Source organism: Argiope bruennichi, chromosome 9, assembly GCF_947563725.1.
Source record: "Argiope bruennichi chromosome 9, qqArgBrue1.1, whole genome shotgun sequence".
NCBI lineage: Eukaryota > Metazoa > Arthropoda > Arachnida > Araneae > Araneidae > Argiope > Argiope bruennichi.
The window spans coordinates 102,485,687-102,538,917 of NC_079159.1; the positions used below are offsets into that span (position 1 = coordinate 102,485,687).

At 28.6% G+C, this 53,231-nt stretch overlaps 2 protein-coding genes and 1 non-coding gene across 3 annotated transcripts; 1 reads left to right on the forward strand and 2 right to left on the reverse strand.

Annotated features, from left to right (window-relative positions):
* The first annotated feature begins 275 nt into the window (after positions 1-275).
* LOC129985036 (organic cation/carnitine transporter 2-like) lies at positions 276-23,000 on the forward strand. The gene is made up of 10 exons (XM_056094963.1): positions 276-397; positions 4,709-5,098; positions 10,162-10,392; positions 12,894-13,090; positions 15,002-15,238; positions 18,426-18,560; positions 19,237-19,337; positions 21,075-21,198; positions 21,436-21,508; positions 22,413-23,000. Exons 2-10 carry the CDS (start codon positions 4,772-4,774, stop codon positions 22,965-22,967), a joined length of 1,980 nt encoding a protein of 659 aa, XP_055950938.1. The 5' UTR covers positions 276-397; positions 4,709-4,771; the 3' UTR covers positions 22,968-23,000.
* Positions 23,001-25,075: 2,075 nt separating this feature from the next.
* LOC129985140 (cystatin-A2-like) lies at positions 25,076-30,828 on the reverse strand. Its single transcript, XM_056095060.1, has 3 exons — positions 30,591-30,828; positions 27,620-27,721; positions 25,076-25,931 (listed from the first exon to the last, which is right to left on the reverse strand). The coding sequence occupies exons 1-3, from the start codon at positions 30,657-30,659 to the stop codon at positions 25,809-25,811; spliced, it is 294 nt and encodes a 97-aa protein (XP_055951035.1). The 5' UTR covers positions 30,660-30,828; the 3' UTR covers positions 25,076-25,808.
* A 19,718-nt stretch (positions 30,829-50,546) lies between these two features.
* On the reverse strand, positions 50,547-50,618 carry Trnah-gug (transfer RNA histidin (anticodon GUG)). The gene has a single exon. It is a non-coding gene; the product is annotated as a tRNA-His (tRNA).
* Positions 50,619-53,231: the final 2,613 nt, after the last annotated feature.

Consider the following 53,231-nt stretch of genomic DNA (forward strand, 5'->3'; position numbering starts at 1 on the left):
ACATTTTTATGAGTCAATATCCTTAAGAAATAAGACATATTTTAAAATATGTGAAAATGATAATCATTTTCATTACCGTTTATTTATAAAATTGTTTTTTTTATATAAATCATTGAAAATCCATTAAAGCAGACATTACATTTGTCACTATGTGAATGAATTTTTATGAATTAATCATTGAAATCGCCAATTTGGCTAGAATTTGGCGATTGCACGCTTCAGATCACTTTCCGTATTTCGAGCATTTTTTACTCTTTGCACTCCGTGCGAAAAGTGTCGCAACTGCGAATAGGAGAAATCAATTTTGAATGTTCCCAGTATGTTTTATAGGAGCCATTAAATATGTTGATTATGCAAGAAAAAGTATTTTTATACCGTCGTGACGCATGGATAACAGGTATGGAATTTTTGATTATTGTTTTAATTATGATCTCAATAATTTTTTCACATTATGTTTAATATGATCAGAAATTTCAGAAATTTTTCCTTTGAATCCATTAAATTAAGAGAGTAGATTTTTTAGAAATTTAATTCGGTCTGAGATTTAAGTGAGCTACAAGAGAGACTGGCTTGAGAGTACAGAAGAAATTTCCTCAAATTCAAAACATGAGCAATTTAGAGATAAATGACGCTTTTACAGTAACGTCCGTGTTTTTCTTCTTTTTTACTTTTTTAAATACGAAGTGTAGCAAAAGTATTATAATCTTCAAAAAAAAAAATTCGAACTGAAGATTTTGGCAAATCTTGATGTTTCAGACCTCCTTGAATCTGAAAAGAATATTTTTGGCATCATGTCTGTCTGTCTGTGAACACGAAGACTAAAAAACGTTTTAAGCTAGAAGGATAACATTTGGTATTTGGACTAACTACCAAATTTGTAGATTTCTATTTAGTTTTGTACGTAATCCGTCTGTCTGTCTGACTGGCCGTTCGATTACAATGAGTTCGATAGCTCCAAGACACAAAGAGCTAGGTAGATGAAATCTGGTTCGTAGGTGAAATATCTAAAATGTAGATTATCATTAAATTTTGAACCAAATTTGAAAAAAGGTTTGACCGCTTGTCAGTCTATACTTTCGCATACACGTAAACGCAACAACTCATAAGTTTAATGATTTATATCAATGACGTTCTTATCTTATCTTGTAATTATGATCGTAATTTTGTGACAAATTTTGGTGTCTGCAAAAAGACTTCTAAACTATATATTCTCACAATAGATTCACTAAAAATGCGAGATTCACACCAAAGATCTCTATTTCGTAACTATTGTTCACCAATGTCAATATTCGCGACCTTATTGCAAGATCCACAAATTTATGCGAGAAGGGGGAATAAAAATTGTTTGGAAAATATGCAAGAACGTTTCAGGGAGACTATTATCACCGATTTAAACTTATAATCTAACAGAAAATCATTTACAAACATTATAATTCGGTGCAAAAATGAATTAGAGCTAAACGATGTGTAGACTCTTAATCCAATTGATAAGGTTATACATTGTTACACATCTAAGTAAACCATAGATAGAAAAGTGCAAATCAGAGATTTGATTATTAAAAAAACGGTTAGACAATAGGAAAGACTTATTATTTTGATATTCTCTGTACATCCAAGTGGTTTGGGTTCTATCCTATCAAGTTGCCATTGAATTTGTTGGAATGGCCATATACTATTCGTGTTAAAAGTGGAAAAAGAGGCGTTTTAGGCCCAGTGCTTTCCGAATATTAAAACTTTTTTCACTATGAATGATTTGTTGAGAAGCAAAAATGTATGAGTAATTTTATTCTTCCAAAATGAGGTGCATGTGGAAAAAGTTTAAGGATTTTTTATTATAAAAAATAATATCGAATTTTTACAATCGAAAATAAAACTTTCAAGATTAAAAAATTAATATATTTAAAATAATCAGAAAGACAAAAGAATTTGTTCCTCAACTCCAATCATTGTGCGATTTCGTTAATTTTGAAAGCTCATGATCCCTAAATACTTCATTTAACCCCAATTACATTATCAAGTAAATTGTGAAGGGAGAATTTAATAACAGATTAGTTACCGTTGATGGTTTGACATTGAAACTAAGAGAAATTAGCGTTTTGTGAAATATAAAACCAAACTTATCTAGGAAACGAAAACTTTACTTTTTATCCACAGAAACCCTAAATACTATTGATATTTTACTAAATTAGTATAAGTGTTTCTTTCCGGGTTTTATTCTGTTCGTTGAAAATAATAATATATTTTTCCTATTTGTGACAAATTTCTGAAAAACCCAATATGCATTTAGTATGAATATTGAAGCTATATTTTATTTCTATGTTTACAATACGAAACCAAGACAACAACCTGGGGAAATTACTCAATATAACATCGTCTCTTTGCTATTAAAAAAATCATAGTGTAATCATACATGCTTGCTCTCTTCTCACTGAGAAACTAATATTTGAGAAGGATTTAAAGAGTTTCTCGCTTCTATAAATAAGATCTGATTATACAACAGATTCTATTTGTTATTTTGTTTTGAGAAACCCAATTTCAGTTGGCTCCCAAATTGCAACCAGCTTCAATGGTCTCCCAAAAACTTTCTCGTATTTACTCTAATAAAGGTACCCCCCAAGGAACACTTTGCATAGCAATGGCATACAATAGTTACGAAATATTAATCTTTGAAGTGAATTTGGTATTTTTACTGAATTCGTCGTATCATTCTTGGGCAAACTATTTGGCGATTAATCCTTGGCATTTAGTTAAAAGTGTCCGAAAATTAAATTTGTTTTAGATGCGTTTTCCCCAACCGATTCAAATAAAAATTTGAAGCAAAGCTCCATTTTTAGTCACAAAATTACAAACCAGATTTGATTTATTTAAGTCATTGTGTTTTTGAGTTATCGTGTTTACATGTTTCTGAAAGTAAAGTCCGACTGATGGTCAAACCTTCTTTGGATTTAGATCAAAATTTGATAAGTATCTAGGCTATAAATATTAATTCTGTGAATCGTATTTTATTTTTCTAGCTCTCTTTGTTTTGTAGTTATCGTGTTAGTAACATTCGAAGAACCGGACAGACAGACTTCCTCTGAGCGGAATTTGTTCAAAATTTGATAGAAATCTGCAAATTTGGTGCAAAGATCGTATACCAAATTTAGCTCAAAGTGTTTGTGAATTATCTTTGTCACAGACAGACAGACGGACATTTTCCAAAAATGCGTTTTTTTTAACTCAAGGAAATTCAAAAAGTGGAGATTCATCAAAATCTGGAATTCGAATTTGTTGACGATTACAATACTTTCTCTGGACTACGTATACGAGGAAGAAACAAATCTATGTATTCTCCGGCATTTTATTGGAGAAGTTTTAGCTCTTAAGACTGCGTGGAGTATAAATTCACATTTCTATTAAATGTAACAAATTAATGTATCTGTTTTCACCCCCCCCCCTCCTGTTAACGGCACCAATGGTATATGTCCTACCTGCTCCACTTTAGTTACACAACTGGATAAGATATAAATGTTCAAGGTTGGCCGACATAATTAAGTTAATACTATTAATATGATGTGCGAACAGTGAGTCACTAAAGGCGATTAGTATAGGTTTCAGACCAATTTATCGTCATCCATGAGCCTGGAAGAAGTTAGGTGAAAATACAGTGGCCATATATCGAAATGGAATGAAAAGCACCAGATGTATATGAAGATCTTCCTTTCAAAATAAAATATTCGCTTTTTATAGACATTTAAATAAAGTCATCTTTCTAAGAGATATGAGGAAATGAGTGATTTTTAAAGCGTCATACTATTACTATTTTGCACTTAGAGATATTGGATCTTTTTTACCAAAATTTTTCCTTGAATCATATGCTACAGAACAAAAATAGTATTATAAAAGTTTTAACATTTTCCCCCTGTAAGAAAACAATGATTATATATTAAAAATACCCTAAACTAAAAAGCATGAAAGGTTACGAATTTCAATTATATAGAATTGCATCATCATTTTCAAACTTTATTCAGAAGAAAATGGTTGATCCTTTCAATTAAAGTTTCTCAATTTATTTAATCTTTGAAATTGTCATATTCAGTTCTGAATTCCAATTGCTTCTGCATTTAATTTTACAGCTGAAAAGTTACTTTCAACATAATAAATAAGTTAGAAAAGCATTGTGAATTTCAAGGCTATTAAGGACATTTCGGATATTTGATCTTGTGAGTGAGTTAAAAACCTTGAAAATAAGCAAAAATCTTTGGAAATTTGGCTAGATTTATATTATGAACATACATTAGGAATATTTTGGAATAGGCCTTATCATTTGAAACGGAGTTAGATAACGAAGACGACATTGGGAACAACATTCTTAACTCACATGCCAATATGCACTTGAAGATAAGATTTTACTTGCACCAGGTCCACAAACATACCAGATCTTTGAAAATAGGCTTTGATTTCATGATTGTTTGATCTCGAACTAGGAATTTACCACCCATTCACACTAACACCAAATGAAGTAAACAAAAAAAGAAGTTTTTAATGTTTTGACATCTTTAATGAAGTGGCCCTCGATCGATCTTTCAATAAAAAAGGAAATATTTTGAGCTGAGTATCTTTTCGGATTCTTGGGTTCTTGGATTCCATTCTTCGGATTCTTAGGTTCCCAGATTTAGAATTTTGTTTTGTTCCACATGATTTAATAATCTGTTTTTCTTTTACCTAGGTTTAAATCTACTGGCCATGAAAAATTGATTCAAGGCTCACATCGTTCTCTGTAAGAAAAGCAATGCCTGATTGGGATGAAGCCTGCAACGGAAAATACCAAATTCTCACAGCATTTCTTTTATGTTGCATTCAGTTGCCCATCACTTTCAGCGACCACTTGCTCCACCTTTACGGCTGGACACCTCCTCACAGGTGTCGTTTAACACCCCAGAATAGCACAGCCCTCGGCCACGCTCTTCCCTGGCCCATCGTGGAGGTGAAAGGCCGCAAAATGTTTGCCTCCTGCTCCATGTATATAGATCCCAATGACCATTTAGCCGGCATCCAACCCTGTAGTTACGGTTGGGAATATCTTCACAGTGAAGAAGAGTGGACACTCATCACAGAGGTAAAAAAATTATTTGAATTTCCAAGATAATGATGCTGTTTTTTTTTTTTTTTTTTTTTTTTTTTTTAAAGAAAGTTCAGAATTGCAATTGTGGTGAAAGCTTATAAGCCAGTTAACAGCTACGCTACCCGAGCAATTGCTTTTGTATCATGGTCATGTTACTGGACTCCTAACCACAAGGATCCAGATTCTATACTCGCTCATCACAGTCCGCCACATTGGTGATCTCGGACGTGATCCTTCAACCTTCGTACAGCTGTTGTGGCGCCATCTACCCACAGCAAACCAAAGTCGTCAGATTCACTTGACGGAGCAACAGCATTAGCAACTACTCACCCGCACACGCTCGCCATAACGCTTGGCGCTGCTCAAATGGGTGCAGGCGCATTAGAATCAACAGCTAATACATCACCACTCAACAGCCATATCGTTCGTCTCACCTCCGACTCACTGGAGGGAGAGTCTGTGGTGAAAGCTTATAAGCCAATTAACAGCTACGCTACCCGAACAATTGCTTTTGTATCATGGTGATGTTACGGGACTGCGAACCACAAAGTTCCAGGTTCTATCCCCGCTCATTCCAATCCTCTACACAATGTATAATTCTATTTGTTCTTCAATCAGAAAACTTCCATATTGCAGTTGTATAATTATGCTAATAAAAAACTGATTTCAATATTCTGGCATCACCATTTTGAAAGGATAGTAGAGATTGTCTATACACACCCGAAATAAACCAGTGGGAGGGTCTTACAAAACCTTTTCCGCCTGCACTCCACCAGAGAAGACGTTGACGGCCTGAAATGCAATAATTACAAAATATTAAACTGTGATGTGAATTTTACTGAATCTATCGTGCCATCCTTGGCAAGTTTTTGAGAAATTAAGTCCTGGCACGTGGTTAATAACATCCGAAAATCTAATTTGTATTTTAAATGCGTTTTTCTCAATCGATTGAAACAAAATTTTTTTAAAAAGCTACACTTGTATTCACAAAATCCTACACCAAATTTAATATATTTAGATCACTGCGTATTAGAGTTATTATATTTACATGTTTCTGAAAGTACATGATCGACAGACGGTGAACCCCTCATTGGATTTGGCTCAAAATTTGATAGGTGTCCATAGCTGTTAAATCTTTGTACTAAATCTTATCTATCTAGCTCTCTTGAGTTTGTAGTTTTCGATTAACTTATATTCGAATAAATTGATAGACAGACTTCCTCCTAACGGATTTTGTTCAAAATTTGACAGAAATCTACAAATTTGGTGTGAAGACAATATAATAAATTTCATCCGTATAGCTCATGTCGTTTTGGAATTATTTTTGTCACAGACAGGCGGATATTTTATAAAAATGTGTTTTTCGAACTCAGTATAGATTCTTCACAATCTCGAGTTCGAATTTTTTGGAGATTAATATACTTTCTTTATATTCCGCATAGGAGAAAGTAAAAAGCAGCGACAATCTCTCAATTGAGGGAAAATAGTCTCTTTTTAATAAAAAAAATTGCTATGAACTCAATGGATGAGATACGATGATATTATTTATTCCATGTATTTAGTTATTATCATAATACTGCATTTACACGTTTGAGATCCCTGTTAAAAAAGAAATGGTTGAATAAAGCATAAAAAAATGGCAAGAAAATACAAATCGTTAAGAAAACTCGATGTCCTGAATCTTTCTATGGATTTATGTTAGTTTTATCTCGTATCTGAGAAAAATACGGAACAGTAATAAAACCTAAAGCAAAAGATCATTGATACTATTACTCGGATTGTTGGCATTATGCTATAAGACGGCTCTATTATTTCATGCACTTGACAAGGCCTCATTTGATGTTCTTCCTGCTATTAATGTGCTCATAATGAGGCGTATTTAATGAACCTCCTCTTTATTTCCAGGGGAAAAAAGACGGGAGTCGATATCTAAGCCTTATTTAGAAATCCTATTCACAGGTTCCCCATTAATACAAATTTTTTAAAACTGCGAACAAATTTTGAGACATGCTGCATCTGTAATTGCATTTAGTTTGCTGAATCAACCCTTTCTTGGAAAGAATCACACGAGCTTTCTTTTATTTATGATTTTCCAGACAGTCCTTTTCCGATAAGTCATATCTAAACACGAAAATGCAAGAAAGGCAAGGCCATTGCCATTCTGATTTCGAAATACTTCTACCAAAAGATTTATTTATCATAAAATTTTCCATATGCGCTTAGCATTAAATTCTGTATCTGCTACCATTTTGGGTTAAACTCTTTTGCGAATAAAGATATTTCTAAACATTTTTTATAAAAATGGGACCATTTTCAGAAGTATTTTATTTAACATGAGTGTTGCTATTAAGTTGAATGCGTATATTTTTTTGAGCCAACTTCAAAGTCATACTGTTTAGATTGTATCATAGTTATTTTTAGGTTTGCATTTTTAAATTATAGATCTGTGGCTTTCTTTTTTTAAAACTTTCTATTATTTAGAATTTGGGCATTTTTTTCCCCAATTAATCATTGCTGCCATATGAAAGTTTAGAACCTAGTTTTAGAATATTGTAGAAAATGTGAATATCAAGGTTTAAATAAAACGGCTGTGAATGCAGAAATCATAAAATATTCACCAAGCATGAAATATTTTCGTAAGGGAAAAAAAATCAGTTAAAAGTAGCAGTTTTCAGAATATATGTTTATTTTTATGCATGCTTCGTCATACTCCTGAAAATTATTTATTTACTTGTTATCTGAATTTGCAATAGCTGGGATTTTGTTTTTAGCAGAAGTTGGCATTAAGACTGCGTTATTGCATAAAATATAAGATCAGTTCACTATAAAATATCCGAGATTAAAGAGACTTTAGGTTGCCTACTCCTGACATTGATAATGTCTTAAATTAAAAATTAATCTACTAAAAAAAGCCAGTACTAATTTAGAAACTTCATATTTCTTCCAAAATCAATTATATGTTGCCAAATTCTAAATGGAAATTCCAGTCAATCTAACATATATTTGTTTCATGTTGAGACTACTAATGTATTTTATCGAAATCTTTTGAATAATAATTAATTAGGTATTATTAATTGGGTCTAATGGTCTTAAAAATTTGAATATAAAAACTGTATGATTTAAAATACGTGTTTTCTTTTTCGCATACGAGCAGAATAAATAAATGCGAGCGGAGTTGTAGATATAATGGTTAATATTTAATCCATAATAAAAGGGATTGTAATAAGTTGCGTTAAAATTGATTTGGGAAAAAATTAAATAAATTTTTCAAAATTAATTTGGTGTGACTGAAAAGCCAACTCTTTCAAATTTTAAATTGGCTTTTCAGTCACACCAAACAATTTTTATAAAAAATTGTTTTTTTAAAAGTTTTTATAAAAAGTAATTTTTTGAGTGTCGATATATTCTGAAGCTGTGGTGGAAAAATATAAAATATTTGATTCCTATTTCAGCAGAAGTTTTTAAAATCAGTTTAGAAAATTAAGAAAGGCGAGCCAAATTTTGTTGGAATGTCTCAAGGAGCGTGGATAAGTGGTGGATAGTATCAAGGAGCGTGGACACACACAATGCTAATTTTTTTGCAAATTCAGAACTGAAGCTGTATCAACTACCGTTTTCTCATATTTAGATAAATGAAATTATTTGTTGAAATGTGAAGATATTGAAGATTCCTTTAGTACAGATTTTATGTAATGCATTATTATAACAATTTTTCTATAAACAAATTTTTTATGAGAAGAGATCTCTTGGAACAAATTTTTACTTCAGAAAAGAACGTAATGAATAGAACTAATTGGAGAAAATCAATTGAAACAAAAATAAATATTAAATAAAAAGTTTTTTTTTTTTACTTCCTAACTTGTGAAAAATTTATACAGAAAATTTTACAATCCTCATATTGCAATCCTTCCAGACTGTATAAAATATAGATCTGTATAAAATGTTGTGTTAATTCTATGAAAGAAGAGAGGCGTAACATAAAATATGAAATGGACTTTCTTAACGATACTTCTAGACTAAATATAAAAGAGTGACATATTCTATAAATATCCCAATAAGGTGAGGGAAAAATACTCTCGCTGCTATTTTTGAATCTAAAAAAGATCGCTTATTTAAAAAAAAAAAAAATGCTTTGAATTTTGGTTTAAAGAAAGATTTGGTTCAATAAGAAACAATAGAAGATATCTTCGCGATATTTTTTAAAATTATTTTTACATAAAAACAAAAGCAGAGACTGGCATGCAAAATATTATCTAAGAGAATTATATCTATTAACAATATGTATGAAAGTGCATCTGTAGGTGCTATACATGTCAGACCGTTTGACTCATAGCTACCAAATTTGGCACATATGTACACTAGAGAATGGAAATTCGTAACTTCAAGCAACTTTTTTTTTCCAAATTTTAATTAGAATTTGAATTAATTAAAAATCAAGCTGCATTTTAGCGTTTTCTCATGATAACTTCAGAAAATTTTGTCGCAAAAGTAAACTTTATAGCATTTTGAAAAATTATCATTGGCTGACTTCCAACATTAGATTATATTGTTGCCCTAAAATTAAAACTGCTTCCGTTTCATCAAACATTTAATTGCGTGATTTTTTCCATTGTTGAAAGCTAAAGAAAAAAGGTTAGTACCTGAGCAATTTACGAGACGGAAAAAGAGCGAAGTTAAATTAGTGCGAAATTTATAAAATAAATGAACCACACATTTACATTTTTAATAGCGATGTGACGTCATGGGACTGATCTTCATTAAAAAGTGTCATGTACACAATAAATAGAGCATATGCAAGAGTATTAGGCGACTTTTATTTCTGACAATTTGACAGAATCATGGACATAAAGGATATGTCTGAAAAATTTAATTGAAATTAAACTTAGTCAGTATACCAGCTAAGTTATTTTCCGTCGCCAAAGGCAACAAGAATTTAATTGTAGAAAAGTAATGATGTTTTAAATTTCCTATGCTCTGCATTCCTTATGCACAGTAAGATAAATAGAAATGAATTTCAATATTAGTTTAATTTGATATGAAACTGGTTATCATTTCAGTGGGACTTGGTCTGTGAGCGAGAATACCTGATGACTCTTCTCCCGTACGTGTACACAGTTGGGACGATGCTGGGAGGGCTGCTGTTCGGAGTTCTAGCTGACCATTATGGTCGAAGATTCAATCTCCTCGCCGCGCTTTTTCTTCATACAGTTTTAGGACTCAGTCTACACTTCTTTTCTCTCTTCACTATTTTTGCTGTTGGATACTCTTTACAAGGAGTTTTAGTCACGGTAGGAACTAAGTTGCAATTTTCATTTGAATATTTCTTTTGCTTAATGAGATCTTTACATCATGTATTCCTGAATGTATTGTTTATATGTATTTTTTTTACACACATTTGTTGTTATTGTTTATAATGGCACTTGCCATGGACAAGCTCGCTGACGAAGACAGCAATTTTAAGCCCAGGGAGAGTCTCTTGTTTTAGTAGCGCCAACTAGGGACAAGAGTACGTCTTAGCTTCTCACGCATCACATTCGCCTGCACAACCCCTTTTTACAGGGGGGCACATTCACACATCTCATAGATGAACAACCATGCCTGAATCGGGACTCGAACCCAGGACGCCCAGATCACGGAGAAGACGCGCTACCCCTATGCCAGGACACCAGCTTACACACATTTAACTCTATTTAATGTAAAGAAAGAATTTTGAGAATAATTTTTCATTTGTTTCTCAGCACTGGATTTTTGACTAGGCTGCTACTTTAGACCGTTGGCTGCGAGAGGAGCACGCAGGTCAATTAATAATTGTCATTGATTGGCCTAATAATCAAATAAATCTAAGAAAACCCCAGGTTCTATGAATTATAGTATATTAGGATAATATTACCTCTTTGCCAAGTATGATTGGTCTGCTTACAGTTCGTTTCATTACTTTGCCATAATTTATAAACCGCAAGTGTCTGTTGAAGTAATATTGTGTATAAACGCAAAAATCTCGCTTCTAGAAATCATAATCAACAAATATATATGCATTTTTACAAAGTTATTAAGATAAGAAGAAAAACAGTCTAATTTAACACTCTCAATCCTAAGATCATTCGAATTCAGGTGCCTCAGAATATTGGAATGGATTCAGCGTATATGTTACCGTTAAAGTATATAATGCAGTTATTTCATAGAATACCTAGTTATTCCATGAAATAACTGATCGTGTCCGTTAAAGTGTGTAATATGTTATTAATTTGACACTTCAACTAGTTATTCTATGAAATAACTAGGTATTCTATAAATTAACTAATGAGAGACAGTTAAAGTGTAAAATAAACAATTTATCTAAAATGAAATCAAACTAATGATGGACAATTAAAATGAAAAAGAAGCAATTTATCTAATTTATGCAGCGTATAAATGGTATTTATGGAAACGTACCATAAAATCATTTGTTACAACAAGGATTACTAAAATGACGCTTGGAATTACAAAGAACATTATTTCTAAAACAAAAACATTTTTTATTTCTAAAACAAACAAACAAAAACATAAATGCAGTAGGGGTGGAAGGTAAATGTATTTGTCGTGCGAGATATATGATATAGATTATTTTACACTTTAACGGGCTGCAGATCGTTATTCTATGAAATAACTAGTTAAACCATGAAATACAAGAGAGTTTTACACTTTAACGGACACGATCAGTTATTTCATGGAATAACTAGGTATTCTATAAAATAACGGATTTCATACTTTAACAGTAACATATACACAGAATTAAATTACTTCATTATCCTGCCTATATGTTCACTCGTTACCTGCTAACGTTGTCCCGAATCAGAATGGCAGAACCAATTCAGATACTATCCACGTCATCTGATCACAGTTAAAACTGATTTGAATGTTTCCAGAATAGCCTTACTGAAATTTCAAAACATACTTTAGTATAATTAAATCAATTATTTACAAGAGTTGATATATGTTTTGTTTCCATCTTTCCTCTCAATCAAAGATAATCTGTTAATTTTAAAGTAAGGAGTCAAATCTTGGATGATATGTTTCCCTTTTACACTTTTCATCAAATTAACATCTCAATATCAATTTCTGATCACAATATTATTATACATAAGTTTGTTTACATTCATGCTATTATATCTGATAGTTTTTCGTTCGTCAGCTATTCATCAAATCTTGCTCAATAAAATTCTTCATCCTGTAAAAACACCCAGCAAAACATTCTGTAAATTGGTAATGCAAAAGAACATATCGAATGGGATAACACATCCCAATTAATTTGCAGTAACTTTTATTGACAGATTAAAGCAACATAAATTGTAACATCATCAGTGCAGAATCTCCACAATAATGGCGATGGACACAAAACGAAAATGTAATTCAAAAGGCCTGTGACATAAATGCCATTCATGGTTGCGAATACTATTTTAATAAAAAAAAATCATTTTGTAGGTTTGCATGAAAAATTTCATTTTCATTTGAACGTATATAATGAAATTTTTCCTTTTTGTGAAAAAATATTACTCCGAGCTGAATTTTATAAAGTAGAATTCCACGGTATAAAAGTAGGTTCTACCAACTGAGACAGAATAAGTTTTTGTAGAAAGGCTTATGTTTCACAAACTGTCCAATAAACTTTTCCATCAACCACTAATTGTTTATTATGAAAGGCCACAAACGACTTTGCTTTGGTATTTCTGTGAATATCAAAATTTGTAAGAACTAAATTTGGAGCGGATTTAAAATTGATATAATTTCTTGCAACTGTTTTTCATTGCAGGCCATCCAATGCATTTCTTTCACATTACTTTTAGAAACTGTCCAATATCATCATCATCTGAAGGCGACCATTTGCTTATGTTTCGTCACCCCCATTGGCATCATAATCCTGTCCATCATTTCGTGGCTTATAAAGAACTGGAGGTACATACAGTTGGCGATATCTGCTCCAGGAATTGTCTGCCTGGGCTACTTTTGGTAAGTAAATCTTATAAACTTTCAAGCAAATGTAATTAGAAAAAAATAAATGAGTAAATTTCAGCTTATTTTATATTAATATGGTGGCACAAGACAACGTGAGTTCAATGACACTGTAGTCAAATCTAAGATTTCTTTAAGGACTAAATTAATTCTTTAGGATTAAATATTAGCTATAACACTGTTAAGATCTATCGGTTGGAAAAAGAGTTGCAGATTTGTAGATAAGAGCACGAGGAGAGGTCTCCCTAAAACTTTCTCGCATACACTCTAATAAACTTATCATGCCAGAGAACGCCTTACAAGGCATGGGGTACAACGGTAACGAAATATTAACTTTTGGATTGAATTTAACATTTTTACTGAATATATTGTATCATCTTTGGCCAGTTTTTTTTTTTTTTTTTTTTTTTTTTTTTTTTTTTTTTGCCGATTAATCCTTGGAATGCAATTAATAGAATGGATGCAAAGCTAGAATTTGTGTTTTAGACATGTTTTCACAACCGATTGAAACAAAGATTTGACACAAAACTGCTCTTGCAGTTACAATATCCCATAACAACTTTGATACATTTAAGCCATTGTGTTCTGGAATTAACGCATTTGCATGTTTCTGAATGCACTGACTGATAGACAGTCAACCCCTTGTTTGATTTGGCTCAAAATTTGACAATTGTCTACGCTATACATATTAAATCTATGTATCGAATTTTATTTATCTAGCTCTGCGTTTTGTAATCATCGTGTAAATTTATATTCGCCAAACGGACTTTCTCTGAACAGAATTTACTCAAAATTTGATAGAAATCTGCAAATTTGGTGTAAAGACCTTATACCAAATTTCATCTGTCAAGCTCAAAATGTAGTATATCAAATTTCATTTCTAGCTCAATGCGTTTTTGAGTTATATTTGTCAGGGAGAAACAGACACTTTCTAAAAATTTGTTTTTCATATTTAGGGAAGTCTAAAACGTGGAGATTAATTCGAACAAATTAAACAAATTCGACGATTACTATACTTTTTCTATACTACGTATACGATAAAGTAAAAATGACATATTCTTAAGCAAAACCTTTGAATTTAGGTGAATACGTACTTTCGTTATTCATTTTCCAAATATGCGCCGAAAAAAATATGAGAAATACTCACTCAGTTAGAATGATAATTATTTGACAGTGATGAAGGGAAGGGGGTATAGATGTTCCATGAAACCGAAAAAAATGAAATCAAAAAATAAAGTACTTATGACACTTTTTAAAGCCAAACATGAAGAGAAGGCGATAAATTATTATATGCTCGGGACAAGGTATACATTAGCATCATTTAATCATTGCTAAAAACTAAGAAAAAAATGTTTTCGTCCTTCAAAAACCGATTGTGTGTGTGTGTGTGTGTGTGTGTGTGTGTGTGTGTGTGTGTGTGTGTGTGTGTGTGTGTGTGTGTGTGTGTGTGTGTGTGTGTGTGTGTGTAAATACTTTTTCCGAATGTCCTCCGATTCAGTTCTATGCCCCAATTATTAAAAGTGCATATATATATAATTTGATTTTTGCCAGGAAATGAAAACGTTTTCCCAATTTTCTTTTTTTTAATATCTTATTACTATGGATTGTAATGAGAATTAAGTCAGTTAGTTACGTAGATGGTGAAAACAAATGTTGTATCACTTTAATTGTTTAAGAAAGTTGAATGTTTTACACATGTTATATATTTAAATATCAAATTAAATGATTTGAAACTGCGGCCAGATGGCGAGGACGATATCTGAGCTGGCATCCCTCCGCACCACACCAATGCGAGGGCATTTGGTCCGAACAGATTTAAAGAGCACCCTCATTCTAATTAGAATCGCTACAATAAAGAGTTTCAGAAGTACTATCAGAAAGCTGTAATCATTTGTCTTTGTATTGCAGGTTGATTCCTCGGAGTTTGCCATGGCTCTTAGCCGAAGGTTATACTAATGAAGCCGAAAAGCAGTTGGTCCATTTCGCCCGATTCAACAGGGCGATGCTGCCGCTCAACTTCCGCGTCCGCATCCTCAGCTTCTGCAAGAAGATAAAATCTTACACCACCGGGTCTCAGCACAGCCTGGAGACAGTCGTCTGCTCAACAAAAATCAGAAGATACACTTTTATACTTTACTACATGTGGTAAGTGTTTGCTGGGCTAAATGACACTTGCATTTTTTTTATCTATACTTATAATAAAACTCAATGTGTGCGTGAGTGTGTGTGTGTGTGTGTGTGTGTGTGTGTGTGTGTGTGTGTGTGTGTGTGTGTGTGTGTGTGTGTTGGCGCTCTACAGGCCAGACCGTTCAACCTACAGCTACCAAATTTGGCACGTGTATACCTTGGAGGCCGGGAATGTGCACCTGGGGGTTATTTTTTCAAATTTTTAATTAGAATTTTATTTATTTAAAAATTAAGCGAAATTTTGGCGTGTTTCTGCTATAACTTCCGAAAATATTACCGCACAAAAAAGATTTTTACATGAAGTTAAAGATCAAAAATTTATCTTTTAAATGATACCAATGTTTTAACCTTAAAATTAAATTTCTATTTTTAATGAATTTTTAAATAAACTATATTTTTCAACAATTTTTTTCGTACAAAATAAAAATAAAATCTAAGCTGCACGAGCACGTTTCGCATTCATGGGAAAAAAATCAGCTTTTTTCAAAGTGTTGCCATCACATTGATTAAAGCTCCAATTAAAAATAAATTAAATCTTTTTGGAAATGAAATCTGCAAAAATATAATTTTCGGCACGTGTCTGTAGGAAATGAAACAAATATAAAATATTATTTTTTCTAAAAAATAAATTCAAGAAAAATTATTTTATGATCTTTTACACTCTCTATATTATTAATTCAATAAATCAGTTTTATTTTAAGGCAAGTTTTATTTAATATGAACAGGATATCCATTCAAATCAGGGCCACACAGCTAATTTGTAAACTTTAGTAAGACACAGATCTGCTAAAATGGTCTAAATGGAAAATGATTATATTTTATGTAACTTGATTCAATAAATGCTCTAATAAATAACGAATTTTTGATTTTACATAAAGCTTCTGCTGTGGAAATCACGATTAACAAAGTGTTCTTGAAACACTAATATTTTAAATAAAAAGAGTTAATTTCCAATCAACTAAATCAATCACTTAAACTGAATGATTTATGAAAATTTGAATATCACTATTCAATAAAAAAAGGATAATTTTAGATTTTCCATCGATCGTTTCAAAGAAAATACGCCAATCAGCGCGCAGGTTTCTCAAGATTAATTGGCCTAAGATTATGAAAATGTTGAGTTTTTCTAAATTTTTAACATTCAAAACTTCATAAATAAGTCTTAGTTGATAGTGGAAAATAGAAACATTCATTCATTTATTTATAATTTGGTGTGTCCAGAATATCATACCTTACTGCATTAAATTTAGACTTCATAATTTGTGGAATATATTTATAGGCCGGAACAAAATATTTCATTTCCATCCTTTCGAAAGCAAAACTAAAAACTGAATTTTATGCTGAATCTGAGAAATTTTTGTTGAATTATTCTTTGAGATATTACATAAATTATGAAAAATATTTTGTAGTTCACATAAGAATTAAATACCGAGCGATTCTGTTTGCAACACTCATATTCAATAATAATAATAATAAATAAATAACAATAAAAATGATAAATAAAATAAAAAGCTTGGTTTCATTAAGAAATATCTTTATACTAATTGCAATTTCAGCATTTCCACTTTAAATTAAAGTTGAAGTTTTATCGGAAATGACAACACATTAGGAAAATATATATAGTAAATTGAACGAAACGATCTAAACAACAATATAAGTTTGGTATGACTATCAAAATTGGAAGATTCAAAATGTTTTGTTTGAGAATCTATTAAGAGACCAGTTACTTAAAATATTTAATTGAAAATCGTAGCGATCGGTAATACTGGCGAACCGGTTGATCGCCAAAGGTGGCTAGTTTATAATAAAACAAGAGCAAAATTGAATGTTATGATGTGACGAAAAATTTTACTTCTTAAACTAACTTACGAAAAAAAAAAAATGTGCGTTTTGGCTACGTTTACTAAAATATAATGGGGGATGTCCTTAATGTTTAAAGGAGACAAAACCCAAAATCAAATGAAACCGTCATTGTATGAATTATTTAAAACTACATGAATCAAAATTGCTCTTTTCAATTTTATTTCAAGTCCAGAATTTTCCTTTTAAATGGAATGTTGATATTCTTAAACCTACTACTTTTAACTGCACATGTTCGAAATTGTTTGAAATGCGATAAAATATAATGAAAGTTCTTGGGCACTACATTTTTGCTTTATTACAGTCCCGATGTAGTTTTAGTATTATTAAAATACATACTTAATCATTAATCTACTTTTGTCAAGCACTGAATTTTTACCATTACTATGAAAATAAAAAACAGCCTCATTTTATTTTTAAAGTTTTTTTGTCTTAACACTAAATAAAAGTATCATATGCAAGTTTAATTATTGCTTTTAAATAAATTTCTCAATTTTCATAAAATTATGGAACATTTATAGCTATTGCATTTATTTATATGCTTATTGTTACTTCTTCCAAATATATACATTTATTTTTGAGTAAGTTAAGGTTATTTTAAAAGAAAAACATTTTTTTTTAAGTTTTGAATTAGCTAAAACCCAATGCATTATGTAACAAAAAAAAAAGAAAAAAAAGAATAATTATTATTTTATTTGGCGATGTGTTAAGATTATTGTCTTCGGATGGTAATTTTAGTTATCATCAGGAAACACTAAAATTATGAAATGGAAAAAGCTTATTGACGAACAATTAACGTTTTCACACACTTTTTTTTAAACTTGCTTCATATTTGTAAATGTGTAACATCAATTTTTCAATCATATCTTAGTATGATAGTTAGCATTCTCAGAATTTAAATTTTTGATTAATCATAAATTAAATTAAATTCTGATTTCATACCAAGAGCCATTTGATATTGAGTTGGAAAAGAATTAAAGATTAAAAAGCATAGAAAATAATTTTAAAATATCTCTATTGCTTAGTACATTTAGAAGAATATTTTTATAACAAAACATTTTTTTAATTAATTCCACTAAAAATGAGTCGTTACTGATTTTTGGATACTTTCGGAGACTTTTATGCAGATCATTTGAAAGTATTTAGTCGGATAGCACACAGGAAAATTATAAATAATATCTTTATGCCGAAATAACCAAAAAAGTCCAGCGTAAACACACCAAATTCCTGTCGACTATTCTTTTACTTTTTCTAAACTAAGTAAACGTGTCTTTATTTTCTCCAGGTTTGTCATATCTCTGGATTCCGAATCATCTTCCTCGGAGCTACCAGCGTTAAAAAATAACAAGTACGCTTCGCTCTTCGTGAAAGGATTGATGGATACCGGAGTTCTTATTTTAGTGTATTTCTTTGCTCAAAGGTACGTTTCACTTGAAATATGGCGTTTCTTTTTAGAAGCAGGAGTAAACATGTTGACACAACGAGGCAATCTTAGAAATTGTCTGAAAACACAACACAATAAAATGACTAAAACTGCCGTCACACGAATTTTATTACCGTAAAAAATACTGCGAACTTAGTTTCTTTTGTTCTGGCAACCTTAATGGCGGAATCTCGTTCTTTTTATTCTTTCATAGTCTATGGAAGAATTTTTAAATTTGTTTTCTGTTTTCAAAAAAAAAAAAAATGCATTCAATTTTTTTATTTTATTTGTTTCTGTGTTACAAATTCGATGATAAAAATTGGTTTTTAAGCCAATTTTTCTGAATTTACTTGCATATTCCACATAGATCCTGCGTAAACATTAATTTAATATTATTAAAATGCAGAAAATTAAATTTCGACATTCAATAGAAATATTTTATTTTAATATTAATTAAAAGCTCATTAAAAATTTTCTTTTACTAAATAACGTTCCTTCATTGACAAGCAACTACTACTTTCATTAGTCATAAAAACGGAAATATAAACACCTTAAATTAAATGTCTATGTAAAGAAAATATATACATTTGAAATGAATTTTTTTGCTCATATAACTCCTATGTTTGGAATACATATTAAACGAATCATTTAAATTTATTTATTTATTTCGTAGATTTGGACCTCGCTCTGCTCATGGAACGGCACTAGGTGTAGGTGGGCTGTTTTGTATTGGATCCGTACTTCTTGGGTATAGCACATACTTCAGTGAAATCAGTAAGTGCAAAGTAAATTAGAAAAAGACGATAAGAAACTGAGCTCTTGATGAATAAAGAACTTAGTTAAATACAACTGATTCTCGAATAACACGTACCCGTGTGAAGTGCACTCGTTTAAAGAGCCGAAAAAATTGCGAATGCTGCCCATTAAACGCTATAAGCACTCCTATATTCTGAATAAGATAATTTCACATAGTTTTAGATGCAATCGATCACTTAACCATTATTTTCATTTTTTTATACGAATTGTAGAGGAAATATTGTTATCATCAAAAGATTCGAATTCGTGATTATGATAAATCTACATTTCATACCTCCCTCAATCAAATAACACATTTTGAGAATTATGTCTATCTGTATGTGAACACGATAATCCCAAAAGTTTTCGGGCTAGACAGATGAAATATGGTATATAAACTTTAGATCAAATTTATTGTATTATTTAAAAAAAATTTTGGACGACTTCCATTTAGAGGAAATCAGTTTGCCTAGCTATTCGAGTATAAAGGAATTCAATAATTACAAAACATAAAGAGATCGAATTGAGTGCACTGGTTTAGCATCTAAAATGTAGTTTCTTATTAAATTTTGAATCAAATATGTCAGAGTTGAACGTCCGTCGGTCAGTACTTTTCCATGCATGTAAACGCAATTACTGATAAACGCAATGATTCAAGTCAATGAAATTTGGTATATGATCTTGAGACTACAATCATAGTTCCACAGCAAATTTTTGATTTTAAATGGTCAGATAAAAGGCGTTTAAATTGTACATTCGGTTTTTCTGCACTCTTGCAATAACCACATTCCAACAATTAAACGATTTACAGCTAAGCCAAATAAATAAAATAAAATAAATAATTACCAAAAGATCGCGCGCTAATTGGTATTTTTATAATATTTGTCAATAACATGTAATTAATAATACATAACATCATTCATTCGAGATATACATGAAAGTCCCCGTGAGATAGCTCCCACTGGTTTTTATTCTATATATTTATGTACATCTTCAATACTTCTACATTCGAATTCCACCTTAACAAACAGTTTTGAAGCATATTTAACCCTCTGGCTGCGTAATTCTTTAAAATCACTATTTAGATGCGATGTTTGCAAATATGTTCAAATATTTTTCAAAGAAAGTGAACTGATACTATATGTTACACGATAATAATATGATATAATAAAAATCTGTAATCGTAAAAATAAACCCTCTAAACTGAGAAAAACGCGGGATGCAACAGAAAATGGACTGATTGCCAACCCGCGGAAATCGCGGGATGTGCAACTGGAGGGCTAAAACTTCATAAATTAATCCATCAAAACATTCTCCATATAACATGATTTCATCTTACATTATTCAATTAAATTATTATTATCATTAGATTTTGCCAGAGTTCATTGTACTGGGAATAAAATGAAATCTATTTTTCGTTTTTCTTAACTCAAGCTATTTTTATGAAAACTCTTAACTTATAAAGCTGAAAGCACTAATTGTTTTACATACTTTTCCCAAAGTTTTCTAAAAACAAATAATTAAATACAGTTTAATTGTTCTTTGCCTAAATATTCATATGTATAAAACAAGAATAAGCTCAACATACAAACACAGAAAGATTTATCGTTATTATTACAGCTATTATTATTATTATTATTATTCGATTCTGTTTCATACTGAACCATTTCCGATGCACAATAAAGAACAAATATTTTTACCGAATTTCCTTTTCAGAACCATTTATTCACTTGTTGACTTTGCTGTCTCCAATACTATCCGTAATCGGGAAAGCCTGTATTCGATCTGCCGCTGCAACAAGCATCTTTTTCACGCTGAAGATTTTCCCAACTGGTGTAAGGTAAGAAAATAAAGAAAAAAGCTTGAAAAATAAAAAATTAAAAAAAAACTAACGAATGAAATATTCAAATATTTGCTTCAAAGTTTTATGCACGGTGATCCACCTGCACGTTAAGGTCACAGTTACTCAAAGAAAAATTGGAATCATAACTAATTTTTCATGTACAGGAATTATTCATGCTTCGAAATCCCATTGTAATTTTTTTTTTTATTAATTTTGATTATTATGTCTTATTAGAGCCATTGGATTGGGTTCTTGCTTATTCTGGTCCAGAACAGCTCATCTGATTGGAATTCATATCTCTTCACTGGTAATTCTTTTTACTTATTTTTTTTTGGTAAATCTTTTTTATTTTCGCATCTTTTCTTTTTTTAAATGTTTATTTTTACCCTCTTTTATCTTATTGATTTTTTTTTTTTTTTGTATTTTCACATTTTTTTTCTTGGAGGATTCCTTTATTTTATAACTCACTGATAATAACTTCTTTTTTTCAATCTAATTCAATTATTTCTTTACTTTTCCAGAAGCTATATGCAAAGGGTATGTCGATACTTAAGGACGCACCAAATATATACAGTACACTCCCGATTATCCGCAGAATTGGGTGGCGCGGCCGCCGCGGATAACAAAAATCGCGGATAATCCGAAAAAAGCTAAAAACAGGTATAGCAAAAGAGAAAACAATCATTCCAACTTTGAAAAATCGTTTTATGTACAGTAAAACGTAAAATAAACAGCAGGAAATGTTTAATTAACGCTTAATATTTTAGTATATCACTCAAAACTAACCTAAAATGTGCAACAGAAAAGTGCTTTGTACTTACGAGAAGCGTCAAGGATACACAGAAAAATTAATACATATGTACTGTTTTAATACTGTAATGTATTATGTAATTACAAAAGAATAACTGTAAAACTACACCTTTTTGAAGAAATCAGTCATTTGTGTTTGCTTCTTGCTTTGGAAGCATTTTCTCTTTGCTTGGAAGCAAAAAAAAAAAAAAGACTTAGTGCGGCAGGCGCGGATAACCCGCCCGCCGATAATCGGGAGTCTACTGTATATATTTATTTATGACTTTACGTAACTTTAGTGCCAAATATGGCAAGGATGCGCCCAGGTGCCAACTACCCTTGCTAAGCTACTGCATTTGGCCATCACTGGAAAATATAGCCAACATTTTAGTTCATTCATTATGTTTGTTTCTATCCAACAGGAAGTGGAAAACACTTACAACATCCCCTTGGCGGTGTACGGCTTTCTTTCCATCATCGGTGGATTTCTGACGTCCTTCTTACCTGCCAACTGTCACAGACCTCTTCCGAACGTGGCCATCGAGGTGGAAAAAGCTATAATTCTGGATGATTTCGTTCGGCGGAAACGTGCACGGCCCCTGGTCGCCCCCCTTCAACGCACGCTTTCTTCAATCGATACGGATGTCCTACACTTCGATGAGGAACAAGAGAACGAGAGGAACAACACCTTGCTAGAGCTGAGTGTTCGTGAATTCCAGAATTCAAGACTACAACACGTATCGACTTGTCACCTGAGGGACGTGGCAGGACCGAGCCGGTTGTGCCACGTAACAGACAGATCCTCCATTTTGGACAAGGAAGATACAGAATCTAGACTTACGGACTTAGAAGACGAGCTGAATAGAATTTGGGAAGTAAATCCTGTTCCAGAAGAGGCCAACACAGATTCGTTAGCAGAGTTTCGCCATGGTGATGTGAGAGAACATTATGTTCGAATGAATGAAACGCGTTTTTGATACAACTCTGATATGAACTGAAATAAATTTATACTTTTATATGGTACATGTTGAGTGACAAAACTTGAATATGGTAGTTTTTATACCTGAAATTTTACATTATTAAACTATTACATTTTACATGTTTTTCAAGAAATCGTTCGAATTCGCAAGAAGCATAATATCATTTCATTTTTAAGTGTCCAATTTGATACTGGTCGATGGACGGTTTTGTAACTTCTGTCAACGAATATGGTGACAAATGGAATGAAGCTGAGAGTGACGTCATCATACAACTACCTGTTGTCTTGCGCTGTACTGCTAGTCTGTATGTTAAGGGTAGAATTTTCGCAGAATCAAAATCTCACTATTTCAAATAAATCAAATCATTAATATGGTATCCATAAATACACGCATTTTTTTTAAGCATAAGCTAAGCAAAATGTATGATTCTTTAATTAAATTAATTTTAATTGGCAGGTTTCTTAAAATAACGCATCATTCTCATTAGAGAGTAATTTTAAGGCTCAGCTTGTTTTTTTTTTTGAGGTGAAAGGAAGGGAGGGTGACAATAGTAACTGTTTCATTTATATTATTCTTTGCTGAGATTTGATGTTTCCTTATGACCAGCAAAACAATTTCACATAGACACTGGCTTTCCCTTTAATCTTTCAACAAAGTAATGCGTGCTTTTGAATAATATTCTTATAAGAATAGAGTTTTATGTATTTATATATATTTTTAAGAATATAAACATTATTTTATGTGAAGCAGAGGCAGATTCGAAGACATAGAAGAGACATTTTACATTTTAAAATTCATTTTAATCCATCCCGGGAAGGCAATTTATATACAAACAGAGACGCGGACAAGGCAGATCTGCCACAGTGCGGTACAAAAGCAGAAGTAAGCAAGGAACGAAACAAATGATCACTAGTCTTAAATAGCATGGGATTTCCGGCCACGTGTCGATTGAATACTCGTGTTGACCTTGGATAAGGGCACCGAAGGAATCATTTCCACTTGACACGTGGAACTGATGGCGCATCATTTTTACAAAGCTTCAACAGTGAAATGGGAACAGAAAACAAGAGAACACTTTAGAATGACCCCGACGTGGGCCGAATTAAGCAAAAAATTTAGGAAATTAATTTGGATTAAATTAAATATTAAAATATCATTACATACATATTATATATATATACATACAGAGCCAGGGAGAAGAGAATAAATATTATTTTTGTTTTATGAAAAATAGTATATGGCTGAAGAAGAAGCAAAAATGTTATTGTAAGATATCTGATTTTCGCAAAAACTTCAGGAATCAATAAGTTATAATTTATATCCTTTCTAAATAACAAAATTATTCTAAAAAAAAAATTTAAGGAAAAAAAAAAATCTAATATACAAATCTGGATATGAGAAAATAAAACGCTCGAATCTTTAGCATTCTATAAAATGCTTAATGGATTCCAGACTCGGCAAGGAGTGGTTGAAAGGTACCGTAAGACCCTGAAACATTTACTGTAATCTTGAAACAATAATCGAATTATATATTTTATTCTTCAAATCGCTGATATTTAGAAATTTATGTTGTACTAAGAAAGAATATTAAATTTTATTTCTCACGTCCGTATTTTTGCAAAATATTTACTGAAATTTACGTATACAATCCAGTCGAACTGTCATGAAAAATATCAAAATCTGGTTGGGAAAATGCAAAACAGTAACTTTACTATTTTAGGCTGTTGGGCTGGCCATCCAAAAAGAGGCCATTACATTTGTTTCCGGATATCGAGGCGGAAAAAGAGGTTGGGGAATGGAAAGATTTTGAAAATAGATTTTTCGGATTTAAGTTTTTAGAAACCTACTAATCAAAAAGAAGCAATCTAAATTGTAAAAATACAGATATTAAAATATGATAGCTAAAAAAAATCATGTTAAAATTTATAAATCTGTAATAATTTTTTTAAAATATGCTATGAAGCTTCAGTAATGCTTTAACTTAATAGATCCTTAATAATCCAACTTAATAGACTTTTACAATAAATTTTTTCTCATGATGATTTTGACAAATAAAGAAACTACACAAATATTTAAAAGGATAAGTTTATTCTCAAAATTAGCAGCACATGAAAGTATTTCCATGAAGAAATTGACTTATTACAATTTAATGATTTCTGATATATTTTAAAAATGCAGCTGTAAGAAAATATAGAATGCTGACTTGTTAAAATGTATAAAATTAAAATATACAAAATTACATGAAAAATTATCTTTGGTTGAATATCTTAATTTTATATATTACTGGAAATATATTACCTCTAATTAGTGCTAAAATTTATATAATCATAAAGGTTTGAAATTCTTAAATATTGCTATTAAATTTCAAGTAAAATTTCTTTTTGTAAGCACCTGTTGCAAAATTCAAATTTTTTTTCAATAACAAATAAGTACACATAACAAAAACAAGAATATTCCTACACCCAAAAAACAAAGTAAAACATCTTTTGTAAAAATGCAAATGCCTAAGGACAACAATTTAAATAAAAAAAATCTAACACTGACATGTAGTCACTTTAGAAACTATTTGAAAATAAGTACATTTTCTATACTTTTAGCGATAATGTATACAAATAATATGGGCAATTTTTGCAAACTAAAAACAAACACAAAACATCTTGATGCTTCATTTACACAAATTACCCCAAAAATATTTCACAAACAATTATAAAACTTTATGGATTTTGATTTGTGAAAATTCATTTTTTTTTTGTAAATAATAGTATAACAAAAATATAATTAATATAATAATAACACCAAACTAAAAATTAATGATAAAAATCAAAGTGGGCAGTAGCATTATTGGAAATATTCCAATTCATCATCGAGCTTCTTGTCAAGTTGAAAAGCAGCGAGAGTGACATCTCCACTGAAGCTTTTGTGCACTCTCAAGTGTAAATGTTGAGTTGGTGCATGTCTCACCTTAAAAGCAATATTACATATTATACAGAAGAAAAATAAATAATTTCAATGCTTTAGAAATGATTTTAAAAAATTTTATAACAATTTTAATATTAAAACACTTTAAAATTGTATTACTTCAAATCATATAAGGTGTATTAAGCATTTAAGGAAAATTCTGACTAAACTGAAACAACTATCAATACATTATTTCAAACATCTATAAGTTAATTAACATCGTCTACACCAGAATTTTTAAGAAATTTTTTAACAAAAAACTTCACAGCATATGTTTGATGCATCATAATCAAAAATGGTTTTCGCATCTGTAAATTCAATCAATGGATTCAAAGAATTTTACACTTTATAAAAAATTTTTTCAGCTTTTATTATTTCATAGTTTCTAGCTGAATAATCCCCTAGTTTAGCTACAACTTATGGATTATTCAACCAGTTTAGCCAATGATTTTATATGAATTTAAACTTTTTTAGCTTGATTTTTTTCATCAAAGATCATTTTTTTAATAAGTCTATAAGGATGCATTGATATGGAACTCCATGAAAACAATCTGAACATACGAGCTGTTGCCAAATGACAAAACAAATTCAGATTGATTTTTCATCTACATAAGCATCTTATGTATATAACACAAGTCAATGATTATTTTTGCAGTTATCTTCCAAATAATAAATGGTATTAAATTTTATTGAAAATTCTTATTAGATCCATTGGGCATTGACTATGCGCAAGTTAGGTACAGTGATAAAATGATATCTGATCTATAATAGTGTTCTTTTAAGTTTCCCACACTAACATGAAACTTCTTTGTCATTTCAAACCCAATTTCTGTTAATCCTACATAGATAATTAATATGCAATTTTGTCATCTTTCAATCTGTGAATCTCCAATTATGCTACTATATATGCTATCAAAGTCCTCAATAGAAGTTAGAGTTAAACAACAACAATTTTCATTCAAACAGCCTCATAAAAGAAACTGGGAAAAAGAAATTATTACCAGATAAATCGTCAATGTGGGGCAACTGGCCAAAAAGTAATATAATTCTTGCCCTTAAGATATAGCTAACTGTAGACACAACAATTCAAATGAAGTTTTCTTTTTTCTTTTACAAATACTTTTCTATTATATGATTAATCTGTTTTAAACTTAGCATCAAATATAAAAGATAGGAAGATATTAGGGATAAAAGAAATGTAATTTTGAATTGAACTTGATATAGAGGCATAGGCAAAGTAAAATCAAGCATTGATTGTTGAATCAATCATTGAATTCATTGATTGTTGAAACAATCAAGAAAATCGATTGTTGCCACTCTTAGTCTTCCTTTATAGGTATATCAGGGTTTTTTTTTTTTTTTTTTTTTTTTTTTAACTAACAGGAATCAAAGAATGTTTAAAAATAGCACTTGAATTTTCATACCTCAAGATATAAAATTAAAAGTATTAAATTTTAAAAGATTTCATATAATAAAGTTTATAAAGAATTAAAATATCAAAAATTTTAATTTCTTTACAATATTATAAACAAATATGTTTAAGTCACAGAAAATAATTTTTGAATGTATTACTAATTACTTTTAATAGCATTTATATTTACATATAAACTAAAAATAAATAAGTAAATGCAGAGATTTTACAATAGATTTTCATGATTATTCATTTTTTTCTCAAATATTTGATCTTTTACCTTAATAAAATAATTAGTTCCATTAACAAGTTGGCTTCTGTACTTGACTGGTTCAAATTCATCAAACAGAAGTCCAGTTTTTGACTGCACTTCATTTTTGATCTATAGGCAGAGGGGGAAAAAAAAGAATATAAATACTTTTTAAAAGTTCCATTAAAAATTTTATATCAAAATATGTTTTAGATAGTTAGATCATAAAAAAAATTGATTTAAAAATAATTGGCAATGTAATTTACAGTTAATAAAAATAATTAAGATTTTAAATTTTAAGAAGTCTTATTATTATCATTAATTATTCATCAAAATCTTAAAAGATGTTTAATGAATTTAATAAAACTAGTTAAATTTCTTAAATATGCTTTCTCAAATTCTATAAATTCCTCAAGGAATTGAAAATTCTACTTAACATTATGGGTGCTTTTTTTTTAATTGAAAAATCAAAGCTTTAAAAGGAATGGAAAAACTACCATAAATAACTGCCCGAATTTAAAATGGCTGTAATTAGTTTTAAAAGGTATGACATTATGCATTGTATGGCATAGCTTGTTTAATAGCAAACCAAATTGTTTCTTGACAAATTGTACCAGCATGATATTTATTCTTGATTTCAATTTTGCCAAAGTCTGCATGTTTCTTTACAAACACAATCTTTTAGAAATTTTCAGAACTAGAAATTACAGGAATTCAAGTCAAGAAAACAAAGAAGCTAGGTGGTCAGAAGATGTCTTGAAATTACTTAATCATCACCAAAGTGGACCTGTAACAGTTCCTTCACTCATTAGGAATATTGGGTGCTATATTATGTTGTATGAAGAAAGTAGTCTTTAGATATTTATGTTCTTGTAAAGCCAGAATGATTTGCTACTACAGAAGTTTGTAGTAATGGACACCCATGATGGAACATCTGGAGATGGCCAATGAAGAGTGTTTTCTTTAAAGAGAAGATGAGAAAGAAATCAGCAGAAAAACCATGCAGAAATGTAATCAGAATGCAGAGGCTGTTTATGCATGCCAGGACTGCAACACTTCATATGCAACAATTCCGAATATTGATTGCTTTATCTAGTATAAAATGTGAATCGTTTAACCATAAAATGTTTTAAGGTCATGCATTGCTAACACTTATTACTGACCAGAAAGCTAAATCAACATATTGTTCTGCGTCTTGAAAGATGCAACTCTTGCAATATGTGGATCTTTTCCAATTTTAAAATAGGCTGCATAAAATTCACATATTAGAGCCAAATCATGTAACACTGCTCGAGTACTTATTGATGGATATTAGGAACCAAATGCTCTTTCAATCACAGCAATAACAGACTTCTAGCACACTTTCATTAGAAATCCATTTTTATTTCCTTCCTGGCAATAGCCCAATTCCTCAGTCTCTACAAATTTATTAATCATCTTTTTCAATCCATTCTTTACCATAGGACTTTTCAAGCATCAATATTCTCACAGTGCAGCTAAACCACTACTGATAAAACAATTTGATCAGTAAAGCTTGTTCTTTTCTCAAAAGGCATGGTCAGGAAAGCTTTTATGCCAGTGTCAACTGATATTTTTAGATGTTCCTAATTTCATAACAACCTTTCTACATTACATGAAAAGTGCCATCTAGTGGACAAAATTTAAACTTTATTATTTTGCAATTTCCTTCTCTCCAAGGCCAAAATCAAGTTTCCGATGCCAAAAATCAAGTTCCCAGACATTAGCTGTAAGAGAATGGTTGGAAGCTGAATATTTTAATAAGTGGATTTATTTATAAGGACTTGCGTAAATTCTTATAAGGACTTGCGTAAATTCTTATAAGGACTTGCGTAAATTCTTACTAGATCACCTAACCTGGCACTTTTTGACTGTTATCTATGGGTTCATTTATATTCTTCAAACACACTTCCAGAAGATAAAACACATTTTTCTGATAATTTTCAGAATATGTTGAATGTTGTGAAGGTGCTGATTTTTAAAATGTATAAGCATTTGAATTAATCTATTATCTGACCATTTTTTAAAAATTTAGTAATACGTAGTTAATAAATGCATTATTATTTTTTTATTCTGTCTTTTAAATAAACTGTTGCGATAAGTGTATTATCTTTAAAATGTATAATGAAAAAATTGTTAGATCTTGGGTATGAAAGAATATATATATATATATATATATATATATATATATATATATATATATATATATATATATATATATATTGCCTTTAAATAATTTAGTAAATTTTATAAATAAAAATATGAAATTTTATATGTGTATTGATAAATGAAAATCAAACATTTTAACTTCTAATACTTATTTACTATAGGGAATGTTTTAAATTTTATTTCAACTTTTTATTATTGATCTTCAGAAAAGTCAAAGTTTTTGCATACAATTGCCTATCTTATTTAATAAAATAAGTTAGTAATGGGAGTCGACTCATGTGATTCATTTTCATTATTTAATGATGTGACATATCTTTTTGCTTATTCTTCCAGTTAAAAATTAAATCTGCATGGTGTATTTTATAAATGTCATTGGAATATAAATTTACTTCATCAGCAAAAAAAAGTTGGAATAAAATAAAAAATATATTTTTTTTTTCAGATTTACGGCTTTATTGTGTGCAAAATCTAGCTTCAATCAATGAATATTTATCGATAAAAGTGTTGCGAAATAATAAAATTCATAACTGTTTCATACAGATTTTTAAATTTATCAAATGTCTATTTTCGAAGCGTAATATAGAGCTTGATTGCACAAATTCTAATCATAAGCATTTTCGAAGAATCATTAATGAGTAAATCAAGGAACAAGTGTAGTTCCTAAACAAAAGAAATGAAAAATCCTATTATTTAAATATTGTCATATGATGCTTAAATGATTAATAAATGACCACGCCTCACAAACTCTCAAATGATATTAAAATTAATATTGGCATTTACATGATGAACTAAATATAAAATCTTTCGAATTTACCTGTTTAGTAATTTGATGAATATTTTCATCAGGCTCCTTAACCTCTCCAGTTCCTCCTACCATAGGCATAATGGAGCTTAAAACAAAAGATTTCCAAAAATTAGGAGATGTAAGAGAGAAGTCTCTGATCCAAAGAAAATTGACAGACTGATTGCAACTATATCGTACAGACTATCTATGTCTTATGACACGCCTATTGCACAGCAATCTCACCGCACGTGATGATTAGTGTTTATTTAGGTAGAAGTAAAAAAAAAAATCATAAGCGTGTGAGAGACTCGTTAACCGGAGGACGCTTGAACCCCCCATTTGAAGTTGAAAGGGGGGGAGCAGTGGGGGGAAGCAGCACTGGAGGACGGATTTCATTCCGGTAGTGATGGAAATGGGGGAATCGATGTATGGTTGCTTACGGAAAAGCTTTTTTCGCCAAAAGGTAAAAATTTATTTACACGCCAAGGATGAAGCGCATTTTTGGAATGTATAGGGTGGAGTGTGGACGAATGTCGGTTGGATCTATGATGAAGGCAGACCTTATTTATGCACGATCTTTTTTAATAAAAGAATAATACCGTGTTATAATATATTTATTTTTGCTCATAATTACGTTTTATGAATCTAATTTTTGACTAGAAATTAAGATTGACTGTGGCTGAGAACAGTGGGAAAGCTGAATTTTCTACAGACGTCTTCTATTTATAATTAATTAAATGGCAAGAAACTAATATGTTAACTCATAATTAAATTCTAACTTCTATTGGTTTGTTAAAGGAAATTTAAAGTTTTCACAAAGTAATGAAATGAATTTACAAGTTTCATTTAAATTCTTCATGGAAGCTAAAAATGATGCTTTATTCGGAATACAAATTCGATGTAGTTTTAATTTTATTTCTTGCAATTTGGCTGTGTTCATTGGAAAGTATTTTAGTTTTTTTATACTATTAATTTTAATGCTCATATTTTGTTTGTTTGTTGTTGTACAAAGCTAAATGTTTTTTTAAAAATTAGCTAAAAATTTTTTTAAATGATGCTTTTAAAAAATTATATATATATATTTTTACCTAATTAAGTAATAAATTAGTGTTATAGAGCATTTAAAACATTTTTTATAACTGCAGGCATGCTTTTTATTTTTATTTTTATATTTTGCATTTATATAAGCATTTATATTTTGTGGTCTAAAAATTGCAATAATAAAAATCTGTAATCTCTTTCTTGCAATTTTGTCCATTCTTTTTTTTTTTTTTTTTTAATGTTGATAATGTGCATGATGAACTCTTTAAAATTTGTTTTCAAATTGAATAATTCATACTTGTAAAAATATGCATTGTGAAGATATATATATATAATTTTAGCTAAGTTTTTGATAAAATATGGCTTATTCTCTGTTAAGAAAGTATGATAACCAAAAATCCTCAAAGGAATCATCAAAATATTCAATATTTTCTATTTAATAAAAAACTAATTTTTGTTTTGTTAAAATAAGATTTATATTGAATTAAAAATTATATGCATAAGCTGATTAATATTACATGATTTTAAAAAGTACTTTTTCAATACATATATTTCTTATTCTAATTTATTAATTTTTTTTTTCATAAATGCTTAAGACATTTAGTTATGCATACAGCAATTTAATTCTTCTTTTAATGCTAAAAATCAGAATTTTGATTGAAAGTAGCCAAACTAAATTTGAAAAGGTAATAGAATCAATTATTTCTAATTATACGATTGGTGTAATAATATTTTAAAAGAAAAATTGTATTAAAAATTCTAATATCTTGGATAAATTTGTTCTAAATGTTGAATTTTCTACTTTTATAATAATGCACAGAAGTTAAAACTTTTAAAGAAAATTTGGAATGTAATTTTTAATTTCAAAAAATAAAAATTATTTTTTAATTTAATTTTAAAATATTAGTGTATTCTAAATTAGTCAATAGAATTTTCAATTAAATTGTAAAATATCATTTGTTAATTTTTGCATAAAATTTAAGTCATATTTTATTCAACACTTACATTTTCTCAAGAAATTTTTCTTAGTTTTTTGAAGCTTAGTTTCTTCTCATTTTGATTTTCAATAATAATTCATGAAATAAAATTGATTTGCTTCACAAGCATTCATTATTGTAATATACAAATGTATATTAGTTAACTAAACCATTAACAAAATAAACATTTACTCCACCTTAAAAAATGCTATACTAATATTGTTTTAGCTGATTCAAATGAGTGGATAAATACCGAATGATGAATAGTTCTGAGATATTGTGTAAAAAAAATTATAAAGGATGATGAAAATCCTTAAAACCTATAAAACTTATATAGTTTATATACCTACTTTATCTTTTAGAATTAAGGTTTTGACTAAATTATTAAAAAAGACAATTTCAATAAGGATATAGAAAAATAAAATGGGAAAATGATTTTTATTGTTTTAAAGTAATGATAATTACAATGGAATAATGAATTTTAACACTGTTTATGTTAAATTGAAAAAATTATTTACAATTTAGAATCAATAATAAAAATAATCATAATCTCTGAATCAAATTATCTGCAAATTCATTTGTTCAATAGGAATTTAGTAACTTGGAGAATATGACTTTAGTCACTTGGAGACTTTAAATCAACTTCTATTGTCTCCATTACAAAAACGCGAAGAAAGGCTAATTTCCAAAAATAATTTAGTATTGATTCAATTCACCTTCAGTAAAAATTTTAAACTACTGACGCAAGTAGATTAAAACTATGTGAGTTGATTAACTTGCATATATCAATTGGATAAATAAAAGAAAATAGATGGCAATCAACTGAAGACAGATTTTATTCATTACAGAAAAAAGGATGTACTGAGAATGAATAATATCAGAAGGATCACAAAATATGTTCTGATCATTGTTTTGATAAAGGAGTTTGTATGAAACCAGTATTTTAAAAATCAAAGTAGTTTTGTACATTTTAAATGCAACTGAAAGAACTTCCTGCGCCATTGTATTCACAAAAGAAGAAAAAAGAAATCTTTTAGCATATGAAAGAGCAGTTGAACTTGGATATGTATCATATAATTTTGAAATTCTAAAGAGATAAAGAGAACTTGACAGGAAAAAAAAAAAAAAAACCTAAAGAACAAAGAGAAAGCACAATCATTTACAAGTGGAATATGTGATATAATATATTCTCAAAATGTATCAAAGCTGATAATCTATGCAACTCCTCTCAAAATTCAAATTCTACCTCTAAAACATGATTCTTATTAATGCTTAAACCACAGTCTGAAAAATGGAAGGAAAAAAACTGTAAACAGTTTCCAATATCATTTAACTAAAAGAAAACAAAAAATCTTTCTTTTTTATTTGATTAAAATTACTTTTTAAAAAATCGCCTTCCTCATTATTGTTTATTGTACCTAAAAAGAACTTAAATCAAGTATGTTAAATGTATAATGTGTTATTCTTTGTTTTTTTATTAATTTTTTAAAAATTTTATGAAATAAAAAAACTGATATGATTCCCTTCCTTTCTCTCTTTTATCTTCATACTTTTTCTGCCTCTTTATAACATTAGCATATAAGATCATACAGTTTTTTTTTATATGAATACAAATAATTGAAAAATAAATAATCATTGTGGATATTTCTCCTTAAAATTAGATACCTGAATGCCATCACTAATCAACTCGCACTTAAATTTCTTTACAGAACTTTTTTAAAAGAAAATTTTACTTTTGAAGAAAAATAATTATTTTGCGAATAAAAGAAACCTTAGTTAATGCTTCAGAAGTAAATTTCATAATTTCCAAATGTATTTTTTTAAGTTTTAAATACTAAATCTGAATGATAAAATGGTATTTTAACAAAATTTCGAATATGGCTGTGTTAATTTACCTAAGCAGTTTTATTGAACAAAAAAAATATCTTGAAGGGTACGAGAAATTGTGTTGTTTCAAGATGTCATAAGGAATTGTTTTCCTCGTTTGTAGATTTTTTCAGCTACTACTGCAAACATAATATTCCATTTTTTTTTTCAAAGATTATTTTTATCAAATAATATTATTGCTGTCATACTTTTTTTTTTTTTTTTTTTGTAATCACTATATTGCATACAAACAAACACGTAATGTTGAGTGACAGAAAAAACAAGTTTAAATTAATGACAAAAGAATAAATTCATCTTTACTTGATTAGTTAAATTTTGATAGTCTTGGGAATAAAATGAATTTTATTACAATAATAAAAATTATTGTAGAAATGCATTCTAAAAAATTTTTTTAGTTTATTTATATTAAAAAGACAATTGTATGATAATGAAATTGATATCAATAAAAGGATTTTGATATTAAGTTTGGAAAATGGTGTTAGTATCATTTTTGTACAATAATATATTTGGTAATTATAAGAGGAAAACATCTACATTTTGTTTAGTTAAAATTATAACTGGAAATTTTGATGCATTGCATCAAAGCACACGCTTTCATGTTTTAAAGCATGTTTGATAGATTTTCAGTTTCTGGAGTCGGCAGTCTGTCTTATAACTCATGTTAAAGTATAGATAAATATATGAACAACTATATATTTCTTCAGTAAGATTGAAATTACAATTGCATATCTGAATATTGACCTAATGTTATTCTTTGATTTGATATCCACCGGAATGCAGCATCTTGTAAAATTTTTATTCATCTACTATTCTATTTAAAAGTGAAGGGTTTTTTTTTTCATCAATTAATTTTCATAAACATTATTTTGATATTTTTCTTTAGCATTTTAATCATCAAAATAAAATTGCTTAAATGTAGTTTCTCAAAGAAAGCTTATTTGGAGAGAAGTATTTCTTAGATATGGCAGTAACTGATGCTTTTATGAGCATCAAGAAAGAAAAATAGATACGTATGACAGTTCTGTAATTGATTCCTCCACTTCCATTTACTGCTTACTATCTGCTACTTTTGAAAAGCTACCCCAATTTGCCTACGGCAACAAAACCAGCGGGCGGTTGTATGGCAGATGCGCTCTTAACTAGTATCATATGTGCTAAAGTTGTAGGATAAATGGAATTTAATTACCTTTTAGAGAAAACTTGGTAAACAGTTAGAGAAGCTGTAGGGAATGCATATTTCTCATTCTTGTAATGAGAGTGATTGATGGATAATGATTCTTTTTTATGGGAAAATCAACATTTTTCCCATGCGAAACTTGATAATTACACTTTAACCCATGCCTGGGGATGGGAAAATTCAATGAACTCATGGTCTAATTTCCTTCAAATAAATGCCTTCATTTTATAAAGGCAAATGAATAATTTTCTATAAAATTAAAAAAAAAAGACACATTAAGGAAAAATTAAAGAGATAGTTATTTGTTTACACAAATTATATAACAAAGTATTTGACATTCGCATTGGTCTGTGAATATCCATTTTGAACGGATGGTTTTTAAGTAAAGTTGATTAAACTGAATCTATTTTTCCCTTGTAGCATATAAATATCACAAATACTTGAAAAAGAATATTGGAATTACTATTAATATTTATTTCTTATTTAATACTTTTTTATCGATTATTAGTCAGTTTTGAGTTGCATTTTAATATAGTTAATGTTTTGATAGCCAGAATCGACAAAACCATTTTTTATACAACCATATCGAATGAGTTTTATTTTAATATATAGTATATATATATATATAGAGAGAGAGAGATTAATTAAAATTATAGTTGTAAATTTTGATAAACTGCCTAAAAGTACACATTTTTAACCCCTAAATCACGTTTGCTAAATTTGGGGGCTTTTGTCTTGCAACTCATGTTAACGTATAGATAAACACATTAACAATTATATTATTTTTCAGTAAGACTGAAATCACGAACTTCAGTAACTTTAGTTAGAGTAAATTCAGTATTTTACTCTAACGTTATTCTTTTGATTTAATATTCCTTAAAAAAGACCGATATTAGCTATTTGGAATGCAGCACATAGCGAAATTTTTATTCATCTGCTTAGTGATGAAGATTTTTAATCAAATAAATTTTAATAACATGAGTTTTATATTTTCCCCTTTCTTGTTTGGTATTGTATTCATCAAAGAAAGTAGCTTCTTGCTTAAAAGTAGCTTCTCAAATAAAGGCAGCTGTTTTCAAAAATAAATTCAAGCTAAAATACCGATTTTTATTTATTCTTTTAGTTTTTAATTATATTTTTTTATATTGGGCTCAATTTTTCATTCGGTTGATATGTCTCATTTTTCTGAAAAGAATGTCACATTATTTACAAAAATTTTAACATGATTAAATTTATGGACTGGATGTTGTCTCCGAATTAAGTTAGGAGAACATTTATAATGCAAAAACATATTCGAGATTTCTGAAAGCTAGACCGTTTGACCGAAAGTTAGTTCTTGATTTGAATAGTAGATGTTCAATAAGAAAGGATTTTAAAATTGTAAATAAGTTTTTTCTTTAAAAATTTATTGACGTTTTAACCCTTTGTCTCAATAACTTCCGAGAGTATTGTTGCATAGAAGGCATTCTTACGCCATTTTAAAATTCAAAATATTAATTATTCAGTGATATTAATTTTATTTCTATGCAATTTCTTTTCATATTTTAATTAAATATTTGAAAATATTTTAAAGAATATTTTATAATAATACTTTCTAGTCCCTTTGTTACAGGGGCGGTCTTAGAAGACGCGAGGCCCAATTTGAAACTATTTTCTATAATACTTATTTCTAGACAATTTTTAATAGTAATATAAAATAACTTTTGTAAAAAAAAAAAAAAAAAAAAAAAAAAAAACTTTTTAAAAGATAGTTTAATTAGGGAATTAAAAGTACATTTTTAAAAATTTTAATTGATTTTTTTAAAATTTTTTAAATTATTGTTACTATTCCCCTTTGGCAACTAGCTGGTTTGCCAGAATAAACATTTGCTTTTTAATTAAATTTTTTATGTAACTTGCTCCTTAATAGATTCTCAAGCAAAATGTTTTTAAGCTTCAAATTTTTATAAACGTATCACCGATACTATTATAAAAGCCTTACCTTATTCTGCTCGTTCTTCGATGCGTTTCTCTAATTTTCTATCAGTTCCCGTAAAATGTGAACTTGAAATTTAAGCTGGAATTGATCAAACTTCAAAAAATACAGTTTTTAAATACCAAACACGTCTTTAAAAAAAATATGAGTTCAGAATTGAAATCTAATTTGTATTACAGAATATTTTAATAATTTATGAATTATATAAAAACATTATTCAATAATATTTTCTTTGGCCTCATCATAAAATTTTATTTTCAATTTTGCTTTCTGAAGGATTTAAATGTCGTAATATTTTATTTTATTTCAATAAAAAAAAGTACTTCTGTAAACGATTATGAAGTCTAAATTTTATTTTGTCCTTCAGGCCTACGAATCCTATTCAATAAAATAATCTTGATCATCTAACGTTTCTATTTTTTGCGTTATAAATCCTTGAATATCCTTATTTTAGGACAATCAAAACTGTAATTATTTTAGGTCGATCAATCTTGGAGAAACTCAGGGCATTGATTGAATATCTTCGAGATGGTCAATGGAATTCCGCGTTTTTATAAAACAGTGACATTCAAATTGTCATAACTCACTCAGTTTTGGTCACAAAAGGGCGAACTTTTTTTATTTAAAGCAACAAAATATATGTAGAAAAATTATTAAAAGCATGCTTCATATTTAAGCCAACTCAACATGGGAAAATAAACCGAACCTTCATATCTTGGTCATAACAGTGGGAGAAGGCCAAGATGAGGTATTAGGAGCAACAATGTAAATGGTTTTAGTTTCTCTTCAATAATTAAATACAGTGTTGTAAAATAAACTTAAAAACTTTTAAAAAATAAAAAATTATATGGCAAAAATTTTGGCATCGTTAAAAAGATAATGTTTTGAATTTTAAGATGTTTTACAAATTGTTTTTCTGCTATATTTTCAGAAATTATTGCAAAAACGCCAAAATTTTACAAATTTTAATTAAATGAAAATTCAAAAAATCGCACCGAAATTTCAAATTTCCGCACTGCATATATGTGCAAAATCTGGTTGTTATAGATCAAACGATTTGCCCTGTACAGTACCAATACAAACACACACAAATTTATCTTTATAATTAGTGTAGATTATATGCATTATGTAATTTAAAAATAAACTGTTTTTTTCTCATATTCAGTACCGGATGGCACTACTCATGTGAAATTAAAAATTAAACAAATTGACAAGTTAATTTTCAGTAAAATTATGTATAGTCATAGAGAATACAAACGTGCCGTGCAATTTTGAAACTCTGTCTCCTGAGAGAGTGAATAAAAATTCCATTACAAAATTTCATTTTTACAAACAGGAAATGCATTATCTATGCTAATTATAAAGATGAATGTATGTATCTTCGTGCGTATGTGAGTATTTGCGTAAGACAATAAAAGTAACACATCTTTGATGTCTGGAAATTTCGCGGTATCACGGGTATATAGTTATATCTAAATAACTTATTTGGAATTAAATATAATCAATATTTTTGTCTTACCAGCTGATCACCGGGAGCGATATTTACTAATAATAAAGATGAGTATGTGTTTGTGCGTCTGTATATCCGGGTGTTGACGCTCTATTAATCAAACCGTAAGGCCTATAGCTACCAAACTTAGTACGCAATTATGTTGGACGGATAAAATGTGCACTTCGGAGCAATGTTTTAAAAATTTCATTTAGAATTTTAATTAATTAAAAATTAAGCAAGTTCTTGATGTTTTTTTCCCTCGATAACTTTCGAAAATATTACAGTATAAATGTTATTTTTATATATTCAGAAATTTTTTTTTCAATGATTGTAATTTTTTGCTGCTTAAATATTTTCTTCATATTTAATCAATTTTCTAAAAATTTTTAGGCACATTTTCCAGAAAAATCTTAAGAATTCTGAGCAAATATTAAGCGTATCAAGATTAATTATACAAAAGCATAAGAATTCTTAATGCACACCAAAGTTATTAAATTTGCAAAAAAATGTTCAGTTTTCATTTTATTGTGCGAATTATTATTCTGTCTTTTACAAAAATTATGACTGGCAAAGCTGATTTCAGGAAAGTAAGCAATATAATTATCTAATTCTGCAAAAAAAAAAAAAAAAATCGGAAAAATTTACATTTAAAATATTTTTAAAATGAAGAAAAATGCCAATTTTTGTTTTGCTCTAGGTTAGAAATTAGATTGTATTGTTGAAAGACTAAATATCAAAGTGCATCCACGATGGTTAGTGGCGTTGGCAGAAAATAAGGGAAATGCATACTAAAATGAATAGATCATAGAAGTCTTCTAATATAATATTTATTATAGACTATCTATCAAAATTTGAAGCTTATAAATAATTTGCTTAAGAAGCTATTAAGACCCAGTTACGTAAAGTATTTAATTGAAAATTTTAGCGGCCATTAACTTTGACTAGCCAGTTGGTCGGTGACTAGTATTAAATAAAATGTTGCTATAGATATAACTCAGCAATAGAATGGAAATCACAAATAGAAATTAACGCTAAATAGAAAATGATTAAAACATGTTTTTCACACTGATTAATAAACCAAACATACGCGTAAATTTATATATACTTTAAAACATATGCTTTAATTTTTAATTTATGAATGCACATAAGCTAGCCAACAAATGAACAAAAATTTGTATACTATTTGTAATAAGTAAATAGGTCACTATACTATTTATTTCAGTGACTTAACAAAGATTTATGAAAATTCTTTATTTGGTACAAAAAAAAAAAAAAAAAAAAATTGAAATGCAAGAACATTGTCAGAAATAAATAATTTTTAGGACTTACATAAAAAATAATTGAAAATTCATGGATCATTATTGTCGTTTATTATTAGGGAGCAATTTTTCTTGTTTTTATTTCCTTTTGCGAACTTTTTATATAAATCCGAAATCCAGCTGATTTCAGATCCAATCGATATAACTACCCAACAGTTTAAGCGTCCTTGCTGAATTAATGATCGTAAGTTTGTTTTAAAATTAATGATTTAATGATCGTAAGTATGTTTTATAATTAATGATTTAATGATCCTAATTAATTTCAAGTTGGAAAACTTTCTTTCTACAAATGCTAAGGAAACTGAAATTGCCAAGAGAATCCGTAGATGAATATATAAATTTGAAATGCGTCTTATCTGTTATCACAAGCCAGAAATTCAAAATTTTCATGTTTTTTATTTTTAATTTTATTTTATTTCCAAATGCATTCTTCAATTTCCTCACAAAGCATTCAACTATCATAATTTCATTCAAAAAAGAAATCGGAATGGGATTTTTTCCCCTTCTGCAAATTATTTCACGAAAAAAACTATATTATTCCAAATGTTCCCATTAATGACATATGGATAAATGCGTCTTGTTAAAATGGTGATTAATAAAGAAAAATGTTGATAGAATATCCATATCTACCATAATGGAAAAAAGTTTTAAAATTTTTAAAAAAAATACTTATTTTTGTGAGCATTTGAGCTTGCAAAAGTTAAAATAAAATTCTTAAAAAATAACCCTTTAGGATTACAGGAGAATTCGAATTAAGAACAAATATCTTGTTTTTGAATAAATTCAGTGCAGTGTAATAATTTCATAAATTCACATTTCCTAGTTAAAAGGCTTTTATTTAAAAATTACTTCATTCAAATTTTATAGAAAACACCACTTTTATAATGAACCAGAATCCAATGCATAAAATGCTAATTATTTTTTAAAGAAGAAATGTCTTGAAATTTTTATTTTCTGCTCATCAAAAGCTTCGCCACGGATCCATTAGTAAATAGAATGTTAAGTGGACAAGAAGTTAATAATGTCCGTTGCTGAAGAGCTTTAACTTTCCGAATTCTTCTAAATTGTAAATTCTAAAAAAAGATAGAAACAATGATAGACAAAAAAAACTGGTAACAATGATGGAAACAGAGAAAAAAAAAAAAAAAAAGCTGATACAAAATTAGTAGTAACATTGAAAACGGCTTTGAGCTTTTTTTTTTTTTTTTTTTTTCAACAGTGAAATATATATTGTTGCAAAATACGTTTAAAATATTTTTCAAAAAATTTATTAAATATTGTAAGAAAAATTGTATGATAAACAAATTTGGTATCATTAAAAGGATATATATATATATTAATTTTATAATGCTATAAAAACTATTTTTCTACTGTAAACTTTTAAAAAGTTATTCCGAATAAAGACCAATATTTCGCTTAATTTTTAATTAACTAAAAAAAAATTTTAATCACTTTGAAAAGCACATTTTTATCCACCAAACTAAATATTTGCCAAATTTGATTGATACATGTCAAAAAGACTGGTTTGTAAAGTCAGCACATGTACAAACAGTCAGAAGCTTTTTCCTTATGTTTAAGTATCAAAATTTAGTTAAAATACCAATACATTTTCTCATTAAACATTATTGCCAGCAGGCTTATGCGTTTTAGCAAAAACTAATCACTCCCTAGCCCCTTTTTTCAATGAGCTAATAATGATTTATTGGACGTTTAACTCGTACGGAAATGTCTGGTCCCAATACCCTTCTCGTGCCCCCTCCCCTTTTTTTCCCTACTAAATAGACAAAGTAGCTGTAAATTTTATGTTACGAACATACAATACCCTTCGTAAAAAGACTACTAGGATTCTTTTATATTTGTTAAGGTCCATGGCAAGGCGGAAGAAAAATTAACCCTGTATGCAGGAAATAAGAAAGAGACCTTATGAACGTCGCCCAATTGGAAGCAATCGACTAAAGACCGGTCCTGTTTAATTCTTGGTCTTATACTCAAGAATGTGTTTGATATTGTCGATATTAAACCCCATTTTTATTTACTTTATTGCTCTTGTAATTAAGGGAAAAGAATAATATAAAGATAGATTAAAATGAAGCATAAAATATTATTATACTACGATATTTCGAATTAAAGGTTCGAATCACCTTACTATTAATTTTTTATATAATTTCTGTGATAAATTTGAAAAGAGAATATAAGTAGAGTCTATAGAAAATATAAGGATCTTTTTGATCTGCCGTCAAAGACATTCTTTTCCTTAATCTGTTCTCTCCTAGCAGATAACAAGTGGTCAAGATCAATTACATGATGTCATTGATACCGGATAAGATTAATGTATTAATCATTGGAAGAAGTAATAGGATTTATTTGAACAAAATTAAAACACAGTGCCTGAAAATTTGCCATTGTAGAATATCCCCTTTCCGAAAACTAAGAGAACTGCTCCACTTCGGGCTCCTTCATGTTTTTTTTTCTATCATTTTTCCTGATAGGTTTTCCAATATCCTTCTATTGATAGCGTTTGAAAAAGTCATAACAATAGTTTTTGATGCAAATTTAATTGAATTTTTTATTTCTTAAGATTTGAAGTCTGATTGGAAGAATTTACTTGATAAAATCAAATATCATAAATCCCATTATGGGTTTGAAGGGGTTTATACATTCCAACTTATTTTCATCAAAAAATCTACCAACAAGTTCATTACATTTTCAGAGAATAAATGTAGATTATTCAAAGAATAGTAGTTGATTAGAAAAGATATGTAGAAATTTATAGAACTATTAAAGGTCCATGCAACACATTCAACATTAATATAACAACGTAGGCGCATACCCGGCAGCTGAACGTAAATGCTAAATAGAGAATCAGTCAATAAATATTAATTTTGGATTTTAAGAGGAGTCGGTGCATAACTAAGCAGTTATTCCATGTATGACATGGCTAGAGACGAAGAAGAAACATGAGCTCTAATGTTAGCTAACTATTTAATATATAGACACCGCGTTCCCCAATGATATAAGTAGACTGTTTTGTTTCACATTGAAAACACATTTACATTATAAGGATGATTATTGTTAGATGTATACTTTGGAAACGAAATCGAAATAATTAGGGATGTACCAGCTGCTTTCGGTGACCAGCTGGACTGTCCATCATATATTTAGTATTACTTTAATTATGTCAATTAAAGTATTTGCAATAAATTTAATTTTTGTTAAATTAATGCATGAATTGCAAAAAAATAACAAGTTATATATAGTTGTAAATTATTATAAAAAATACTGTTTATGAGAATTTTTTTGAGAATTATTTTTTAATACTTAATTTTAGTTTAATTCTTCTTTAATTCTTAGTTTTTTATGACAATAACTGTTTAAGCAAACTATAATATATAAATAATTAACATAACCTTCGAAAAGAATTATCTTGCAGTTGATAGAAGACTTATTTAATGATTGAGCTAAGAAGTAAATATATTAAAACTAATAGAAAGTTAATTTTTAAAATTGCCGTTTATTAAATGATAGAAAAAAGCCATAAAAAGCTGGTCAAATAAAAAAAAATCAACTGTATTTTATTAGGGAAAAAAAAAAGAAAAAAAGATGATGCTCCAGTTATACCTAATTTTTAATTTTATGTTAACCTAAAATAAATGAAATAAAATAAATAAAAAATAAATAATAGAAATGAAAATAATGAAGTAGATTTGAATCTTCATCCAAAATATTATAGAAAGCCAAGATTGTAGATTTTAATTGTTTAGTTTTATATTATCTTTAAAAAATTAAAATGACAATAATATGCGTATAAAATTGTATTGAATATCACTGCAATGTGCTCATATAGAAGTATAGTTTACTAAACCAATGAAAAATATTTTTGAAAAATATGTTTAAAAGTATTCTGAAAAATACTAAGATCAAAGAAGAAAAATATTCAATGGAATTAAAAAAAAAAAAAAAAAGATAACTGAAAAACTAATTTTTTTAAAATTTAAAATGTTTTTGGTGAGCGATATATTTCGAATTTATAAAGAAAATGCTGGAATTTTGTTAATTTTTTATTAAAATTTTAATTTCATTTTTGAAACAAGATTTCTTAATATTGCTATCTAAGAAATAACTAATTGCCAGCCAAATTTGGAAGCTCAAAGTCCAACAACCTGCCTTGAAAGATGCAATTTATTGATAGCATGCCAGCCTATAAATTTTATAATATTAAAAGTATGAATAATTTTATCTCATATTTTTTAACAAAGAAAAATCATTCAGATTTGATTGAAAAATGAAAATGATTTGTCTTTCACGATATTGCTGAAAATTTAAATTTAAAAATTTGTTAAAATAAAGAATGTCATAAGATTTTATAATTAAAAAGATATATGTATAAATACACCTTTATTTTAAAGATGAATTAAAATCTTTTTTTAATTTGGAAACATTTTCGAAAGTTATTGCAGAAAAACTTCAAACTTTTTCGCTTTTTTTAAATAATAAAAATTAAAAAATTGCTCTACCAAACATTACACTTTCCTACCCTCCAAAACATATTTATTCTTCTCTGCATACACAAGCGCACGTTTTCTTTTATTAGAAAAAAAAATTTGCATATAGTAAAAAATTTATATATATATTATATAGAAAGTCCTTGCAGTCAAATGTTATTTCGAATCGCAATAACATAAAAGCATTTATTTATTCAAATTTCGCATGAAAATATTTCTATTATTTTCGACTGTTGGAGACGTTTTCTTTCAAATGAAAAATAATTATACAATAATAAAATAAATAAAAAATAATAAATAAATACATTTATATTTTCAATAAGTTATTTAATAAATAATAATTTTTAACAAATGACTTAAAAAAATTCTTAATAAATAAATACATTTTAATAATAATAAAGAATTTATTTACATCAATATCAATTTAAAATAAAAAAATTATCAGATGAATTTCTGAAAGAGTGTAAAAGAAACGAGTAAAGTTTCAGAAAGAGTAAAAGAAACGAAACAGTTAGACGATTCCAAGTTTTGGCGGAATAAAATAAAAAACAAAATCGCGTAATAGGAAATGAAAAAGATTGGCATAATTCGCCACAAATGTGCTTATTTGCCAAATCCTATAACCCCTATTATAGCTAATCCTGCAATTGGGATAGTTCTTGTTAGCGCCTACAGATGGCTGTAGACAGCTGGCGCCGTCTAGAGGCACTAATTGGAACCTAGCTTGATCCTCCAATACGTCCTCCGGTTAACTCTACCCAGCGTGTGAAACCACTGACAGCACAGTTTCGTTTCGAAGTTATAGTGGTTACAGTTTCACCAAAATTTCAAAAATATTATTATTTTATCATAGTCGCATTAGAGCTATTTAAATATTTCTTTTTTAATTTTCAATACTGTTTTTGTAAATTTAATAAACATTAAATTTTATGAAATAAACTTATTTTTTTTTGTTTTCGCATAATATAGGACAATGTCCAAAATTTCTACTATGAAATTAGTAACTTAAAAATGGCAATAACTGCACTTTTGTATATTTATTTACATTCTACGGTTGCGATGAGAACGTTTTGCATTTGAAACTATTGACGATAGAATTCATTTTCGTCACTAACTTACGTGTTGTTTTACAAAAATGAAAATCAAGATTAAGAGTTATACAGCTGTTGCGACTTGGCGTTGGATTGCTAATGATGATAGTTGTGGTATTTGCAGAATGCCATTTGATGGTTGTTGTCCTGATTGTAAAATGCCTGGAGACGACTGTCCGTTAGTTTGGGGTAGATGTTCTCATTGTTTCCATATTCACTGCATTATGAAGTGGCTAACTTCACAGCAAGTGCAACAACTGTGCCCAATGTGCAGACAAGAATGGAAGTTTAAAGAATAATTTTATTTGTGACATTGGTAACTTGTTTCACATATTTGTAATACAGATATTCGAAAATTCCTGCATTTGCGTGTAATTTCATTGCCTGTGTTCGTCGTATTATTTGAATTCATTTCAATTTTCATAAATGTTGGTTAAAAAACTGGATGTCTACCATTGGCATTTGTAAATACTTTTCATTTATTTCTGTCATAATGTATGAAATCGTCTAATAAATTTGACTAATTATTTTAAAATTTGTCTCTTATATTTGTTGAATATTTAGTACATAATTTTATTTTTATATATTTCAAGAATTTTTGTTATCTATTATAGATAAATTGGTGACATTTAAAAGCTTTACCAATTGCCATGAATAATTTAATTCAGTTAGAAAATATTGTTATGAATTAGAATAAATTTTAAAAACCACAAACAGCTTCAGCTTTGTGGTATCTTCTAGAATTAATGATATATTTCTGATCTAAAATTATAAATATATATTTTTTAAAGAATTGAAATATATAATTTTCACAATTTTTAATGATAAAATAGTTATTTATATTCATTTGTTATTTATCTGATTTATTTTGTTTTCTTAAAAGTGCTGTAAGGTATGTGAAAAAAATTCTAAAATACCTTTTGTAACTCACTGCAGTAAATGCTGAACTTCAAAATAATATTAATTTGCATTTTCCTCTCATACAATCAAAATTATAATATCAAATTAAAATCCACTCCAGATCTGAATTTTTAATAAAAACTTGAGAGTTTGAGTTTTTTTCCAAATATCAGGTATAACTAAATATTAAATATCCATAAGAACATAACACTATTGTTTGATATCAATAAGAACATGACAGTAGTATTTTAAAAGTCAATGCATTATGTTTTTGTTTGCTTATTAATGCATTAATTTAAAAATATATTTGTTTTGTTCATATATTGGTATAATTTTCTTATAACTTGCAGTGTGACAACTTTAAAAAAAATTATTTTTGGTATTTAAAAGCATATATTAGAAAGAAAAAAAATATGTATCGTATTCCTCGGAAAATCTGATCATATTTCACATTAATATATACTCTAAATATTGTATATTAAATTTTATTTATATTATGTTAAGTAATGGCTGACATTTTTTTAGAACTCTTTTTGTTTAAAATCATTTTTAAATTTCAGTTGTGCATTTTTTATACGATATATTGAAATCAATATTTCAAAAAAAATGATCTGTAATTATGTATTTTGCTCTTTCAGTTTGTCAAAATTTACTATGTAAAACTATTTATATCACAATTAAATTAAAATATATAAAAGTATTTTGTTTTAAAAATTTGAAATTTAAAGATGATTTTGATATTTGCATTGCATATGGGTCCCTTGAAAATCTATTCGAGCCCTGCTTTATATGATGTGCTGAAAACAAGTTCTTCATTGGGGAATTGATGAATATTTGTCTAACAAACTAAAAGCTCCATTTGTAATTTTTTTTGTCACTGATAAAGTAAATTCTATATAATATATAATTTTACTACATATTATTTTACAATAAATATTTAATCAAACAACTTCATAATAATTACATAAAATCTTGGAGTGGAAAAAATGAAAATTTAAGACATAAATCATGAGATTCCATAAACTTCCATGAACAATTTTTTTAGGATTCATAAAGGTCAAAATTTATGAAAACTGTCTTATTTTTTGACGATTTCTATATGCATTATAAATTGTAATAGTTGCAAAAATTATTTTTAATTCAATGTGTTCTATATTAGTTAAAAGGTTCTATGAGAAGGGTGATAATTTATTTCAGTGACAAATTTTGAAATGCTAGACACAATATTTTAAAGATATAGTTTCATTTCTGATTTTGCATTGTTCCAAATGTATACTGTGTAAGTGAATTAAAGTGGATAATGTCATTTAACCCTATAAATAAATTTTAAAGACATCTGAAATTTTGCATTTATTCAGGAACATCCTATTTGAAATCCAAAATTCAGAGAAAGAGAAGAGAGAAAAATTGACTGAGAAGATTTGACAGATTGTACAACAGCAATTGTAATCATGTGTGGAATGTCTTTTAGATGTCTGCAAAATTATTATTTAGATTCCATTTAATAAAAGATAACTCGGCATCTTTGTAGGAAACTTTTTTTTGCTGTGATAGATGAGAAGTTTAGAATTTTGTTAATTATCAACCAATGACAAATGGTGCAGTGTAACCATAGAGGTGCTGTATCTCGCACAACAGAGTGACAAATTTCTTCATTATTTAAATTTTATTAAATTTTTTTTATTATGATTAATTTAATAATTAATTAATTAAAAATAAATAAATTTTTGGCTTGATATAGATAAATTGTTAGCAAAAAATTTGTTAACAACTATGAATTTTCAATGAAGTTTAATTAGAAATTAAGGTCTAAAATAAATTTCCTCAATGAATATTCCTGCCATCCTTACTTACTTTCGTTTTTAAAGATTTATTTCAGTCCAGTCGAACAACAAAATTATGATTTGTGATGTTATAATAAATACGCATCGAAGGAAACTGATTTTCTTAATCATTTACAAAAAAAAAAAAAAAAAAAAAAACCACTCTACAATATTTTTATTTTTTGTTAATTATTCTTATTAACGTATTTTCGTCAATTATTTATTTTTAAATTGTGGACTTGTGAAATCCTCTCTCTATCAACTCTACTTCTTCCCACGGTACTCTCTTCCGTTCAAGCCGTATGGCTAATAAACAAGCGACTTGTTATTGCACTTGAGCAGCTGGAGGGAAGCCGGGATTGAAGTAAAGAGCAGCACTAAAGTTTTTTCTCTTTCCGAAGCGAGCAATGCCATTTTCATCAACGTTTGTTGTGGAGACTGAAAATTACAAAGGGGAAAACTTGCATAAGATCGTCGACTGGTTTAAGCATCATGTTTGAGATCAAATACACTTTAATTTATAGATTTAAAAAAAAATGTGAGAAAACTCATCACTCTCTGAGTTATTAAAAACGGATGAAGCTCATTATAGTTTAAGAATAATTATTTAATTAATTTTGAAAGTTTAAGTAAAGTATAAAATCAGAAAGAAAAAAAGAAAGAGAGAAATAAAAAAGAAAGCGATGTTTCAAAATGTATTGCAGTTAAAAAAGTCTTTGGTTTAGACGTTCAGATGTTCATTTTCAAAATCATATTTATCTATTTTTTTAAGTATGTCTGAGACTTTATGGTTGGTTATTTAAAAGTAAGAATTAAATAGTTCTTCTAGAGATTTATTTTATAAAAGTATTTTGGATTTGGTTTCTTGTCACAAAAGTCATGTATTAGATATAGTGTGCGGGGCTTAAATTTCTGTTTATTCCTGTTTGTAATTAACTAGTTCCCGTTTAAAATTATAGTTTAAATGATAAAAAGTGGAGAATCATAAACTACAATGAATATAAATGCAGAAAGTTTTAAAATATTAAAGAGTTACATCACTATCAAAATTTGAAATAACTATTTTGCCAAAGAAGTTACTGAGAACTAAGTTACGTATAAAGGATTTAATTCAAATTTTACATAAACAATAATCCGATGAACCAGCTGTTTGTCTGCGTTGACTAGTCTAATAAAAAATTACAAAATCAACAAGCTCTAAACAGTAATTAATGGCCAAAAGATGTGAAAAATTTATATTTTACATAATTAAAAATGCTAAAACTAATCTAAGCCAGAATATAAAAAAATCAAAAAGATTTTCAAAATGGTAAAATTATGTATTTGAAAGAGTGATAGTGTTTATATTGCGCTTTTTGTTTTTGTTGTTGATTAAAATATATATTCAACCAACAAAAAAAGAATTCGATAGAAATGAAATATTTCCAGATGAAGCATTATTTGGGTAAGGTTTTAAAATATCATTTTGGGTCTCTAATATGCTAAAAATATCAATTAAAAAAATCACTTATTTGAAGTAATTTTCAAATTTTAATGAATAACTGGATAACTTTCCATAATAACTAGAAAATTCCTTTATGCTCAAAAGTTATTCCTGGCATAAAGGAATCTTTAATGTTATTTATATTATTTTAATTAAAAAAAGTTAGGAATAAAATTGTCTTAAGAATAAACGAAAATTAAAAGACAAATTATTAATTTATAATATTTCTGTATAATAAATAATAAATACATTATAAGAATAAAGAGAAACAACAGTAAATAAAAATAAAATGGAAGAGTTGGCCGAAAAAATAAGGACGTGCCGTGACCAGGATTCGAACCTGGGTTATTGCGGCCACAACGCAATGTACTAACCACTATACGATCACGGCGCTGACATCTTGAGTGTAAGAAAGAATGAAGTCCAAAAGCTATTCTTGAAGAACCACTTTTTGAAAAGTAAATATTCTACCGATAGATGGCAGCATATGTATTATTGCTGAATTAAGATTTCATGTGACAATACTCCATGAATATTGGAAAAAATAGATTCTTTTAAATTCCTCGTAATGGATAGAATATTATAACTTTATTACAATATTATTTATTTTTTTTACTTTTTCTCAGAATATTGACTACTATTTTTTTATTTAAATCTGAAAATGCCACTATATGTGTGGTATTGATAGCTATTTGTTCTAAATGCCATTTCTTTAAATTTTTTGCTCAATTTTCAATTTTGTCTTATTGCTTTTTAACTCAACTGAAATTTAATGAAATCTGAATTTCATTCATGTGGAAATTAATGAAAAATATGGTTGATAAATATATATTTTCAGAAATATAACTGCCTCATTTGGAATAAATATATTGTGATTAGTAGCATTTTTTCATGTATTCCTATGTATGAAATTTGCAAGAACAGAAATATTTTGCAAAAACAGAAATGCTCTGTTTAAATAAATTTAGTTTTAATAGCGACCTTTAATCAATGAAGATTATATAGAATACATAATACTCGGATTTGAAATAAATGAGTTGGTCTGGTCTCTTATAGATGGCAGCACGAGTAAGAATTTCCCTCGTTCCTATTTGGTATTTTGAATGGTCCACTCGCGTACCATTCTCAGCTGAAAATGCTTTACAGGAATGCATAACTCAGAGAGAAATAAATACATGAGAAATCCCTTATCACTGACAGATGGAAAAAATAATTCAATATAATAATTCAAATTACGATTATTTTAGAATTATCATTGCTTATATGAAGGCAACAGAGGAACGCTTCTTAAACCATATTCGACAGTGGCACAGGGACGAAGAAAGAGAGTAAAGCAATCCTTGGACTGCTACGAAAATTATTAATATATTCATTTTACATTAAGGAACCAAATATGGCGATCGGAGATTTAAGTACTATTTTCAGGGTGTATTTAGCCTTACTATGCCAATGTATTTTTATTTTTATTTGTTTAGATACGGATTTAGAACTTTTTGGACACTTAATTCAGAAAGTAACATGTTAAGAAATCAGAGGCCAAATCTGAATCTCGACAGAAGCTATCAGAGATCTAAATATATGAGATTTATTTGGGATTTAAAAAGTTCAGTGAAGATCATATTTGTTAAAAACTTCTTCTTAAATTTGATTTCTTTTTAAATTTTTGTTTTGGATTATTTATTTAATTATCATTATAATATTATTTTAATATTTAAATGTCCAGGAGGTATCTTAAATGCATGCAAGTCGTGCCCATTGTCAAATCATTGAATGTAAAGTGATACCATTTGTGAGTGTGAAACGTGTAAAGAGATTGCGAGGAGCGCATCTACTGTTTTAATGCAGTTTAGAATGAGGTATCCCCTCACTTTTTATTTTCTCTTTATACAATGAGGAAGTATTGTAATCGTCAAAGAATTCGCACTCAAAATTTTGACGAATTTCCACATTTTATTCTGAAAAACATACATTTGGAACTATGTCTGCATGTGAATACGACAACTCCAAAATGCTTTGGGAAGATGGGTGACATTCAATAGCGATCTATTCACATGAAGTTTGTCAATCCGAGTACAAGGGAACACGACAGCTACAAAGTGCAAAGAGCTAGATAGATAAAATTTGGTACAAAGTTTAAGCATCGAAAGTATAGTTTTGTATCAAGTTTGAATCAAATTCGTCAAGGGATTGACAGTTTGTTTGCCTGTGCATTCGCAGACTTGCAAATGTAATAATTTAAAAACGCAGTAAGTAAAATAAATGAAATTTGATACTTGATCTGGCTATTGATATTGCAGTTTGGCATCAAATTTTAGTTTTAATTTCTGGAAAAGAAAAATACATGCATATTTGATTTTTTTTCCACTGTAATATGAAATACAAAATGGTGACATGTTTTATATAGAAAATAAAAATATGAGCACTTACAATCTTGTCCAAGGTGCTCAATTCTTATGTGGGAAGGAAAGGATAGCATCTTTATTACAAAGAATGCGAAAGAGCTTCGGAGAGACTACTCAAGTTAGTTATTGGCTCAGCAACATTAACAAGGCTCAGAAAATCTAAAGGTTCACTTGGCACATAAAGAAGTTCCTTTATCTTTGTATTAAATTTGGAAGCATGTTTTTGCTCGATATTAAATTATGCGAAAAAAATATCACACACACACACACACACACACACACACACACACACACACACACACACACACACACACACACACACACACACACACACACATATATATATAGTTGCACATATATATATTTCAAGACTCCCGAATGGTTTTTTATGTCTTAATTATGGTATCGATTGGTTTCAGTCATTCGTGCCATAAGGCTGCAATTTTTCTTTTCAAATCTCCATATAGTTACGTGTGAATCAGATCAATAAACACTTTTAAAAGGCTTTGGCAAATGTCAAAGGGAAAAAAAATGAGAATTACAATTGTGGATAACGACTTTTGACTTGAAATATTGTGCATTATCATTCTCTTGTCAATATC

What these genes read in the sequence shown, in the direction of transcription:
- LOC129985036 (XM_056094963.1), top strand. Translation starts at nt 4,772, where the DNA reads ATGCCTGATTGGGATGAAGCCTGCAACGGAAAATACCAAATTCTCACA. An exon ending in AGTGGACACTCATCACAGAG is followed by an intron (nt 5,099 to 10,161) that starts GTAAAAAAATTA and finishes TTATCATTTCAG; the next exon opens with TGGGACTTGGTCTGTGAGCG. An exon ending in ATTTTCCCAACTGGTGTAAG is followed by an intron (nt 21,199 to 21,435) that starts GTAAGAAAATAA and finishes ATGTCTTATTAG; the next exon opens with AGCCATTGGATTGGGTTCTT.
- LOC129985140 (XM_056095060.1), bottom strand. Translation starts at nt 30,659, where the DNA reads ATGCCTATGGTAGGAGGAACTGGAGAGGTTAAGGAGCCTGATGAAAAT. An exon ending in TTCATCAAATTACTAAACAG is followed by an intron (nt 27,722 to 30,590) that starts GTAAATTCGAAA and finishes CTCTGCCTATAG; the next exon opens with ATCAAAAATGAAGTGCAGTC. An exon ending in GAACTAATTATTTTATTAAG is followed by an intron (nt 25,932 to 27,619) that starts GTAAAAGATCAA and finishes ATTGCTTTTAAG; the next exon opens with GTGAGACATGCACCAACTCA.